Source organism: Anomalospiza imberbis, chromosome 17 (assembly GCF_031753505.1).
Source record: "Anomalospiza imberbis isolate Cuckoo-Finch-1a 21T00152 chromosome 17, ASM3175350v1, whole genome shotgun sequence".
NCBI classification, from domain to species: Eukaryota; Metazoa; Chordata; class Aves; order Passeriformes; family Viduidae; genus Anomalospiza; species Anomalospiza imberbis.
Window position 1 is genome coordinate 8,134,604 of NC_089697.1, and position 69,131 is coordinate 8,203,734.

The 69,131-nt window shown below is 52.2% G+C and overlaps 2 protein-coding genes across 5 annotated transcripts; one reads left to right on the forward strand and one right to left on the reverse strand.

Moving 5' to 3' along the window:
• Positions 1-6,109: 6,109 nt before the first annotated feature.
• On the forward strand, positions 6,110-21,464 carry TCEA2 (transcription elongation factor A2). Of its 3 annotated transcripts, none has more exons than XM_068207861.1 (10): positions 6,111-6,303; positions 8,724-8,786; positions 9,409-9,514; positions 10,611-10,701; positions 15,745-15,878; positions 17,301-17,368; positions 18,086-18,229; positions 18,566-18,712; positions 20,552-20,623; positions 21,167-21,464. In XM_068207861.1, the coding sequence occupies exons 1-10, from the start codon at positions 6,235-6,237 to the stop codon at positions 21,173-21,175; spliced, it is 903 nt and encodes a 300-aa protein (XP_068063962.1). In that variant the 5' UTR covers positions 6,111-6,234; the 3' UTR covers positions 21,176-21,464. The 3 variants fall into 3 exon arrangements, with proteins under 3 accessions (XP_068063960.1, XP_068063962.1, XP_068063961.1); XM_068207860.1 differs by having other exon boundaries at positions 17,301-17,357; positions 18,075-18,229; XM_068207859.1 differs by lacking the exon at positions 21,167-21,464 and having other exon boundaries at positions 6,110-6,303; positions 17,301-17,357; positions 18,075-18,229; positions 20,552-20,653.
• RGS19 (regulator of G protein signaling 19) lies at positions 17,828-40,282 on the reverse strand. 2 transcript variants are annotated; one of them, XM_068207864.1, is made up of 6 exons: positions 40,135-40,282; positions 28,567-28,703; positions 28,269-28,405; positions 26,800-26,874; positions 25,520-25,754; positions 17,828-24,965 (listed from the first exon to the last, which is right to left on the reverse strand). In XM_068207864.1, the coding sequence occupies exons 3-6, from the start codon at positions 28,367-28,369 to the stop codon at positions 24,777-24,779; spliced, it is 600 nt and encodes a 199-aa protein (XP_068063965.1). In that variant the 5' UTR covers positions 28,370-28,405; positions 28,567-28,703; positions 40,135-40,282; the 3' UTR covers positions 17,828-24,776. The 2 variants fall into 2 exon arrangements, with proteins under 2 accessions (XP_068063965.1, XP_068063964.1); XM_068207863.1 differs by lacking the exon at positions 40,135-40,282 and adding an exon at positions 31,211-31,627.
• Between the last annotated feature and the right edge of the window lie 28,849 nt (positions 40,283-69,131).

The window sequence follows — 69,131 nt, forward strand, 5'->3', positions numbered from 1 at the left end:
GGACACTGGGAGGCAGGTCCTCCTTCACTTGGGGTATTGCAAGGCTCATGCTCCTGCACTGGGAACACCGTTGTGCCATTCCAGGTGCTGCTCTTCGCTCATGTGGAATGGTGCTGGCGTTGCACCCTTTGCAGGGGGATTTAGTGTGCCTGCTGCATCACTGTGAGGTCTGGAGGTGACAGCTCTGCTGCTGTATTGTGCTGCTTCCCTGGCACATCTGGCCTTGTGTGAGGAGAAGACAGGCTGGTGAGCTTCAGAAGAAGAGCTTGGAGAATGGGTGGCCATACCAGATGCTGGCCCTCTCCCACTTCCAGCTCAGCTCAGACAAGGCACATACCTGCTTTGAGCATCCAGCCATGCCTGTTTCAGTGTCCAGATATTCCATCTGGAAGTGGAAACAGCAGTTACTCAAATGTGACAGGAAAGGCTCTGTCAGACGGAGACACTTAGGGAAGCTGTGAGATGTGGAAAAGCCTCTCCAGGCTGCAGGTCCCCACTGAGATGAGGAATGTCCATGGCCCTGCCTGTATCCTCCCTCCCTAAGCTGGGAGTTTTGCATCTTGTCCCCTTTGTGAACTGAGTGGGCATTCAGAGCGGGCAGGGGCTGTAAACAGGGTGGCTGGGACGGGGCAAGACCCCTGGTCACAATCAGCAAGAGGGAGAGGGACTTCCTGAGGACAGCGAGCTCATGGGTGGCCCCAAGGACTCAAGCTTGGCCTTTTCCTCCACTCTCCTCAGCACACCCTTGTTTTCGCAGAGGTGCCTCCGCGCTGGGGCTGCCGCAGGCTGCGTTTGCCAGCGGCTGGCAGCGATGGCTGTTCTGGTGCCGACAGGCCGGCTGGCATGCTTTCCCCCAGGGAGGCTTTAGCAGGAGGCTGTGCATTTCTGGGAATTGTGTTGGTTATTGTTCGAGCTGCAAGTGTGCGGCGCGCTGATGAGATCAGGGCTCGGTGCTGGGCGCTGGGGCAGCGGAGCCGCTGCAGAGCCGCTGATGGGGAGATAAGCTGGACAAGGTCCTTATCTGTGCTGCCATCGCTGCGGGAAGCAGAGGGCACAGCCACGGTGACCTGGCTCTGCTCGATGAGGGCAGTGAGGAGGGAACACGCTGCCTTCGCCCTCCGGCAAACCACGGCTGAACTGCTGAGGTTATTTCAGAGAAAAGGCCCCATCCCTCCTCGGTGAGCCTCTCCTTCCTCCCTCTCTGTCAGTCAATCCCTGTCTCCAGCCCCTCTGAAGTCTCGATCCCAATCCCGTGTGCTGTGCCGCATGCTTGCTCCTTTGCTGACAGGACACAGGTCCCGTTGATCCCAAACTCTGTGGGAGACAATATCAGAGCTCTGCTTGCAAAAACACTTAGAGGAAGGGGCTGGGGTGTTAGAACCTTTTGCAATCCTTTGCTGTGGCTGAACTGAGAGGTGCCATGTTACCCCATGAGAAGTCAACCATTTTTCTCCTCCTCCTCCTCAGGAGGATGCCTCCACTGTGGCTTTTGACACAGAGCAAGTCACGAGATCCCGAGGAGGTCAGACCTGCTGCCACGGAGGGGCACTGCCATCCGGAGGGCTTCCCACTGCCCGGGTCTGCAGATCGCATGGGTGAGCAGGGACAGCATAGGAAATGCTACATGGGAAAGCCCTGTGTGGGAGCCCAGGAGCCCCTGCCTTCCCACAGCAGACTTATCAAGGCACCAGTTCAGAGTGGTGCTTTCCATGGGCCAAAAGGGAAGTGCATACACACCAGACTTCTCGGGGTCAAGGATGCTGGACAAGCAGTGAGAGGAGAGGCTGCAGGGGGCAAGGGAGGGAACCGGGGCGTGGGGAAGGAGACACAAATAGCAAAATGAATGGCTTGAACTTCCTATGTTTTATGGAGGTGAATAAAAGGAGACAGAGGGGGAGAGAAAGGAGACCTGAGTGCCTGCCCAGGCTCTCACGCTCACACAGGCCAGCCTAGACCCCAGAAACTGCTGGTGGCTAATGTTGGGTGGCAGCCTGCACCCACTTGGCTCTGGGCTGGCTGCTTGTCTGGCCCAGTGTCCCCCAGGGGCATCTCATGAAGCGTGACAAGCTGCTGCTTAGCATTTATTCCTCTCCCTGTCATTATTGTTTTGAACAGCAGCCAGTATAATTAAAATCATTAGGAGAAAGAGGTTTAGGGAAAATCCAAAATGTCTCAGAAGAGCATCTGCAAAGCTGGAGGTCCAAACTCCACCCTGGCACTCACGATGAGCAGGGCCCATGGGAGCCATCATCTCCTCTGCATCCTCCCTTCCATGCTCCCCATTTCTCAGGGTGGCAGAGGCTGGGCTAACACACAGGGTGGTCCTGGCCACATTCCCCTTGCAGCTGCTGCCCACTGTAGCTAAATCCTGCAGCTTTTCCTGGTGTAGGACTTGTCCCAGGGGGTCCAGATGGCAGTGTCCCCAGGCACCTCACCTGCAGCTGGAGGACAGATGCAGTGGGGGGATGTAGGGAGTGGAGGACATGGAGCCTCTGTGGGCTGCTCTTCCAGAATTGCATGGATGGATCCTAAAATATCTCCTGGGAACCATGATGCTTTCTGTTGTGTTAGGAGGGCCTGTGCCACAAGAGGAGGCATGGAGAGGTCCCTTGGCTCCTCAGAAGAGAAAACAGGATGGTCTCTAAGACAGAAATGGAAGTCACCATTCATGCCACATTCTCCAGGTTTCCTAAGTGTTTGAATGGAGGATTTGACTGCTCTAGGGTCAAATGTCCCCAGTGCCAGGGCTAGGAGATTAAGGACATCAGACAGCTGCAGCAAGGAGGGGAAGAAAAGGCAGATGCCTGCCTCCATTCCAGGGCTGGCACAAGTGCATGCTTAGAGGATCAGTCAGGAGCCCTCCAGCCAAGGCAGGCTCATGAGGGTGAAAAGGAGGGGAGACACATCAAAACCCCTCCCCAAAATAAGTGGTGGTCTGGCAAAGCCTATGGCAGCTGCTCCCATCTCCTGCCTCAGCGTTTCCCAGCTACTGATTGTCTGTTGCTCTCTGGATGGTGTCACTCATTACCAGCTCAGAGTCCAGTGTGTCACCCAGGACAGCCAGTCCTCCAAACAGTGACCTTCTGAGGTCCAGGAGATCTGAACACCCCTGAGGTTAGGGCATGTCTCAGGACAGAGCTTCCCTGTGGGTTTTATGGTGGGTGGATGGACAAGGCAGGCCTAGGAGTGCCTCTTATCTCTGCTTTTTCCAAAAGTGGACCAATCTTCTGGTGGCTGGGAGCAGAGAAAGGGTGGGGTTTGATGGCTGATCTCCAAATGACTTGAATTTACTGGGGATAGTGGGAGCAACTTGATCCAGCTCATTCACTGCGTTCAAATCTGCTGAGAGTCGCTTGGGAAATACAGTAGCCCAGTGGAAAAAACAGGTGAGATTTTTGTGGGGTTTTATTTTGCAGGAAACTTCTCTTGGCTCTCCCAGATCTGCCTGCCAAGGGCAGCTGCCAGCAAGGCACCACAAACAGAGACTTTCAGGGAGTCTCTTGGTGTGCAGGGATCAGCAAAAGCCCCCTCCCAGCCTCTCCCTGACAGACTCGCCCCTGCTCTGTTTTTAGCACATTCAAGTAGCTGCTTTCACGAGAGGTAAAAGAAAGTTCATGGATCCGTTGACAGATCACCCCAAGCGGGAATTTCTCTGGGAATTCCTGCAATAGCAGGTTGGCTCCCGCGGAGGTGGAGTTTCCTCTGGATCTACCTCCACCCAGGCTTGGGGAGCGCTCTGGCCACCGGCTCCACGCTTGGGGGGCAGGGCTGAGCGACGCCACTGCTGCTTCCCAGCCAAGGTCAGCCAGAAACCCTCCCTGCTCTGCAAGCGCCTGGCCTGTTGTGTCCTGTTAACCCTTGGGAAGAGGGGAGCCACAGGCTGGCAGGCTTGGGCTACAGAGCTGGCCCGTGCCCACGGGCACACAGGGGCAGGGGACATGCCCAGCAGGCACACAGGGCTGCAGGTGTGAGGATTTCGTGCCATTCTGTCCCTTGGGGACCTGCTGCCAAGCAGGCAGTGGTGAGCCCTGGGTGAGGCAGGTTGCCACTGCAGAAGGCCAGTGCTGGCAGGGTGATGGCTCCTGCTCAAGGCAAGGAGCAGCGGGGTGATGGCGCTCGGCATCAGTGACTGTGTGCTCTGGAATCTGAGACACGTCCCCGGCCATACTTGTGGTCAGGGAACCATCTCTGCGTTGCAGCGGCACAAACCGCACTCACAGTGGCAGCAGTGCCGCTTGAGCGTGTCTCTGACGCCAAGGACTGGCGTGACCCGACCCCACACACGAGACAGGCAGCGGCTCATTTCCAGAAGGTCCCCTTGTTGGGACTTGTTTCCTCCTCTCTAACAGAGGTAGGCCTCTCCAAAATGGCACCCCCTGACTCTACAGCCAGACCCTTCCAGGGGTTGGAGGATTTCCAGGTGCTGCATGGGCTCCAGACTGTGGGGTGGAGGGAGCTCGTGTTTGTAAACACGCGGCCAAGCCAAGAAGTTTCAAGGTGTCTTACTAGGGAGAGGGTCCAGGGCTCACTTTTGGCCTGGGACCACCTTTGCTGCTTTAGGGATGAACTGACACGTGTCTTCCACATCCAGGGTGCAGCTCTTGCTCAAGGGGATCCCAGAGCTCCGTGGTATTGTTATAAATCCCCACGGTATTGCTATAAAGAACAGCAAGCTGGCAGCTTGCTAGTGGGCAGATTTGGGGGTCAGCCACCCATCAGAGCTTTAGCACTGATCTGTTCAATACTTCTCTCTCTGGAGGTATTCAAAACCCATCTGGACAAGTTCCTGTGTCACCTGCTTTAGGTGATTCCGACTTTGAAGGGGGGCTGGACGATCTCCAAGCTCTTGAACCCTACCAATTCTGTGATTCTGTGATTATGCCCTCAGTGACTCAGCCTGCCCCAGGACAGAGTGCAGTTGGAGATGAGTGCCGGCAATTCTGGTCCCCAAGATCTGACTGTGCATCCCGAGGCCACACGTAGCATATCCCTGTGCTTCCACATGATCTGCAGCCCCATCGGAGCAGGACACGGCCGCTCTTCACCAGCACAGTCGGGGCCCTCTCTGAAACATCGGCGCTTGGCGAGGGCTGTGAAGGCGGCTGTGCATGGAAGTTCTCCCTCTGCCAGGAGCCAGCTGGAGAGAGCGACAGCGCTCAGCAGCAGCTCCCGGGGGATGCACTGCCCTCGCACAGTGTGCGAGTGCCATCTACAGGGGGTCTAGCCTGGCCCCCCCAAAACACCCGTCCTCTCGCCACTGGCAACTGCTGTCCAGTCCCCAAGGCCGTATCAGGGGCACAGCCTCGGTTTATCCAGGGAGCATTTATCCACTTTATCCAGCAGTTCATCCAGCACTGCTCCGAGGGCTCAGCACAGCCAGGGACAACAGTCACAGCCACAGAATGGTTTGGGGTGGAAGGGGCCTGTAAAGCTCATCTTGTTCCAACCTCCTGCCATGGGCAGGGACACCTTCCACGATCCCAGGCTGCTCCAAGCCCCATCCAACCTGGCCATGAACTGGGATCCAACCTGGCCAACACTTCCCGGGATCTAGGGGCAGCCACAGCTTCTCAGGTCACCCTGTTCCAGTGCTGTCACCACCCTCACAGGGAAGAATTTCTTTCCAATACCCCATGTAACCCTGCCCTCAGTCAGTGTGAAGCCGTTCCCCCTCGCTCTGTCACACCAGGCCCTTGTCCAAAGCCTCTCTCCATCTCTCTTCGAGCGCCTTTAGGCACTGGAAGGGGCTTTAAAGCTCTGCCCGGAGCCTTTTCTTCTGCAGGCTGAACCCCGCAGCTCTCAGCCTGCCTCCACTGCAGAGGTGTTCATTATCTCCGTGGCCTCCTCCGGACCCGCTGCAGCACTTCGGGACACGGCTGTTCCTGCCGTGTCGTGGCACAGCCCCGCGGGCGGGGACCGTGGGTCCCTCAGCCCCGGCTCCGTTCCGAGCCCCCTCCGCAGGGCGAACCGCAGCCCCCACAGCGCCCCCGGCGGCCGGGCGGCGCCGCGCCAGGCGGCCGCGGGGCACGCTGGGAGGTGAAGTCCCGCCCGTGAGCCGCGCTCCGGCAGGCGGCGGGTGGAGCTGGCGTCCCGAGGACTACAACTCCCATCGTGCCCCGCGTGCGCCCGCCCTGACTGCGGCACCGGGGGCTGAGGTGGGCACCGGGAACCGAACGCAGCTCCCCCCGCCCGGACCCCCGTCCGGCCCCGGCACCGATACCGGGGAGCGGCGCGATGGGCGGGGAGGACGAGATCGTGCGCATTGCCAGGCGCCTGGACAAGATGGTGGCCAAGAAGAACGCGGTGAGTGGCGGCGGCAGGGCCCCCGCAGCCCGGTTGGCGTGGGGGGCCGCCCCCTGCCCTAGGCTCTTGTCTGGCGGACGCGCCCCCTCTTTTCCGCAGGATCCCTTCCTCGCTGCCGCGCTGGTGCACCCCCACCTCTCCCTCGGTGCCCATTGTCAGGGGCCTCCCCCTCCCCAGACCCCATTTTGGGAGCCTGTCTTTCAGTGCCGCCCCGGTCGTTACATCGTGCTGGAGCAGACGCTCCCCCCTTTCAAGTGGGGTTCCCTCCCCCAGGCCCCGTCGCCCTCTCCTTTCCCCATCCTTTGCGGAGGTGTGGGATCCACCCACTGCCAGTTATTGGGCGGGCAGCCCTATGTGCCCCCTTGGGTGCTGTGGGAGCCTCCAGTCCCCATACTGAGCCCCCCACCCCAGGCCTCCGGCATCCCCAGCGCACATCTCAGCACTGCGGGGCTCACCCTGTGCTGCCTGCCCTCCTCCTGGAGAGCATCCTCAGCCCTTCTCCCCTGTCCCATTGGGAGCCCTTTGGAAGGGGTGTCCCCACCGGCACCGGCCTGGGGCTCCGGTTTGCCCTCGGGGAAAGCGCCGGTGCTGATGGATTTGCTTCCTGCATCTCCATCCCACACCGGCACTGCTGCTCGCTGCCGTGGCCTCTGGAGTGTGGAGGGCTGGCCAAGCTGCTCTCTGCACTCGGGGAGTCTCGCAGGGTGTGCTGTGACCCGTGGGACAGCCTGGGGGGGACAGGAGCCGGTGTTTTCCGGCTTAATGGGATATATCAGTGCTTGTAGGAACTCAGCGTCATGCAAGTGCAAAGGCCGAAAGCTGACAAAGGTTTGTGAAGGAGGTAGGCTGTACATCTGTGTTTGGGGTGGGGGTGAGGGATTTTGGGGCTGGGAAGGGCTGTGGGGAGCGGGAGATGATGGGCGAGGAGGAGGAGGGATTAGAGGAGTGTGGTATTCCTGTGGTGGGATGATGGGTGCTGTTATCACAGGAACTTTTGGATGTTGGACTGACCCTATCAGGTGTGGGTAGAGCAAGCACTGTCACTTGTGTCGCTGTTGAAACAGCCCAGGGAAGTGTGTTTGGGCTAAAGAACAGCCTGTGATGTCTGTTCTCGCTGGTGGCAGGTTTTCAGCATCAGTGTTGAAATAGGAAATGGACAACTTTGCAGAATTTGCTTCCAGCTTCATTGGGAATGAGGCAGCTTCTTAGAGGAGGGGTATGCAACATTTCCTCTTGGCTGGCGTTTGAGTTAGTGCTGAACTGCAGCGTGTTCTGTGTTGGCTAATCTTAGAACTCTTCCTGCAGGACAGTTTCCTGGAGTACCTGGTTGTTGCTCTAGTTTTTCCGTGGATCCTCATTTGCTGCCATTGTGCTGAGTGGCTCCATTTGGAGTCACACCGGGTCACTTTGGGTGTTCAGGGCTGGAGGAACGGGAAGGTGTGAAACTGCCTGAGGGGGAAGTCAATCCTTCTGGGTACGGTAAATATGTGTGGTTTATGCTGGTGTGAGTTGATTGTGTGCACGCTGAAAGCTTTGACTCTGCTTTGATTTGGGCATCTGTTCTGTAGGGTGGATTGCAGCTGGATTGCTTCCTGGGATGAGTTGGAAGCGGCCCTTCTGCCTCGGGAGGACGGGATGTGAGGACAGGGCTGGCAGTGCAGACAGCTTCACTTCCCTGCATTGGTGGCTGTGCGGGCCTTGTGCTGCAACCAGGCTTGGAGTGGTCGGTGTTGTCAATAAGCTGCTAAATGTGAACACTGGAAGCCTTGTTTGAGGGAAGGGGGTTGGGAGGAAAGAGCCAGCTGAATGGAGACAGGCCCACGCCAGGCTGGGATGTGCTAGAGGGAGACAAGTGATTTCCAATTCTCTGAGTGACTGCCAGTTTTAGGTATCTACAGATTCCTCATCAGCTTTTTCCTGGTTCTAGGATGTAGAGATGAGGTAAGGGGACTTCACAGAACAAGTTTCAAGTGACCAACTCTTTAGCATCACAGCTTGCTGCCTTTGCTCCTAGTCTCAGCTTTTCTCCTGAGCAGAATGGGGTATTAATATGAAAACTAGGAAACAGCTACATGGAATCATTGACAGTTGTAATTCAGAGTGTGTTTTTCAGGCGTTAAAAATGTTCAGCGTGCCAGGTAAGAATAATAAACTAGTGCTGCACTTGCACCATACACAAGCAAGGACCTGTAGCACTCCAGTGGTCTTCTGTTTTGTCCATTCCAATGATTCAGGTGCCTTCAAGTTGCAGGATCTACTGTCTGTCTGAACAGCACCCAACAGTGCACTTGCTGATGTTTCAGGGAACACTTGGTGTTTTTCCCTTTGAATTCAACTTTCTGTTGGGTGTCTATTTCCAAGCTACTGAATTTCTTTGATAAAAGCTGAGGCACTCATTCTCTTTCTCTTTTCCTCTCCAGGAAGGTGCAATGGATTTACTGAAAGAACTGAAAAGTATGCCTATGACTTTGGATTTACTGCAGGTGAGTTGCACAGTTATGGTAAAAAGCTTAAGTTTACATCTGTATGAGTTCAAAATGTTGTCTAAATAAACTTATTAGATTTCCTCACACTTTTTGCCTCTTGCAAAGAATAAAAATAAACATTAAATCCAACAAAACAGTGCAGAAGTTGGGTTTTGGACTGGCAGTTAAAGAGCTCCAGGTCACTGTGTGTGTAACTGCTCAGATCTTGTTTGTAGGCTGCAAGAAGAGGAAAGGTTGGGTTAAAGTAGCAAACACAGAGGGCACTAGTGGGAGAAGTTCTTTGTAATGCTGATATTTAGAACATTAGGGAGGAGTGAGCAGAATTACAATTTGGAGTCTGTGATGCATCTTGGAGTTTTTCATTCTAAGCTTGAATGTCACTTACAAGTGCGTAGGGAAGGGATTTGTGGGGGATTGGATGTGTCTTCTGTTCAGTTGTGCAAGCTGGAGAGTGTCACCTCACTCTTCCAAAATTGTAAGGGTCATAGAATAATTCTGCAAGCCTTTGGAGACTCCTGTCTTGGTCATGGTTTTGACTTTGTCGTGGTTATTTGAGATTTCACTTAGTAACTAATACTGAATCTGTTCTGGAGTGGTTCACTGGGCTGTTCCCTTGCAGTCCACCCGCATTGGGATGTCGGTGAATGCACTGAGGAAGCAGAGCACAGATGAAGAAGTGATATCACTTGCCAAATCCCTCATCAAATCTTGGAAGAAACTTCTAGGTAAGGAAATCAGCATGTTCCTGTCAGATTCAGCTTGTGAACAAGCTGCCTTCAGTGGGAGGCTGAGTTTTCTGGGAGAGCTTATCGCTTGATCTGAATAAACATTTTAGCAAATCAGCCTTTACCATTCCACCCTCTCTGTCTTTCAGTTTTGTGTCCTATCATGCATCCCTCTAGATTTAGCTCCTGTTTAGCCAGCTCATCATTGGAAGAGCATTGAAAGCTTCAGGACTATTAACTTAGACCTCATCACATAATAATTAGCAAAGTTATTTGTAGAAACAGGATCTGTGCTCTGAACCCTCTGCTTCCACTTGTGCTCTGTGTGGCATTAACACCATGTGTGCTGTCAGCCGTGTGCAGCAGCTCAGGAAGGGAAATGCTGGGATGGATTTGGGGTGGTGAGTTGGAGAAGGATCTTAGTTCACCATCTTGGAGATAAACTCACATGGACCATGTCCAGCCAGGGAGGCTTTTCCTGTTACTGGCTCCCATTTCTTGCCAGGCTGGATGAGTGTTAAAAGGGCTCTTTTTCTGTCCTGCCTGGATTGTTACCTCCTCATTAGATTGGGTGTGTGTTGGCTAGACTCCGATAATTTACCTCTGGGTCAAACTTGTTCTACAGTGTCATGAAAGTTCTCTCCAATGTTGTGCTGTTGGCTTTCAGCAGCACTTGGGAATCAGAAGAAGCTGTAGTTCCACAAGGACCAGCCTGTACTGGCCCTTCAGCTGGTGTTGGCTGGAAAATCTGCTTTTAGTTGTGCTTGAGAGAACTTGATCTAATCCCTGCTCAGCAGCCTCTGAAAGAAACTTTTATGAAGAGGCATGTCTTGTGAGGAAGCTTATCTCCCAGGCAGGAAAACTGATTGCTCTCTAGTTTGGTGAGGAAAGCTTTTTTTTGTTTGAATTAATTTCTACTTGGAGGCAAGGAAAAGGTCTGTTGGGAAGCAGGAAGGCCATAAAGGCATTTTCTCCTGATTCTTTTTGGTACAATAGTAACTTTAGGCCAACAGTGGGTAGTGTGAAAACACTGAGGAGTATAGGCAGGGCTGTAGCATAAAGACCAGTTCTGAACTTGTTCCTCTTTTGAACATAGATGCTTCTGAGGAGAAAAATGAGGACAAAAAGAAAAGCCTGTCTTTGCCAACATCTTCCTCCAGGGAGACTGGTAACTCAAGAGACCAAAGGTAATACTTCCCTTTTACCAAAGATGACTCTGTTAGAGAATTTAAGTTTTCTTAAGCCAGTTACTTTAATTTTTATTTTTTAAGTATCTGAGTCAGGAATTTTGTATAGTCAGATTTCTGGTCAGAGATACTGGAAGTGTTTCTTCCTCAAGGTTGATCTGTGTGGTGTTACTAATTAACTATAATGCAGAAATACACATCTAAAAATACAGTGGCTTTAGTGAGTTTTAAAATTTTATTCATATTTTATTTAATGTTTTTTACTCTTGGTTATGTGTTGTTTTTTCTAGTAGTAGAACATTCCCCTATTCTTTTTTATGTTGCATTTTTATGCATTTTTGTTTATTTCTAACTTTGAACTCCTTAGAATGAAGATTATTTTTGGCCTTTGCAGTGGATGGGATTGATTGATACATTACTAAAGTAAAACTTCCATTTCTTTGTCCTTGACAAATCCCAGCAGACGTCCCCTTTTCCCTGTGGCTGATGTCCCCCAGCTGGCAGGTCAGCTGCATGCTTGCTCCTTGCCATGCCTTGAATGCTGCATCCTGTTTCCAATGCCTGTGACTGCAGTTGTTGAGTGCAGACAGTGATCAAAGGGGAGGGGGAAAATGGGATTTAAAGCTTTGTTCTAGAAATTTCTCCCAGCCTCAGATCCCAGAAGGGTGTGTGCTTCCTAGATTTGGCTCTTAAGTGATTTAGCCAATTTCCCAAGTTTGACAGAAGATTTAGAGTATTCAGGCTGTAGTCCTGCTGGCTTGCAGGATTTTCCGTGTTTGCAGCCTTTGTTTGTCACTTTCTTGTCACTTCTTTGGTTTTGCTCAGCTCTCTCAAGGCTTGGCACTTCAGGGTGAGCCTTGGCAGCTCGATCCAGAGTTGCTGATGGAGAGAAGGCTGCTGATGCTCCATGACTTTAAATGATTGGTATCTTTGGTTATCTTGCTTCCATAAAATGGGAAAAAGGATTTGCTAAGTAGTGCAATGAAAGGACTTGGGAGACTTCACAGCCAGGATGGAGTTCAGTGATGCAGTGCAGAATGGGAGCCAGGGCTGACCAGATCTGTGTGTACCTGTGTGGGATTTCACTCGGAACAGGATCTTGGCTGTAAGCACAGAGGCAAAACCCCTCCTTGCTGCCTCCTTGCTTTGTCACTTACCATGGGATATGTGGGGTGGAGCTGTCTGTCTTGTGCTGGTGATGTTCTCTTGTGCCTTAATGTGCTGCAGATACTGCACTTTTATGGGTTTTTTTAATCCTTGATGCTTTTTACATGTATTCAGCCTCCATCTTCTGACTAGCAAAGCATCCCCTTGGCTGTGAAGGATGAACAGAAGCCAATGGATTAGTGTAGCCTAGACCAGGAGCAGGGGCCAGCTCCTGGTGTTAGTCTGTTGAGCCAGGCTCTCTTCCAGAGACAGGAATGTTTTTTCTCCAGTCCTGCAAAATAAACTACTAATCTGCCTTAAAAAATAATAATTTATTGGCAGAGGAGAGTCTCTTTTCTTTGAAGCAGAGACTGCAATGGAGTCAGACTGGTTGCTCAGTGTGTGATAGCTGGTTCAGATGAGGCTGCTGTCAAGACACCAAAGGGATCAGTTTGTATTCAGATATTTCAACCTCTTAGTCTGTTAGATTTTGGCTACGCCTTCCATTTTGGTCAGGGAAAAATATTTGACTAACTCTTAGCCTGAAATTCATCTTGCTTTCTGGAGCACAGATGTAGAAATCCCTGTGTAGTGACTGGAGCTATCACTGCAAGACCTGAAGGCTCTGAACCAGCCAGTGTGGGGCTGGCACCTGTGAATTTAGAAGCTGCATTACTCTAATCCAAAGCATATTCTGTTGTGCTGTAGAGTTTCAGACCCATAGTGTAAGTACATTTTAATGGGCTGTGTCTAATGTTTCTGTCTCTGGCAGCATGAGGTTTTTCTTTTCCAGGATTCTCTGAACTGCCTTTAATAGGAGGTTTTGGATATGTGGCCTGAATTTAGCTCTTCTGTGACATTTTCTTCCAGTGCAGCCCTGAGTTCTGTTTGCAGTCCCTGGCTGCTGCTTTGCCACCATTTTGTTCCAGCATAGCCTTGTTTTATGTATAAAGTTTTGCTGCCTGGATAGATTTACAAGCTCTTTCTCATGTTTAACAGGAACAGTGTGAACCACAAGGATTTCCTGAAATAAGTCTTCTAGGTGTGTTTGAGCTCTATTTCCCAACTATTCTATTTATAAACTAACCTCTAAACCTTAATAAATAATTTTCTGTCTTTGGAATGGCTGAGAAGTCTGTTTCATCTAATTCTTGAGGGATCAGCTCTCACCTCAGTGCATGGATGATGTGTGTGTATGCAGGCAAATGTATCTTTCCTCATCAGCTAACAGAAGTGGGACTACCATGCATCTTGTTGAGCTTTTTTCCACCCCCAAGGAATAAACATCTAAATACTCAAGTGTATAGCATTTGCAGATAGAACCTTCCTGAAAATCAAATATTACCTCTGCAAATACAGGTTTGAAGACCTGTGTTTGAGGACTCACTGTAGTGAAGGTCGATGTTCTGAGCTCACACTGAGGTCACTGAGTTCACACACAGGATTTTGCTCTGGGAAACCTTTGTTTATTGATTGCAAAATGATACAAAATTTAAATCTGGAAGAGCTCTCAGGGAAACTTCTCCTGCAGCCCCTTCTTAGCACAGCATAACCTCTGCCCAAGCTGTCCCTGACTGGCTTTTTTCAAGCTCTTTGACAACCCTAGAAAACCTCAGGGCAAGGCATTTCCACAGCTGCCATTGGCAGTATTTCCAATTCATAACTCACCTTTACAGTTTAAAACTTACTCTCAACCAAAATCTGTCTTACTAAAGCCATTTCTACACCCTTCTGTGGATTTTTTCCTACCATCTTCCTTTGTAAGGAATTTCAGGATTTGTCTCCTTTAAGTTTCCCTTGCCACAAACTACCCATATTCCTTCAGTCCTTCCTTTTACTGTAAGTATGCTTTGCCTTGGTCCTTTGGGAAGTCTAATTTTTCCAAACTATTTTATGTAACATGAGAAGCTGTGATTTTTTAGATGGGTTATTTCTGAATTATGGGTTATTCCTTAGTGTATGCTCTGGTATATACACTCCCATGAGTGCTGCCTGTGATTTGTGTGTAGCTTCTTAAGCACAAAAGTACCTGATGGCAGTTTCTACATTCCAGATGGGAGAAAATCATCATCTAATGGATTATTTACAGGCTAAGTTGTTTCTTCTTTTTGTAACATGTGCAGTGTAAATCCTATTGAATGTTTTGAGCTGTTTGGACACAAATATGTTCTTTAATAAGCTCCTGCAGTGCTGACCAATAAAACCAGCTGGTAAAAAGGGGTTTTATGTCAGAAAAACACAGTGAGCTCACAGTACAATCTCCCTCACAGAGTGCATCTTCTCATTCATATAAACAAGAAATCAAAGGTCTTGATTTGGTTTGACCTGAACCATTGCTGAAGGTTCACTGATGGATGCTTCTGAAAAGGCTTTGGTGAGGTTCCGAGCTGTGCAAATCCAGTAGCCCCAGTGGTGGTCTGTGGGATTTGAGCCAGACTGGATATGACCTTAGTCAGAGGAGCTCCCAGGAGCTCCCTAAAGTCGTCTGGCTCAGTTTGTGTGGCAGTAGATTCGGAAGGTTTCCAGCTTAGTGCTGTTTTTTTGTGGGCTGACTAATCCCTTCCAGGACAGTGTAGTGGAAGTGCTTGTTCATAACAAATTTATTTTCGATGGCAAAGAACTGGCAGTAGTGACCTAGCTTAACAGAATTTGTCAAGCCACTTGGATCTTCAAGAAGATACTGCCAGCATGCCATGGGTGAAATACTGAGGTTTCTTTTTTTCCCTTTCTGTCTCTTTGTGCAATAATGGTACCAGGCATTGGCCATAAATACAGGGAGTTCTACAGCCAAATCACCAAAGCCAGAGCAATCTCTGCCGAAAAAAATTGCTGTTCTGCTGCCTAGATTTAGGGGGGAGAACAAAGCTCTAGAAAATCATCTGTGAATCATACGAACCCAGATCTTTTACCAGCAGTATTTGCAGGGCTGACTAACACCATGTGCAGATGTTAGGCTTTCTGTGTGCACAACCAGCTGAGCTGCTCCTTGAGGCTCCTTGAGGTTCCTTCTCTGCATGCAGACCCCGCAGCAGTGACTCAGCCTGCCCACGTCATGTGCTGATTGTGCAGGCAGGTCTCCATCCAGCTCCCCTGGCAGGTGACCCGATTGAGTCAGCCACAGCAGGCAGGTGTTTGCATTCCCTTGCCTGTGCCCGTGATTGCTGGCAGGTGGAAATGGAGTTATTTTTGAGAGCAAAGCAGTATTTCTTAGTCCTGTGCTAGCCTGGCACCTGTATGAGCTGTGTGTGGCTGTGTAGGGTATTCTTCTGTGAGATGAGTAATCAGTGTCTTGCTCAGATTACAGGAAAAAGGAAGAACCTTTCATGTGCTACACTTTGTTTTTGGTGTTTTTTAACTATCAAAGCTGAAGGAGCCATTTTCTTTCTTTTTTCTTTGTTTTCCTTAGCACAGCTCCTTCTTCTGGAGCTTTCTGCTTGCTTTCTACTGAGAGCAGTTCCAGGCCTGGTGTCCTGCAAAGTTTAAGAAGAAAGAAGTACCATGAATCTGCACTGCACTGCCAAAATAGGAGATTGCTGATGGTCTCAGATGTCCTGAGTGTATTTGGGTTGCTGGTGGTGTCCAACAGTGATGTTTTCACTTGATGCCCAGTGGTGCAGCAGCTGATGTGTGTTGAATAACACAAGATGGTTGGCAGGGTTGTTCATGGATTAAACCTCTGCTGGCAGCCAGCAGTGTCCACAGGAGAGCTCGTGTCTGGGCTGAGGGCGCTGGCTGCCACGTTGTGCTCTGTGTTGATCTGGGACAATGACTTTGCACTGTGTTCTGACTGGTTCTATATTATGATTAACAGGATGCTTGGCCACATACCTTCTGCTCCCTTCTCTGCTCTCAGTGGCCCAAACTGAGACATTCTGACAGGTGAAGTTTTTCTTTTAGCTCCAACAAAAGGCAGGAGCCTCCAAAGACTCCGACCACCCCCAAAATCACCACCTTCCCTCCGGCCCCCATCACCTGCGACGCTGTGCGCAACAAATGCAGAGAGATGCTGACAGCAGCTCTGCAGGCTGATGGTAAGTGCTGGGGGAAGCCCTGCGTTGCCTCAAGTGCTTCACAGCTCCTGGACCATTCTGAAAGAGACTGTCAGTGTCAGCTCAGATTAGACGTACTGTTCTAGAGCAGCCCTGTTAAAGGATTAATGCCAGCAGCTCAGTCTAGCCACTGGTGACCCCTTTGATGAAGTGGCTGCTGTTGCAGCATTTTCAGACACTTACACAGGGACGTGGCTTGAGCTGGCGGCATGACAATGTGTAAAGCAGTGGCTGTTAAGAACACAAGGTTTGTCACACAGGGTTGCAACATGGGGTGGTCTGTGCAGAAGTTTAATCTTTCAGGTGTGCAGGGATTTGCTTCACTTTCTAGATCTTTTCTAATTGCTGTTAAATGAAGCTGTCTTCCCTGTCACCCTTGGGACACGAAGTGAAGCTGTAACTCAGTACACGGGCTTTGGAGGAATGGTGCTTATGCCAGTCAGCATCTGCTGTCAGACTCTGCTGCCTTTGCAGACAGGCACTCCTTAAATATTGTGGTCCCCTGGATCTGGGGTGGAACAGATCCCTCTTGCATTCAGGCTGTGCCATCTCAAGTGAGAGGCAGCTGCAGGTACTCAGCATGTCTGGAAGCTTGAGCATCTGGTTGTGTCCACATTGCAGATCCCTTTAAAAAACTGGGGTCTAAGCACTGCAGAGTCTTATTAATATGGAGCCAAGGAATGTAGATGACAGATGGAGAAGTTCATGAGGTCTTTATTTCTAGCCTTCCTGTGCATGTGTTTATATGCTGCATTAAATGCTTTGCACAGCTCTTAGAAAAACCCTTTCCATATGAAATCTGGGAAAGAGTTCCCTTGAGCCTTTCCCTAAGCTCAGCTGTGCCCTACCTTCCTTCCTTTATGGTGTTGATTATCATACTAGCTGTCCAAATCCATGGCAGTTATGCACTCTGTATGATGCTGTTTAACTGGTGTGTGGGAGAAGAGGAGAGGAGCAGACAGTTCTGAGGTGGGATGAGAAAGGAAGGCTTGATCCTGATGCTGCACACCTCCAGGCACTCCCAGGTGGTTGATCTGAGTAGAGCTACTTCTCACTGAGGTGAATATCTGATGAAACTCAATTCCTGCCTATATATGTTTGATTTCAATTGTATGAAAAATATATTGGAAAACTAACTTCTTTGGCCAAGGCTGTTGTTAGCTTTGTCTCATGCAGTCCATATCCTAGAGAGGCACAGGACACAGACTGGCTAGATTAATGTATTTTCCTCACTGCCCTTTTCCAAAGAGTCAGAGAGCAGCAAGAGCAAAGGCCAAGATGCCATTTGATGGGAAGATTGAATCAAACCAGCTATCTGTCCAGATGTGTAGCTCAGAAATACTGAGCCTGGGGAGCCCTGGCTTGGTTGGAAGGCGCTGAGCTCCTGTTTGTGCTGTCTTACAGATGACTACATCGCCATCGGTGCCGACTGCGAGCACATAGCAGCCCAGATTGAAGAGTATATCCTTGCTGTACAGTGCTTCCTCGAGGGCCTGCATGCCTCCAGCAGTGACATCCATGTGCTCAAAGGAAAAACGGGACTGTCTGTGCATAAATGTTCTGCTGCAGCTTGTTAGGGTTCTGGGTCTGGTTCCAGTTCTGCTTGGCTGAGTCCTGGGTCACTAAGGAACTACCAGTGTGGAGTTGGGAGCTCAGAGACTGTAATCCCTAGTTTGTCCTTCTCATCAGAGTGTTGTTTCCTGCTTTTGATTCTGCTTCCAAATACATGCAACTTCCCTGTACTCCCTGTTGAGGAGAGTGTGCTGATGTAGACAAAAGCAATGGAAAGGATGGAGCAGTGAGGATCAAGTTCCATGTTGATGTGAGATAAGCCTTCTGTGAGGAGTTTGCTTGGTTTAGGAACTGTGGGGTTGGAGGTGCAGCTGGGGTCTCTCAGTGGAGGGGTTTGTGGCTGCCTTGCTGAGAGAAAGGGGAGATTGTAGAACCTGGGCATAGCCGAATATTTCCAGCACAGTGAAAAAGCTCAAGCTGGAAGCCTCTGGACTTTGGCATTGTATAAACCTGCTCTCAAATCCAGCACTGACCTCCCAGAGCAGATGCTGCTGTTGTGTCCCAGGACCTCTATCCTGGCAGTGGGTGACAGTCCCTGCTCTGCACGGGTGGCTGGGAAGTGCTTGATGCCTCTGGGTTGGTTGCAGGCTCCTTGACTGCCCATACGCATCTACCAGGATATCAAGAACACCGACATGAAATACAAAAACCGTGTGAGGAGCCGTATCTCCAACCTGAAGGACTCCAAAAATCCTGAGCTGAAAAAGAACGTGCTGTGCGGGGCCATCACCCCCGAGCAGATCGCGGTGATGACCTCGGAGGTGAGGGAGCCTGAGGAGCAGGGTTTGCTTCTCACAGGGGATGTCCTGAGGCTTAGCTGGGCTGCTGCCAGGTTTCTCAGTAGCTGCTGCCAGAGTGCATGGAGTGAGCTTGCAGTGGGGTTTGCAGTGTGGGGAGTGGTTTGCTGGGCCTTCCCATCATCCCGGGGCCCTGGGCATGAACCAGAAACCAGAACTGGAAAAGGCTTTGTGTCTTAATGCCCATCTGTCAGGCTGCCTTGTCCTGTTGGCTGTTTCCACTGTAGTGGGTGTGGTGGTAAAACTGGGCAGATGTGATTGTATTGCTTTTTTTTTTTCTTTTTTTTTTTCTTCTGAAAGGAAATGGCCAGTAATGAGCTGAAAGAGATCAGGAAAGCCATGACAAAAGAAGCAATCCGGGAGCATCAAATGGCCAAGACAGGAGGGACACAGACTGACCTCTTCACCTGTGGGAAATGCAAGAAGAAGAACTGCACCTACACCCAGGTTGGTTTTCCTGCTCCTGTCTTGGCCTCTGCACAGGACATGATCCATCATGGTCACGAGCTTGCACTGCTCTGTGACAGGCCCTGCAGCACAGCACAAATTTTGCTACTGGTGGACAGAAAACACTCATGGCTGTCTAAAATGTACTTCTGCACATGTTTCTGTGAGCTTGTGTAACTTTTTGGCTCACTTGTACAAGAGCAGGAGTTGTGCAGCACTGAGGAAGCTTTCAAAAGTTCAGCAGTGTTCTACACTGGAGGCAGGTGCTGGGAATGCTGGGATTCAGACAAGAAAGGAGTGGGTGGTGTAGAGGAGAGGTTGCAGAAACTGACTCAGACATGTTGATAGTATTAAAAGTACAAATTAAGAATATAGATTACCTGCAATTGGGTAAGTCCCAACTTAATTAAAATCAAATATCATGAAAAGGATGAAACAAAAGGAATAAACAAAGCTGTGATGTGAGCAGACAGAGGATTTTTCTTCCCCATGGCCAGCTGCTGGAAGCCTTGTGCATTACCAGTGCTTTTTAGCTCCTGTGTTTGTGCCAGGCATCTGGAGATAAATGTGCCTTTGCTGTGAGTCAGTGGTTTAGAATGTGCAGATACCCAAAAATGCACCAGCAGCCACCAGATTGCTGCTGAGTGACTGCGCACAAACTGCGTGTGCAAGTGCCGGGTGAGCCTCCTGCATCTGCTTGGACTTGACATACAAACACATGGAAAGAGAAGGAGATCCAGGAATCTGACCAGGGAGTTTCCTTTGGCTCAGCAGCAGCCTTGCATCCCACAGGCTGGCTCAGGTGAGGGGCCTTGCTCTGCCAGTGCTCCCAGTAAGCATTCCTGGGCTGTCCCAGCACACAGCACTGTCTCCACCTGGAGTGGATTGGAGTTTGACTGCCTGGAATTTAAGCAGGAGACAGCAGTGTCCTTGAAATGGCAGTATCAGGAGGCTTTCTGTATTTTGATTTGTTTTCTAGTGAAATCACTAGTGGGCGACGAGATATCTCAAGTAGATGAAATGGCATTTATGAGCATGTTGGAAGCAGACAGTAAAGGAGGAGAATTACAGAATTTAGCTATTCCGCATTCTTGCAAAAATGGTTAATTTGCATCATGCAAATACTGTGACTCTTGCACATTGGGTAATTACACACATAGATCACCATAATCACCCCTCAGCACAGTTCTGCCTGACTAGTGTGGGGAGTACCAAGTGTTTTCAGTCTAAATCTGCCTTGTGGTATTCAAATGCCACGAAAATCTGGTTTTTAGTAAAGTATGTGTTTCTGGCAAGAGCCAGTCAGAGGCAGCAATCACATCTGGGTTAAATATCAGAATTCCTTAATGGCTCAAACACAAACCAGACTGGAACTGTGCAGAACCTGGTAACCCGGAGTGTGTTCCTGTGAAGCCAGGATGTAGGACTACTCAGTAAATGGGAATGATTGGAGTGCTTTTTTTATGCTGTTGTGCTTGGGACTGAGGGGTTGTGCTGGCCACATCCCTTCCTGGGGGACAGTTTGGGGAGGGATTGGCTGTGGGCATGTCCACTTCCAGAGTCACCTAGAAGAAATGGGCAGCACATTGGATGAGGAGGGAATATGCTGTCCCAGAACTTGTCACTGAGGTAATATCAGGCTGAATGGGGTATGATGTGTGCATGTGTGTACTGTGTGTAACACAACCACCAGAATGAAAGCATTTACTGGAAAGCTCCTTTTGCCATCCCAAACCTCGGTCTCTCATTGATTTTGTGAACCCAGCATGAATCCCTGGAGGCCAGAGGGACAGGGCCATGTGTGATGCTCAGCTCTCACCTCCCTTCTGTCCCCCCCAGGTGCAGACCCGCAGCTCCGATGAGCCCATGACCACCTTCGTCGTGTGCAATGAGTGTGGGAATCGCTGGAAGGTAATGCACCAGGACTATTACTGCCACTGAGGGGTGTTGGGGTGGCTGCACCCACCATGCTGCAGGCACTTGGCTGCTGCTCAGAGGTGCTTGCCAAACCCTCACTGGCTCTAGAGAGTGATCTTCCCTCTCAGCACAGAGGCGAGAGCTCTTGGGTGGGTTCATCCCTGCAGACCAGCTGGGGTCAAGTCTCACTTCCACATTCCCTGCTCTCTTCTCATATCCCTTCTTCCATAACCAGCTTCACAATGCTTTCCATGCTGCCTCTGCCCTCTGAGGGTAGTGGTGATGATGATCAGGATTTCAAAATGGGTCTTTCATGCTGTGCACGAAGCTCAGGGGCGAGCAGAAATGATGCCACTACAAATTGCCTAAGAGCCACAGCAAGAGATTCACATGGGAGCTCCCTTTGGCCCCTGCTTCTGAAAATCCCCAAGCCCTTGCCAGCTTCTGAAACAAGCCTACACCTGGACCCTTACCTTTTTTTGCAGCTCCACTTGGCAGTGAGGTTTCTAATTGGGGTTTAACTCCCTTCTCTTGCAGTTCTGCTGACATGTGCCAAGGCCCAGTGCGGCAGCCAAATGCAGACCCGAGCGCAGCCTCCACACGCCGGCTCCCATGGCAGTTGTGTTTTGTGTCCCAGTGAGTTTGCATTGTCACACGCTGAGAGCAGCAGCAGGGAGGCCTGGACCTCGCAGAGAGCCACAGCCATGGGCTGACAGGTTGGCAGGAGAGCTCACTAAACACACCCAGTCATTACTTTCTCATCTAAGCGAGTACGGTCACTTTCTCTTCAAAACTAATATTAAACATTTTTGTCAGTTTCTGACTTTTATTTCAACTGTGTGTGCAGCACTTTGTTTTTCCAGCATAGGAACTTGACAGGCGGTCCATGTCCAGGTGGATGAGGACTGAATAATGCCTGGAGCAGCAGAAAGTGAGATGTGACTTGCAGGCACACCCTTGGTGTGTGAAGGCTTGTTTCTGTCACCTCATGGAATCAACCACTGGGCCATGGCCTGGGGCAGCTGGGTGGGCAGTACTGTTGACAGGAAACAGCTTTTGGGGCAGAGATCAGATGTTGCTTTCCATCTTGGCAGCATTCACTGGATTTTGCACTGATTCCTTGTCATCTTGAGCCTTTAAATGCCAACAACATCAACTGCTGCAAAGATCAGAATGTACTGCCAGGTTGTAACAGACTCAAAGCAGGGTGACACCAGCCACAGAAAATCCTACCCCAAACTGTTCAAAGGGAGTCCTGGGCACTTTCCTATTTGTGCTCTGCTTGTAGCTTGACAGCTGAAAAACAGTGTGGAGTTTCAGAGGGGCTTGCTGGAAGGCTCAGGAGGAGGGAGAGTGCTGCAAATACAGGAATTTTTCCAGAGGCTTGGATCTGGACAAGGTAAGGGCTACAGGGATGGGTGGGAGCTGTTAGCACTTAGCTGTAGAAGTGGAGGAGGTTTGAAGTGAGCTCAGAACTGGTGCTTGGAAGGAGTCAGATAAGGAAAGGATCCTGTAGCAAAGCCAGCCCCAGGTGCCATATCTGCAGATGTGACCCTGTGAAGGAGAGATAAAGAATCAGGCTCCTTCTGGGAGCTAACTAAAACCTGGTAGGGAAATTCCATCTGAGCTCACAACAGCATTCAGCCAGACTTAAAAATCCCTCTCCTTTTCATATCCTTTAACTGGGGTGATGCAGCATTTGGGGGACCCCAGCAAGGTCTGTGGGTCTGAAGCTGCCCAGGAGAAGTGCTGTGCCCTCCAGCTCTTGTGCTGACAGGCAGGGCAGGAGCATTTCTCTCATGGCATCGCTTCCCTCTTCCAGAGTGAAAAACAAGTATTTCCACTGGCTTCCCAGCATGCCAGACAGCAGACATTGAGCAGAGACCTCGGAGATGTTTGGAGAGGAGTAAGCAGCCACATGAAAGCAGCGGAAAACGTGCTCCCAGCCCCTTTGAGGGCTGTGCTGCTCCGGAGGCAGGGATCCCACCAGCATCCTTCGCTCAGGGCTTTCACTTTACAGGGTGCAGCCAAGTCTCCCAAGAAGGAAAATATTCAAAGACGCTGACAACTCCTTTAAGCCTCACGAGTCTTGTGGTGAATGGGATTATTCAAGCCAGGCTTGGGAGGGAGCAGTGTCCTCGCAGTGTTGCTGAAAAAGCTTCAGGATCTAAAACCCATGCTGACCACAGCACTGGCTCGTGCGCTGGGAAAGGGAGCCAGCTCTTTACCAGTGCCTCTTGCCTTTCTTCTTGTGTTCCTGTGAGGAGCGGAGCTGAGCTTGTGTACAGCAAACTGACAATCCTGAATTAGGTACCAAGAGTCCCAAGCAGGAGTTTGGGAGAAGTACCATGTCATTTTACAGTTCCATTTTCTGGGATAACAGCAAGGAGAGCCAGGGAGGGGAAGCACACTGGATAAGAAGGTGTTTCAGAAGTAAAAATTTGCTTGTAAGGTCTTTAAAAGGGAGTGAGAGCAAGAGAAAAACTAGATTATCTCATGGCAGTGGGGTCTTCTCTGTGCTGAGACCTCTGTAGTGTGTGGAAGGGTTCTGACCTGCTGCCATGCTCTTGAACAGCTTCAGGGATGTTCAGCCTCCAACCCTCAGGCTGGGCCACATTTGAGAGTATTTCCCTTACTCACAGAATAAACCTAGAACTAAAACTTCCCCTGTGCAGGGTGGGGATGCTGTAAGGTTGCAGACTGGGGGAAAACCTGCCAATAATAACAATACCAACATTCCTAATAAACCATTGCTGGTCTCTCTCAAAAATACATTTTCTTGAACTGTATTTCCAGCTTGGCAAAGAAAACTAAATTTACTGACATGAATTTCCACACAGTCATGCCATGAGGAAGGAAGGAAACAAAAACAAAAAAAAAAAGCTGAAAGAATTGGTTTGTTTAAAAAATATGTTCAATAAAAAGCACTTATTTTCTTTTGGAATGGTTGAAGAGAAGAGGGGAAGGGATGGATAAATAAGAAACTGCTGTGGTGGATCAGGAAAAGCAAAGACTGGCAGCAAAACCCTTCTGTTGGCTTTGTTTCTGTGTGAAGGGCAGGGACAGACATGTTTTAATCCTGGATCCTGTTGCCTTCAGTAAATGATTCCTTGTGCTGTGCAAAAACATGGGAATTCAGTATCCTCCCTGTGACACTTCCCATCCTGTGTGGAGCCCAGGTCCCTGCTCCAGGGGTCAGGACAGACCCCTGGGCTTCTCCCTGCTGGCACAGCAGGTCTGGGCCAGCTGGGAGGTCTCATGCAGGCGTCCTGGTGCCTGTGGGTCCTGCAGGAGGGCAAACAAAGCCTGCACAAGTGGTTTCCCCCTCTGAGATCCATGAACCAAGGATGGAGGATGCTCTGGGTTTGGGGCGACTGTGTGGGGTGTCCTGGGGCTGAAGCAGTGCTGATGTGTCATGGGGACTGGCAGGGGAGGCAGCTATAAGACATCTCCTGCCCACCCCCCAGCATATTCCCATGGTCCCTTATAGCACCTCAGAGCTCTGCCCTCTGCCCCATTGGGAAAACAAACAGCCTCTAGCACCATCCCCCTGCCCTTTGGGCCACCTCAAACAGCTGGAACAAGGTAAACCTGACAGGTTTTTATATGTACAGAGATGCTCGTCAACCCCCCCTCCCGCACCTCAAGTCCCCCAGTAAAAGCCAACCAAAAGAGCATTTAAAATTAAAACAAAAAAAACCAACAACAACAACAAAAAAAAAAAAAAAAAAAACCCAAATCAACAACAGTTGACCTCCCCCCCACCTCAAAAAACCCCCAACCCAGTCCCCAACTGGGTCTCAGGTGGCAAATGGGGACGTGCCGTGTCCCCAGGTGTGGTGGAGATGGGATAAAGCAACCTCTTCCAAACAGGGTGTGGGGGGAGCCAGACCCGGGCGCTGGCCCGTGCTCCCCCAGCTCGCTCTGGCCAGTGCTGGGGATGGGGCAGAGAATCAGTAGTATGAACTGGCCCAGGCTGTGTCCTGGGGACAGTCCTGGAGTGTGGCCCAGACACCGGCGTGACAGTTCATAGGTAAAAAGCTAAAAACTTGGTGAGGTCTGGCAAGGTGGGCAGCAGAGGGGAGGAGGCACCGACCGCCCCTGGCCACCATGTCCCCACTGGTGTCCCCACGGCTAGTGGGTGCCCTTAGGACTCCGAGGAGGAGTGGGAGACGGTCTGGAGCAGCGATTTGTAAATGCCAGAGTTCAGGAAGCGGGGATAGGAGTCTCTGTGCATCAGCGTGTAGATCTGGAGCTGTGCGTCGTCGAAGGTGTGCGAGGATGGCTCCTGCATCTTCCGGTTGATGACCTCCCGCACCCGCGAGTCCAGGCTCACCTGGGGGCACGGAGAGAAAGTGGGGGCTGGGGGACACCCCAGGACAAGCCCCCGGCCCAGCACCCATTCCCGCACCCCCTCTCAAGGGAAATTGGGTAACAATGCAGCAGCAGATGTGGGGAGACAACAGTGTGCTTCATCCCACAAGACACTGGCACTGGAGGCCTGGTGGTTGGGGAGGGTTGTAGGGAGAAGTGGGGATCTGTCTGGGTACCCTCTGTGTCCCCCAGCTGGGCACAGGGAGGTGGGTTGGGGTGGTCCCGCCCTGGGTACCCCCACTCTGGGGATGCTGCAGGTCGGGATGCAGCATTTTCTCGGTCCGCTGGTGCCCTCGTGAGGTCTCGGCCCCGCAGCACAACCCGGCCCGCGGTCCCACTGCCAGCAGCGTCCCGGGGGTTTTGGGGGGCTGGATATCCCCTTCCCACCGCCGTTACCCTGCCAAACTCATGCCCAAACTGTCATAGGGCTCTGGCAGCAGTTGGAAGTGAGCCCTCTCCCTAAGAGTCCTCCCCATTTTAGCCTGAGCCCTTCCCTCAAAGGCTCTTGCCTCCTACCTCCTTGGGAGAGAGGATGGAGATGTAGTCCTCGTAGATCATCCTGGCCTTCTCGTCGATGGTGTGCTTGTTGCACTCGGTTTTGAGCTCCTCACATGCCAGCCAGAAGAGCATGTTCTCCTCGCTGTACTCAGTCCGCAAAAACTCCCGGAAGACGTTGCGCCCCGCCGGGCTCTTCATCAGCTTGTCGAAGGACTGTGCCCAGCCCTGCACCTCCTCTGGCGTGGGTTTGGCACTGACAGGTCCATGGAAAGGCAAGGGGATGGTGTTACAGCCAGCCAGGGATCCCACTGTGTCCCTCCTGCTCATCCCTGGTCCCATCCCAAAGGAACTGTGCCCCACCGTGTCCCCCATGCTCATGACGAGGCTGTTCCTGCTCAGGCTCCGGTGGTGCGGAGCTTTCAGAGGTCGCTCCTGGGGTCTGTCCTGGCTCTGCTCAGCCAGGCTGGAGCGTGGCCTTGCTTTGGGCTGGATTTCCCAAACTGGGATGTATTTTGGTGCTGGCTCTGCACAAATCCCAACAGGAGGAAAAGCCCTTTGGTGGAGAGGCAGCTCTGAGCCAAGAGAGACAGACATGGGTCCATCACCCCTCTCAGCTGGGAAAGGAGAGAAGGGGATGGGGAAGGGGGTGGTGGTGGTGGAGGAGGAGGGAGGAGGGAGGGAGGGAGGCTGTTTCCCAGCAAATGCTCAGCACCTGCTCAAGCAGGCCAGGTACACTCATTATCCATGGCTAATTAGCACATCTAACCCTAACCCAGCTGTTCCAGGCGCTGCACAGAGCCCCCATGGCTGGGTGTGTCACACTTGTCAATGCTTGGTGCCAAGGATTCCTGGAGTGGGGAGCTGGCCCATCCCGCTCCTCCCTGAGTGAACGTGGACATTGCTGCTGCTTCCACTTCAGTGCTGAAACTCCCGGGAATGGCCTGTCCCCTCCTCTCCCTGTGGCTGCAAGATGCTCTTGGCAGTGGGTCTAAATCACAGAATGAGGTCTGAAATCTGCTGAGGTTCTTCCATGCCTCAGTTTCCCTTTGCAATGGGCCTGAGGGCAGAATCACAGTAGGATTCAGCCTGTGGCTCCAGATTCCCTGGTTCTTGGTGAGAACTGGAGATGAGCTGCTGGCTGGACACATCACCAGGAACCCCTGAGCCCTGGTGTCCTGATCCTCTGTCTGCTGTGTACTCCAAGGGCACAACACAGTCCTGTCTGCCCTGGAGAGTGGCAGAGGGCACAGTGCCATGCTGTGCTTGTCCCCAGCCCACTGCACTGCCCCTCCACTCACCACGCTTCACAGTTTGGGATGCTCTCCAGTTTGGTCTCCCGGGATGCCCTCCATGCTCGCTCTCGGTCCTCGTTCCTAACAGGGAGACAGAAAGGTAGTCAGGGGCATTGGGGACACATGCAGACCCCACCTTGACCCCGACCCCTGAATCTCCTCCATGGGCACCAGCACCCCCCACCCATGCCTTCCTCTCACCCACTGCCCTGGTGGCACCCTGGTTCCCTCATGCAGTTTTGCTGTCACCATGTGAGCGTGTCCCTGTGCTCAGGGGCTGCTCCACCACTCGGGCTGTGTGCCAGGGCCATGTGCCAGGACTGAGCTGAGCCAGAGTGGTCACAGCAGCCGGCAGAGGTCAGTGCTGGATCAGCCCAAGGCAAAGCTGATGTGTTAACAACTGTGAGCTGTTGTGTCATGAATAATCACCAAGAAATAAACAAGTGTTTATTGGTGATGTGCCAGCACCGGTCCGGCCTGGAGGCAGATAGTGGGATAAAGGTGCTGCGGCTTGGGGATGTGGTGTTCCCTGTCCCTGTGTCCCCTTGTCCCTGGGGGTGCTGGTGGCACAAGTGGAGAGCAGCCATCAGCCAACTTCCCCTGGGCCCGTGAATTCCGGTGCCCAGCAGTGACCGCAGCCCTTCCTGCTTGCGACACTGTCCCTCACTGCTCGCACAGGACTGGCTGTGCAAACCTCTGCCCCAGCGTGGGCAGCTGGGCTGGGCGAAGCTGTGGGCATGTCCCTGCCTGTGCCACCCCTAGGGCTCACTGCCTGCCATGCCTGAGCCCCACTCAGCAACCAGCACTGCTTGCTCCAGGAACAGGATACAGGAGGGACAGCTGTCCCATCTCTGGGATTTCTGCTCCATCTCTGCTGCAGGCTCTTGCAGAGATGAAGGAGAGACACAGGGAATGCCACCAAGCCTAGGGCAGTGTCTAGGAGGGAGATGCACGGGGCTCAGCTCCAGGGTTTTTTACTCCTCCAAGCTCGCTGATCTTGGTGGCTGTAAAGACCAAAGCTGCTGCAAAGCTGGAGTCATCAGCAATCTCTGATTAAGCAGATGCTGAGGAGGAAGAGCAGATGGGCTCTCCAAAATCTGGGCTATCCAGAGAATAAGGAGCTGGAGATCCTCAGTAAGGACAGGAGATGCAGATGGAGGCAAGCAGCTGGTTCCATCCTTGGCTTTGGGCAGTGTTGGGAGAGCAGGGCTGGACTCTGTGCCCACTGCTCCAAGGCAGAGCTTCCCGGAGGGCTCATATGGACCGGGGCCATCCTTCCCTGGAGGCCATAAGGGCAGCACTGGGGAGTCCCACTGCTGCTTTCTGCTCTGTGTATTCCAAGAGATTTGGCTCACGAACAGCAGCCACAATGCACCCAGGACTCTATGACCTGCCCTGCCTACGGGATGACGAGGTGGGTGGGTGATGCTCATTGAGCCTGCAGGAGCCAGGGCCAGCTGGGCAGTGGGACGTACCAGGAGCAGCTGCAGCAGCAGCACCAGCAGAAGCAGCAGGCGTTGGGGCGGTGGTTGCTGGCGGGTTGCACCGTTGTCGGAGAAGTCTCATGCCGGGACATCGGAAGGAGTGACTCTGTGGACGCGGGTCCTGCGTACTGAAAGGCAGGAGGGTGGAGAGGGTCAGGGAGCTGCCAGTGATCAAACCCCATCTGGTGCAAGCACACAGAGATAGAGGAGCAGCCCCCGTGCAGTGACTTGCTGTAATTTAGTTTTGGCTCCTGCTTGCCACCCTGGCCCCCGGCTGGTCACTCCTCACCTGTGTCCCAGCCTCATACACGGCGGACGGCGTTGGGTCGTGCTTCAGGGGCTGTTCTGCCGCTCTCAGCCCCTCCCAGCCCGCGGGTGAGCTGTGAGACCCCCTGGCTAATGTCCCTGCCGCCTCCTGGACGGAGCCTGTGGGGAGGGAGAGGAGTGGCACCACGTTACTGCACAGAATCCCCGGCTTCGAGTGGCTCCGGGGGCTGCTTAGCGCTGGGGAAAGCCCTGGGCAGGTGCAAGCGAGGGCAGGGCAGCAGGCAGAAAGTGCAAGAAAAGGAAGTGAGAAGGAAAGTAGAAGAGGAAATGCATTGGGACATGCTCTGCCAGCCCCCTGCTTTGCCTGGGATCCCATCCCACACTTTGGGGATGCTGTGGGGCTCACTGCAGGCAGCAGTGGGGCTTGGCAGAATGAGGGGCTCAGTGCTGGCCCTGCACACCCCGGCCATGCCCTGTGCCATGAGGAAGTGTGGCTGAAATCCCTGGTGTCTTCAGGCATGGCATGGGGAAGTCGGAGCTGCTCCACGGCATCATGTGAGTGGAAGGAAACAGGGTGGTGGTGGTGAGTTTTCACAGCCCCTGGCGCTAAACCAAACCTTGCCCCATGCCACCTGCCTGTCCCTGCCCACACCACTGGCTCAGCCTGGAGCAGGGACATTCCTGGGTAGGAAAGATGCTGGGCTCAGCATGGGCAGTGGTTATGTCAAGCCACAGCTGGCTCTACCTCCCTGTGCCTTGCCAAGGGTGATGGGCAGCAATCCTGGTCCTTCCCCTGCCAGAAGGAAGGAATGGGAGCAGAGGCAGCAGGCCGGGAGAGCCCCTGGAGATCTCAGCATGCCCACCTTGAGCAGCCTCAGGCCTCAGCGTCTCGGGTCTGAGTTTTGCTGTTACTCAGCAAGGGGACAGAGCAAGGCTGTGGGATGCAGCTGGGGACACAGCTGTCCCCAGAGGCCTCCATGAACCCTGGGGGTAGAGCCCCACCCTCTTCCCAGCACAGCCATCACCCAGCAGTGCTTTCCTGGGGCCTCACAAACCCTCCCACAGTCCCAGTGATCCCAGAGGAACGAAAAAGGAGAGAGTCTGTGTTTCACTCCCAATTGTCCCTATTTATAGCCCCAAGTGCTGGCAGGACGGCTGTGACCTTGTCACCCGGTTCAGCAGCAGCTCTGCTCCCTCTCGCACCGTGCTGCCTTTGGGTCCACTTAACCCCCCACTTTTTCCCTTTCCTTTGCCTCCCCTGGCCCAAACCACCTTCCACTCCCAGCACCCTTCTTCCCACTGCCCATCCCATGGCACCCAGCACTGCCGGGGGCTGCGGCACCAACAGGAGCTGGGGGCGAGGCTGCGGGAACGGGGTGAGCAGGACAACCTGAACTGCTGGGAAAACCCAGGAAAACCCAGCTCCCTCCCAGCTCAGCCTGGCTCTGCCACAGCCCTGGGCTATGGAACGGGCTATGGAATGGGCTATGGACTGGGGGTGACTGAGGGACCGGCATGCGGGCACAGCGTGTGGCCTTGTTCTGTGGGAACATCCAGGTACTTCGCTTTGCTTGTTGGCCACAGCTGACCTGCAAGTGGCTGAGCCAACACACCCTGGAGAGGCAGCAGAAAGGAGTGGCATCCCCTGGCAGGAGCACCCCCTTCCCATGCCAGGGGGGGCACTCAGCACCCCACCAGGAGCAGTTTCAGGTCTCTGCCCACCCTGGGTGATGTGGGATACACCCAGGGCCATTCTGGAGGAGTGTGCTGTGCCACGGGGAACAGGGAGAAAGGAACTGTGGGCCTGCACAGGGACCACAGGGACCTTGTCTGATGGCACCAAGAGGTGATGCTGGTGTGATCCTTGCTGGCACCAAAAGGCAATGCCAGCATATCTCGGTTGGCACCAAAAGGCAATGACAGCACACTCTGATGGACACCAAAAGGCACTGCCATCGTGGTCTGGATTTGCAGGAATCCCAGCACCCTTTAATACCCCTGCCACCCCCACCTCTCCACGCTGGCAGGGGCTAGCTGCCATGGGGCTGTCACCAGCTGCCCCAGTGCCAGGCCTCCCCACGGGGCTGCTGGGGCTGGCGGATAGGGAAGTGCCGGAGGGAAGGCGAGGGCGTGCACTCGAGGCTGCAGAAAGAGGAAGGATGACAAAAAGGGGACGTTTCCCCACAGAGAGAAGAGAGCCCCAGAAGCCACCCTCCCTGAGCTCCCTAAGGTCCCTATGAGTCTGGGAGTCCCCGTGTGCCGGGTGTCCCTGGGCTGTGCCAGGTGGCATCGCACGCCCGCGATGTCCCCATGATGTCTGCCACCACACTGTCCTCTTGCCAAATGGAGTGGGGACCCTCCATGCATCCAGACAAGACGAGTTCTCCCCAAAATCACTTTCAAAGGGGAATCTCCCCTTCTAGCAGGCCTTGCTGAGATGTTGGCCCCATCCCATACACCTGCATATGAAGTTCCTTGTGCCCTGCTCACCCTGGGCAAAGCAGCCTCCCCCAGTTCTGCAGCACGGGGCACAAATCAGCACCCACCTCAGTGCAGGGGCACTCCCAGCACAACCTGTGCTGCCCCCTGATGTGCCCACCGACCCTGTGCCATGGGTGCTGGGAGGACTGGGGGCTGTGGGAGCAGCTCTTGTGCTGTGTCCATACCTGCAGCCTGGCCATGGCACCAGTCAGGGTGACCCCGGCTGGCTCAGGGGGTGCACGGCATCGCCAGGACCGCCGGTCTGCGGGCAGGGAGGTGGGGGAGAAGAGAGAAAGAGAAAAGAAAAGCGGCTGAGCACATCCTCTCACAGGAAAGGGAGTGGTAAGGGAAGTGGCAAACTCAACTGAAGAGTTCAGGCCTTTTTTGGGAAAGCCCCAGCCTGGCCCAGACGCTCTCCTTGCTGCTCCATCATGGGGCCAGCTGCCCCATCGAGGGCCACGGTGGGTCCCACCAGGGGCTGAGCCAGGTCAGCCTCCTGCCTCCCAGGAGGGCTGGATCCGGCAGCACGAGGGCTACCGAGATGGGGCTCCCCAGCCAGGACTGGCACTGATGGCAGCTTCTCGGAAATAGCCCGGGCACGCTGGTGCTGGAACAACCCCGTGGCCGAGGAAGTGACTCTGCCGAGAGTGACACTAGGATGTGTCCCCACGGTGCGTGCAGGTTGCACCGAGCTCCTCGGTGACCAGCCGAGGCCACTTCAAAGCGGCAGCGCTTTCTGCCACACTGTGCTGCCGATGTCCCCGGGCTCCCAGCACTGCCCGCAGGGCACAGACACCGGCAGCGAGGTGGGCAGTGCGGGAAAGGGGCTGTGCTGAGGGTGGGCTGAGTCAGAGCCGCCGGCGGTGCCTCCCGGCAGCATCGTCCGTGCGAGGTGGGATGTGCCAGCCCGATGCACAGAGCACAGCCCTGCTCCCTCGGCCAAGAGTGACTCACAAACAAAGTTGTTTGGTTTTTTTCCTCTTCAGGAAAAAAAAAAAAGAAACAGAAGAGAGAGAGAGAGGGAGGGAAATCAGCTGCCAACCTCCGTTTTCTTGATTAAATTCACCCTCGGCATTGCTGTGGGCAGAGGAGGCTCCAGCCCACAAGAGACCAACACCACTTGCGGTCTCTGCTGGCGGCTGCCCCTCAGTGGCACGGTCTCACCGCAGGTGAAAAAGGGCAGCGAGGGGAGAAAGGATGCTGGCACCCAAGCCCGCTCCCCTGGGGCAGCACCACGTGCCTGTTATCAGCTCATCCCAGCGCCCGGCTCAGCGCCGCCGCTTCCCTCGCCTTCCCCGGGACCCGAGTGGTCACCTCCTGTCCTCCCGAGCCCGCACACACGGCACCCAAAACCCAACGCAGTTGTGCTGCTGCTGGCCCCAGCGCCACTCCACCCGGACGGAAACCTTCCCGTCACCCAAAAGCCACCACCGGCTTCGGCAGCTCCTTCCTCTGCCGTCAGCCCCTGGCGCTCCAGGGGCTCAGCCGGGCTCCGCTTCTCTGGGCACCTGAACCTCATTTACTCCCCAGATGGTTTTCCAGGATTCCCTTTGCTGCTACAAGGCAGGGCGAGAGCTGGGGCTGTCAGGATGCAGCCACGCTCCCACGGCCTCCGGCACCCCCAGCTCACAGGCAGCGAGAGTATTTTTGTTCTCTGGTCACCTCTTGCCACTCTCCACCCCAGGAAAAGACCTTCCCTTCGTATTTTATGGGTCAAAACAGGGACAGCAGCTTTGCTGCTCATCACAGAACCCTGCAGGGATCATTTCGGTGGGGACAACGAACGAACCCCCAGTGGCAACAGGGACACACCATCCCTGTCCAAACCCCTGCCATAGCCCAGTGATGCCTCAGCCAGGAGCAGCACCGGATCTGAGCCCTCTCCATGCCTTGGAGGAGCTGCAAACACCCATCACCTGCTAGACCAGCCACGCTGGATCAGCACAGGGAGTGCTTGGCAGCCCTGGCTGCCCGCGTGCTGCTGGATTCTCCAGTGTCTAATAAGGCTCAGCACAGCCTGCAGCTTCCCCTCCCCCTGCCTGGCATTCTCCCAGGAGGTCCCAGCACCTCTGATCTCTGCCAAATTTGGCTGGAACCAGCCACTGAGTGCAACCAGAGGCAAGGCAGCCCATCAGGCAGCTGGGGTGGGTGGCAGGGGGCTGGCAGCCCCCGGGACCTCTCTGCCGGGGTTACCCCATGGTAACAGCCGAGCCCCACAGCTGCCGCCCGCCCCCGCAGCCTGTCCCAGCCACCTGCCAGCAGCACAGGAAGTTTTAGGAGTTATTTTTAGACTCGGTTTTCAATCCCCCCCCCACCCCTTAGCAATCTTTTAGAAAAAGATTAAAGAGGTTGAGGGCTTGAGCCCCTGGGCTCTGCGGGATGGGGCTGGGCTGACCCCAATCCTACCAGCACAGAGGTGCCAGTGATCCCTGGCAGTGGCTGGGTGGGCTCTCCGGGCGTGGTTATGCCCATGTGGCTGCACCCTGCCGTGTCCTCGCTGCCCTGCGAGCCCACGGCACTGATAAAGAGCCCACAGCACTGATAACGCTGCAGATGTGCCCACACATGTGGCTGAGGCAGCGGTGGCCAGCGGGTACCTTTGGGGACATCCTCTGCCCTGCAGTGATTTCTCTGCCATTCCCAGAGGCTGGAAAGGCGAATCCTGCTGATGGGAACTGTGAGATGCTTCAGTGTGTCTGAACACATCCCCAGTCCTTAACACCTCGAGAGCTGACAGCCCCTCTCCTGCCAGGATGAGGATAATGCCAGGGTCCTTCTCCAGACCAGCCATCTCCTCTGCTCCCAGTGTATTTCCCAGTGTATTATAGCATCCTCCAAGTTAAATCCAACCATAAGCACTCCCAAAAGGACCACATGAACCTATCCAGCACCTGCTGGGAAGAGGAGAACAGATCCATGGCCCTGTCCTGGCACCACTGGGCAGCACGACAGGCACAGTGCTGCCAGCACCCACCCCCCTGACCCCAGCTTTTGCACTGAAACAGAGTTAATTATTTTATAACATAAAAATAGCCCCATGCCAATCAGCTGGGGGATTTAGTAAGGCAAGCCCTGACAATGATATTTCTACTACTAGAGGTATTGTGGTGTTAGGGCAGGTGCCAGTTCCGCCTTGGGTAATGATCGGTGGGAAAGGAGCAGACAGATCAGTGATCAATACTCAGCGGGGGCTGAACGGATGGAGGAGCCTGGTGGTTGATGGGAGGGAAGATCAGAGGAAAGGGAGGGATATAGCACCGGCATGGCCAGGGTAAAGCTGAGCTGGGCGGGTGGTGGGGTGCTCCTTGTTCATAGCAAGCCGCCAGGCCCCTGGGACCACAGCACAGTGGTAATTTGAGAGGTGAGGAGTGGCATCTTTCAAGGAAATGAGGAACCAGACAGAGAACCAAGGCAGGACTGGGAAGACAAGGAAGAACACTGCATCACAGGGCAATGCTGGATCAAAGGGCTGGCTTAGCACAGCTCTGAGAGCTCCCAACACAACCGAGGCATGATTTTTCCCTCAGCCCCAGTACAAGACCAAACTCCACTGGCTGCATGCAGAGCCCTGCATGGGAGGCACCAGGAGGTGCAGGAGGAGGTTTGGGAGCCTGTGCTGGCACGGGCAGGAGGTGAGTGTGACCACGCTGAGGACAGGTCTGGCCCTGCTCCCCAGCCACACTTCCTGCCCAAAGCGTGGCCCCACGTGGCATTGATGTGGTCAGGGCAGGGCTGAGCCCCGCTCAACCAGCGGTGGGACCAGCCAGGCCAGGGCCACACCAGCAACTGGGGACAGCTGGGGACAAGGGGAGCATGGCCCAAACGCTGCACCCAGGGGCATTTGCCCACCATGGTTTATTCAGCTGTGGGTGCTGCTGCCTGCACACTGCCAGCGCTGACAGATGCCTTTGGAGGCCTGGCTTCAGGCAGATGTCACTTTGTGCTGGTGAGGACATGTACCAGGGTTGGGACATGTCCCCAGCATCAGGTCCCTTGACTACAGCTTTCAGAGCTGGGCTGTCACTTGTACCAGGAAAACTTCCTCCCACATCAGACTTTGGTCCTGCATTGAAACAGAGGGACTGGGAATGAGCCCCCAGGACTCATCCTGCAGGCAAACAGCCAGGGAAAGAAAGGGGCATCTGGTGACCCAGTGCCCTGCCCAAGTTCTGGAGAATCCCAAGGGTCACAGGTGACCCCTGCGGTGTGGTCATGGTGCCAGGGCAGCAGTGAGGCTCTGCCATGCCCCAGACACCAGAAGGGATCAGGGTGAGCATTTTGTGTCCTCTTACCCCAGCTGCCCTGGTGATTTAGCCCAGCCAAAGGGGAAGATTGATGGCAGGGCTCAGCTCCATGACCCCAGGGAGGAGCTGGCAGTGTGGGGAGGAAGGAAGCACTGTCACCCTGTGTGGCCCCATGCCACAGAGGTGGCCCTGGGACACTGTCTGGCAGTGCAGCTGCTGCATGCTGCAGGCCCCTGCTGTCCATTGCAGGCATTCTGGGCTCAGATGGTGGGGCTGGGCCTTGCAGGGGATCTCAGTGAGACCCTGATTTGACAGGCCATGGTGACACCCTTTGCTGAGCCGCCAGGATGCTGCAGGGTGCAGGTCCCATCAGAGGACACGAGCTGCTGTCACAGCAATACATTTCTGCAGCCCCAAATCTGCTTTGCCATCTCTCTCTTCCTGGTGAAACCCACACCAGGCTTTCAGGCAGCATCTTCCCTTGGTTTGTTGGGTTTTTTCCAGTCTACCTTGAAGCTTTCTGCCCACTAATGCCAATATGTACCTGTTTGTTCTTCCCCTGCCCTTTGCCCTGGAACGCTGCTTGGGCATTCGCCTTCTGTCGAGGAAGCTACAGCCCTGCTTGGGTTCAAACCTGCAGGAGGGGGAGCAACTGGAAAACCCAAACCCTTGCCCCAAACCCTTTTGCTGAGCCCCTTCAGGCTGAACCAGCAGTGCTTCCAGCACTGGGAATGGGCTGCCAGTGCAGGCACAGCCTGTCCCCTGCTCCCAGAGCCACAGCTGTGCACAGGAATGCCACGAGCTCCACTCTGTGCCCATCCCATTGTTGCCCTGGAGGCTTTGCAGCATTTCTGCCTCCAGAGTGGGCAAGTGCTGACAAGTGAGTGTGGAGTGTGGCAAACCTGTGCCCCCAAGCCCAGCGTGTCTCCACAGCTGGAGCAAAGAGCCCTCAAAAGGTCAACCGAGGCTGGTTCCAAGTGGTTGGAGAACTGGAAGGGTGGCTTGTTCTAAAACTCGACCATACATTTTCCTGCTGTCAGGAAACCCCCTTTTTTCCATGTCTAAGATGAATGGTGAAGCTGAACCCCAAAGAACTTTGTTGTTGTTTTCATTGCTGCTCCACCCTTCTCCTGGTTAAATTTTTCTCTCACGAAATGGCCAAGGGAAGGAGCTTTTGCAGGATGGGTGAGTGGCAGAGCACTCCCTGTGTCTCCTGGTACACTCACCCAGAATGACTGAGGTCCCATGGACCCAGAGGAGATGATGGGATGGTCTGAGGCATCACCCTCCATGCCCTGCACAGTGTCTGGGGAGGGGGAAAATCACAGGCAGGAGGTTTCTCTTACTGGTCCACTCTGAAAAAGGAGCCCAGTGGACTTCCAGCCAAAAATAACAGAAATAAAATAATTCTCCATGCTCCCAGGGAGCGCTTTCGCAGAAGGGTGAAAGGTTGATCAAAACTCTGGGGTTGCTGCCTTGTTTTACACGGTCCTTGGGATCTGGATGGAGCCATGATTCTGCCTTCACTAGTTTTACCCCAAAGCCACCAGCTCCTGTGCCCCAGGTCCTGAGGAAGGCTGGGTAGCTGCACAGGGAACTCACCCCAGGGCTTGTGAACCAGCACAGCCAACGGCTCCTGCAGAGCATGCACAGCTGGATTTAAGCTGTTTGATCCCTGTGAGAAGTTCTGGATGTCCTGAAACCCGTGGGAGCAGAGGGAAGAGCTGGCCAGTGGGGTTACCGGAGTTACCATCACAGCCATCGGATGGCCACGGCAGTGAGGATTCAGGATTTTCTGCAGGTCACTCTCCCTGTGCTGCACAGGGCAACCCATGGAGTGGCAGCTGGGAAAGGAAATGGGCTGGCTGAGCCCAGCAGTGATGGGAATGAGCTGGAGGAGGCTCGAGTGGTGCTGGTGCAGGACGGGCAGTGAATAGGGAGATGCCTGGGGCTGGATGCCTGTTCCCTGAGCTGCCAGAGCTGGGGCAGTGATGGCACCACAAAACTGCTTCCCAGTCTGTGACAGGGTGTTTGGAGTCCCTGCAAGTTCAGCTCCTTCCCCTCTCACACCATGGAAGACGTTGGACACTTCCCTATCCTGTCCTCCCCACAGGTGAAACCCAGATTGTAACACATGGGGGGGATGCAAAAAAAATCACTGATAAGGTCCAGGATCTTTTCTTCCCCCCCAAATAAGTGACAACCATGAAATGTATAAAACCAGCTGGATTTAGATCCCCCCCTCTCTGAACAGCTTCTGTAATGGAAATGCAGAGAGGGATGTGCAGATGAATAAGGAACTGAGCAATAGGAAGTCTCTGGCGAAGGCTGTGGGCACCAGATCACTCAGAACCTGCTGTTATTCCAGGCAAGAGCCCACACTGCTGAACCCTGAGTGTGGCATGGCAGTGGGGGTGCCTCCTGGCCTTGCTGTGCCCTGCCTGTTCTTTTTAGGGGTGCTCAGGCATGGCCAGGGGCTGGTGCATGAACTGATCTGAGGAGCAGGAGGAGCTGGGGGGGAAAGGCTGAGTGGCTCTTAACTCCTCCTGAGCTTTCCAAAATTCTTTTATCCAGAGGATAAAAATCTGGGGAAATAAAAAGAGGAAAAGCCCCAGCAGCTCAAGCTCATGCTCTGCAGAGCTTGAGGAGTGACAGAGTGGCTGCTTTGCTACTCCTGACCTGTTGCTCACAGGGAAGAGCTCTGAGCACTGAGCTCACCCACTCACTTCGCATCAGCCCAGCTGAAAGCCAGGTCCAGCCTAAAAGCAAAGACTAGAACTGAAGCTCAGCCAAGATGGGAGAGGATGCACTTCAGGAGATGGCTGAGATGGGCTGCTCCAGCACCTGGGCAGACTCAGAACCAGCTACCCTGCCAAGGTAGTTTTCTCCCTTACCCTTTCTGGGTTTCATTTGAATTATTTATCTGCCTCCAGTTCCTTCTTTATTTAAATAATAATATCAAAACGGGTGCCTGCACCCTGACTGAAATATATTCGTGTCACTAAACTCCTGCTTCTCCACTACAGTCCTGTGAGGTGGAGGTTGTTTAATTGCTGAAGAAAATGACTGTATTTTGATCAGTGGCTTGAGTCATTTGTGGGGAAGGGCTGACGCGGAGCAGCTAAAATCCTTGTAGGGAAGTCTGATGTGGCGCTCTCCCTTGGGAGCTACTCTGAAATATGTGCCCACTGGGGTGACCGTTCTCCCAAAGAAAACGATGTGCACCAGGCCAGCAAATGCCACGGCTCCGCTCCTCCAGCGTGACACAGGATGAGCATCTCCACTGACGGGGATGGAGATGCATCCAGAGGGGAATGAACTCCCCTCGCAGCAGGGGAATCCCTCCCACTCGCTTAACACGTTTTGTTTAGTTTCTTAAATAAGGCCGTGGATCCGTGCCAGAGCAGCCTCATGGAAGCGACGGGGAGAGGGAGCTTCCCTGGGAACCTCTCGGTGCCCGGGGACATGTGGTGACCCACACACGGCACAGTGACCCGTGCACGGCACGGTGACCCATGCACGACACCGTGACCGGCACACGGCGCGGTCACCCGTGCGTGGCGTGGTGACCCGCACACAGAGCGGTGACCCGCACAAGGCACTGTGACCTGCACACTGCATGGTGACCCTCGCATGGCGCGGTGACCCTCACACGGCGCGGTGACCCGCGCATGGCATGGTGACCCGCACATGGCACTGTGAACCTTGTGTGGCGCGGTGACCTGCACATGGCGCAGTGACCCTCACACGGCGCGGTGACCTGCACATGGCGCAGTGACCCTCGCATGGCGCGGTGACCCTCACATGGCACGGTGACCCTCACACGGCGCGGTGACCCTCACACGGCGCGGTGACCCGCACACGGTGCAGTGGCTGCGCTGGCCCTCTCCATCCCTTGGCCACGGAGTCGCAGCTCCAAGTGGCGGCATCCCCCGACGCCACCCACATGATGGGCTCGTGTTGGTCGACCGTCGCATGTCACGTCCCTTCGGGGGACAGCCGCGTCCTCGACACCACCGAGGCAGGTCCCCCAGCCAGCCCTCGGCCGTGCCGCTGCTGGAGAACCCCGCGGGGACCGGAGCTCGAAGCTGCCCTGACCTCAGGCAACCTTCCCGAGCCCCGGTGCTCCCTGAGCCCCGGCGGGCCGGGTCAGGGCTGCCCATCGCCCTGGCGAGGCTCAGCACCCTTCTCCGCACGGTGCCCGTGGAGCTGCACGGGCAGGGAGCTCTGCCCGGCTGAGCCGCTGCGCGGATGCTCCGGCGCCGCCCTGGCACCCACCTGTGGGTGCAGAAGAGCCGGGGAGGCCTCCGGAGGGGGGATCCTCTCTGCAACCCCCGCCCCGGGCTAGGCAAACCCCGGTGCAGCCGGCCCTGCGGCTGGAGGGTGCCCCCCTCCTTCCCCCTCTCCATCCTCCTCCTCCTCCTCCTCCTTCTCCTGGCAGGAGCCCTGCCCTCCCCTGGGGGGATGCGGCGGGGAGTTCCCCCTCCCTGCTCGGTGCTCGGGGTCCCCCCGCCCCGCCGGCCGGTCCCCACGGAGCATCCCCCCGCCCCAGCGCTCGCACATGGGGCCGGTGACAGGCAGCAGCCGGACACACGGACGCACGGACAGACAGACAGGCACGGGCAGGGCTCTCCATCCTCCGCGGGGCTCGGCGCGTGTAGGGAGAGCCGCGCAGGACGGAGGATGCCCGGGACAGGGGTCTATGCAGGGGGAGCGTGCAGAGGGGCTGGGGGAGGAAGAGAGGGTGGGCAAAGCGGGGTCCGCCGGGGGAGCGAGGCTGGGCTGGGCACCGGGCGAGGGAGGGAGCGATGGGCACGCGTCCCCCCCATCCGCGGCAGCCCCTGGCCGGGGCGCGGGGTACTCACGGGCCGGGCATCCGCGCCGCCGCCGCCGCCCCCGGCCGCCGCCGCTGCGCTGCCGCCGGGCTGGGCACCGGAGGGAGAGGGAGCGGCAGCGGGAGCCGAGCGGCGGCGGCGGCACTGCGCAGGCTCCGGCCCGGCCCCGCCGGCCACTTCCGAAAGCGATTGCAGCCCTGGCACTTCCTCACGGCACACACACGCACACTCACTCACAGACACCCACCCACGGCCCCGGCCCCTGCCCCCTGCGCCAGCACCAGGCACCCACTGCTGGACGCCAGCACCAGCATCACAGAACCAGCGCTGGTACCCAGCGCCAGCACCCTGCACCCAGAACCACACTCTGCACCAGCATCACGTACCCAGCACTGGCTCCCAGCACCAGCACCCTGCACCCAGTACCACACTCTGCACCAGCATCACGTACCCAGCACTGGCTCCCAGCACCAGCACCCTGCACCCAGAACCACACTCTGCACCAGCATCACGTACCCAGCACTGGCTCCCAGCACCAACACTGGGGATCCCCTCTGCCCCTCTGGGGTTTTCCCCCATCCCCAGGGGATGGGGAAGGGCTGTCTGTGAAGCTTCCCCCAGACTGCTTCCTACCTAAGGCTCCCTGCCCAGGAGTGGCTTTCCCTGTGTCAGTGGTTTCTCTGCTTTCTTTTTTTCCTCAAAAGTGGGGATTATACATCACTAAAAATAAAGGGTGATAAAACTTTGGGAGAGAAAGGAGGCATAAAAATTTCATGATCTTGCCAGCCAGGGAAATTATCCCACTTTATTATTTAAAACCTCATTAAAAAACATTTCCCTGGGAGAGACAATGATCAAACCACCATCTATTTCAATCCTCGAGACATGCACTCGGCGATGTGGGGGACGTGTTTAAAATAGGCCCCAAATGTGACTCCTGCAGTGAAAACTCCACGCCGACCCCCACTCATGCGAGCAGCATCTCTGAACTGAATCCCTCTACCTCTGCACTGGGGGATCAGACAGACCCAATGTGCCTCCCACATTTCCAATCTTCCTGTCTGCACTCTGGATTTTCCTCTTTTCACCCATCCAGCTCATGACAGTGGGATCTACATAGCTCTCACCCAGGGGGGACCTCTGCAGACAAAGCAGAGTCCTTCCTCTGACTGCAACTTGTGCAAATCTTCGGAGCAGCTCCAGTGTGCAGTTGTGACTGCCAGGCTGCTCCCTCCTGCTGTGTGACCGGGCCACCAGCCCTCACGATTTTCTTTAGCAATTCATTTAACTGGAAGCTCACAAATGCCCGTAAAGGCTCCCACGTCTTCAGGAACTGCTCTGTAGTGTGCGTTTGGGATTTTTAGAAATTGCCACAAACATTTGCCCCATCCCTGGAATTGTTCAAGGCCAGGTTGGACGGGGCTTGGAGCAGCTTGGTCTAGTGGAAGGTGTCCCTGCCCATGGCAGGAGGCTGGAATGAGATAAACTTTAAGGTTTCTTCCAATCCATGCCATTCCAGGATTCTATGATTTGGGCTTATGATTTCTTGTGATTCTCCATCCAATCTGTCCCTTCAGATGATGATGAGAAATCCCTTTTTTTTCCCCCTTTTTTTTCCCTTTTTTTTTTCCACAGAAGTGTGGATTATGAAGAAATGCTTGGTGCTTCCAAACCCCCTGCACAGTGGGGCTATCAGTGAACAGCCAGACTCGCACCACTGGCTGCTCAGGGTGCAGCAGCTCGGCCTCGCACCTTTTCCAGCAATCGGAAATGCCAGGATAGCCAGGAACACTGCTGCGGGTCTGGAAAGCTGCTTTCCCCCGGACCCCGTGCCAGCCTGGAGAGCTCCCGGGGAACGACTGGCAGCATCCTGCCGCGCCCGGAGGCACCGGCGGAGAGAGCGGCAGCCTCGGTCGGGCCGTGTCGGTGCTGAACGGTGACAGCCGGGGGCGGCGGCGCTGCCCGGAGCTCTCCGTGCCGGTGCCCCGGGGCCGTTCCCGCGGCCGCTCCCCGCGTCCCACCGTCCCGGCGGTGGCGGCCCCGCGGCCGCCGCTGCAGTAGCGGGACCTGCCCGCAGGTGCCGCCCGACTCCGCCGGGAGCGCGGCCGGCGGCGGCTCGGGGGGCCCGGGAGCTCGGCATCCCCGGCGGTTCGGGCATCCCCGGCGGTTCGGGGGTCCCCATGGCTCGGTGGGGCGGGGGTTCCCGGCCGCTCGGCGGGGCTCTGGCGGCTCCCTGCCCCCGCCGGTCGCCGGGAGAAGACGCTTGTGCGGAGCGGGCAGCGGACACGCTGCGGTGCTCCAGGAGCGCGGGGCAGCCGCGCACCATCCGGGGGACCGCTGCTGGTTCCTCGGGTACCCGACGGACACTTCGAAAGGAAGTCCGGATAGCAAGAGCTGGGCACTCCATCGGTGTTGCCCCTAATTTTCTGCTGGTGTTGCTAAGTAGGGTCAGACCTGGCCAGCAGGACCGGGACGGAGACTGCCCTCCCTGTGCTGGGAACTGCTGAGGTCACACCTCAAAACCGGTGTTGGGTTGACAAGGTGACATTGAGGTGCTGGAGCGTGTCCACAGAAGGGAATGGAGCTGGGGAAGGGCCTGGAACACAAGAAGCTTTTGAGGGAGCTGAGGGGCCTGAGTCTGGAGAGAAGGAGGCTCAGGAAGGACCTTCTCACTCTCTGCATCTACCTGAAAGGAGATTGTCGCTAAATGGGGGTTGATTTCTTCTTCCAGGAGACAAGCAACAGGACAAGAGGAAATAGCCTCAAGTTGCACCATGGGAGGTTTAGGTTGGATAAAAGGGAAAATTTCTTCCAGAAAAGGTTGTCCAGCATTGGACAAGCTGCCCAGGGCAGTGGTGGAGTCACCATCCCTGAAGGGATTTAAAAGCCTTGTGGATGTGGCACTTGGTGACATGGTTTAGTGGTGGGCTTGGCAGCTGTGGGGTTATGGTTGGACTCAAGGATCTTAGAGGGCTTTTCCAACCCAAACAATTCTGTTTCATTCTGATTCTGTGATTCTAAGATGGTGCTGGGTGAGCAGAGGTGAGCTCTGCCATAGGCTGCAGGGAGCTGTGAGTACAGCACAACACCAGCACCTGCAGAGCTGGTTTTCCTCTCCAAGGAGAACTTCAGCAACTCCAGACAGGATGCTCAGGAGCAGGAGGCCTCTTTTGATGGATATCTGAGATGAGCCAGCCTGTGCTAGGACTGACATACAGCAAGGTTCCCAATAGGTCTGCAAAGTACAATTTGCTGGAGAAATCCTGTCAACAGTTGCTCGGTGTCATGTCCAAAGTGCTCTGCAGTATCAGTCTGGCTGCAGCAGCAGGATGGACTGATCCCTTCCAGGGTGTTTCCAGCTTGTGTGTTCCTTGAGAGGCTGGCAGGGGATGAAGCTGGATGGATGGAGGCTTCAGAGATGTTTTGCTTTAGGAAAGCCTTTCCCCCACCAGCTATCTGGGCTTTTTAAAGCTTTCCAAGCAGCAGAGCATATTCAGACTGGAGTGACCAAAAGAGATGCTCCTGGCACTGGGCTCTGAGGAAGCAACAGTCCCTGAGCTTGTAAAGCCCAAGTGAGAGGCAGAGGAGAAGCAGCTCTGAGCACACCCTGCAGGAAGTGCTTGTCAGAGCTGAGATTGTAAAGGTCATGTCCACCCTGTCCCTGAACGTGCAGCTCCTCTGCTGAGGGCAGCTGGGGACACGTTGAGGTGATGCTCTTGTGTGTGCACAGAGCTGGCACGTGAGGCTGCAGGAAGCAGAGCTCTTCTGGGGACCAGTCCTGCTTCAGGGCATAAATCCACCCTGTGCATCTCAGTGGTGGAGCTGCCTTGGCAGAATACCTGGTTTGAGCTGTTCAGTCTCATCACAGATATTTTATTCCCTTGTGAGAAGTACCTGTGCACTCTTTACAGCCTCTTTACTCTTTTAAGGCCTCAAAGCTTCCTGTGGAATGTCAGAGACACGTTTCCAATCTCAATCTCTGCCTCAGCTATCAGGTGTGCTACAAACCTGCATATCTCCATGGCTCCCCAGGGCTGCTCACAGGCTGACTCAAGAGTCATTCTGGTTGGGATCACGTTTTTGCCACAGGGACCTGAAGTGCAAAGATTGCCCCTCCTGTACTCAAGCTTGAAGATAAAGCAGCAGCTTGAAGTTCTGGAGTGTGTCTGGAGGTCATGGAGCAAAGTTTAAAAGAGGATTTTGCACTACCAGGCTCAGAATTTGGTCTTTAAATTCTATCCCATTTAGAGGGAAAAGGGTCGATTATTTTGATTTCCTAATGTAACAGAGCTTATGCAATCACATTGTATATCAGCCCACTCATGTTCTTCCAAATTATTATCTTCAAAATATTTTTAACCCTTTGGCCATTTCTATCAAAAACTGAGAGCTGAGTTCCTGCCATTACAAACAGCTGGGCAAAGAATGACCCTGCCAGGGCTGCAGCTGTGAGAAAAACCAGCACATGCTGTCAGACCTTATTATTCACTGGAGAATCCACTGGAGATGACATTTGATTGATGCCCAAACCGTGGGAAAAGCTTCAGTCAGGGTTTGTGCCCTCACAGGCACCCAGGTCTGTCCCCCAAGAGACGGCAGCCTGCTGAAAGCCAGACTCTGCAGATTCTGCAGATTCTGCAGCTCCCAGAGCTGCTTGTTTGCTTTCTGGTGCCAAGCTGGGAGGTGGTGGGCAGGGAGAAGGAGCTTAGCAGAAATCTTGGCCAAAAGGGCCAGTGCTGGTGTTCCAGGTTGGGGCTAAAGGTCCCAAAGCCTGCCTGTGGTGGTGTAAAGATGGTGCCCTTGAAGGAGTCACTGCAAGTTATCAGCTCTGCTGCAGGGTGGCACAAACTGATAGTGCCTTGGAGGGCACTAAAATCCCTATTACCCCTACAGTTGTCACCTGAGCCTCTCAGTGACCTACAGACTTTCTCTCAAACTCTCATCAGTGTTTGAGAGGTGGCTGAACACTCATTATGAGGTATGTCAGAGAGAAGTAGTGACAATAAGGACAAAGCTGAGGTGGTTGGACTCCTCTGATTACTTTTGGCTGAAATTCAGTCAGGCAGGGGAGAGCTGGGCAGATGTGCCCTTTCCTTGACTACAAGATGGACAGTGGAAAAAGCTGGACCACCTTTTAAAAAGTCACAGATGTTTTGGAGCTATCACAGCAGATTGGAACAGACAGGAATTGAGTGACATTTTGGAGATCTTCCAGCTTTAATAACGAGCACGGTTTGGTCTGGTCTCTGTACAAAAGTTCCCAGGCAGGTGGAACAGCTCCTGAAGATGTGTGGAGAGCCCATGGGAAGTCTCAGCTCTTTGGCTGCAGGGGACAGGTGGTGCTGATGCTTAGAGATGAAAAGATTGTATTTGAGAGGAAGGTTTGAGAAGCCAAGTGTCTATCATGGAAAGAAAATACTTTGCCCAAAAGGGGAAGATAAAGATACTCTCAGCTGTATAATCTACCCTGAGAACAACATTCTCCCTTTTTTATTATCCTTGCATGAAGAGCATCTCCCCATTGCTTCTTCATCTCTAAATCATTTGGTCCACAGAATTCATGACCTGCTGACTACAAGACAGCAGAAAAAGCAAATGATGGTTATGAGTGTGTGAAACAATTATCACCCTGATATTTCCTTTTCAACACAACAACGTCCAGGAGCCATTGTGAGGAAAAGCTGGTCATGATTTTGAGGTTTCTCACTTATATGCTAAGCTGAGACCAACTTTGACATGCAGAGCAGTGATGTTTGAATGTGGTTTTTGGTTTAACACCATACAATCCTTATTTCTCATTGATTTCATTGACACTGAAATGGGTAAAGCTTTGATTACAGCCTGATTTGCATTGCCTGCGATGCCAGAGCAAGCAGTCGAGCTGCAGGATTTATATTGGCATCTTACATCACTAAGACCTGGTGAGTTGATGGAGTAAAGGAGAGCAGGGTGCTGTGCTCTGAGAAAATACATGAGTTCTCAAGTTATGACAGTAAATTTCCCTCAGTCCATGGGAATAAAGACACTAGGAATATAGATATTTTCTCACTTTCTCCTCTTTTTTCTGCAGTGGGTGCGGGACAGAGGCCAGGTATTATTTGACATCCCTGCACTCTTAAGATATTTTCACTGTAGAATTAAGTGTCAGAAGTGGCCCCCTGCCTCACAAAGCCTGGTTCAGTGTGGGAAGCACCATTTCTGAAGGGAAAGGGTTTATTTTTGCTCAGTCTTGAATCAGTCTCGGCTTTCCCTGCTGTGAGAGCTGGAGGAGGAGGAGGAGGGGAGGCCAGGCAGGCTTGTGTGTGAGGAGTCATTTCCTCCAGGTCACTCATAACCCTCAGATAAGGTGACACTGGGGTTCAGCTGCCCTAAGCCCAAACTGAACTTGAACCAGAGTCCCCACCTGAAAATCCCAGGGTGTTCTGGGGAGACATCCCTGCCCTGCTGCTTGTACCAATCCCCCACTCTGCTTCTCCTGCTGGAAAAGGGTGTTAGGAGAGGTCTGAGCCTGTCTGATCTGAGCTCTGAAATCTTCTCACTGTTTTCTAAGACCTGTCCTGGGGACAGACATAAAAATATCCCAGGAACAAATTGACTGATGCATCCTCTTTCTGACACGCTCCGGGAGAAGAGGAAGGGAGCTGTTTGCTCCTTCCTCCGCCCCTTCTCTCTCTCGGCGAGACAGATGCAAGCCATGCAGCTCCCCCCCTGCTTTGGCGAAGGGAGGGGCAGTTTCCTGTTTTTATACAGAAATTAGATAGAGCCAGGATGCCTTTGTGCGGCTGCCGCTCCCGATGCACACAGAGGGGCTAAGGCTGTCCGTGGGCTCTCTGAGTTTTATTTCAGCTTTCCTGCTCGTGCCTGCGATCCTCCTGGCTGCTCCCCACGGATAGCTCTGGGGTTTGAGAATGGAGGGGCATCCTTCCGACCAACCGGTGCAGGAGGTTCCCAAGCACCACCGAGAAGCCTTTCCTGCAAAACCAGACTCTGCTTTTCCAGAGGCGCATTCCGGGCTGTCTGCAGGGTCCCGGCGCAGCGGCAGCAGCAGCACAGCTCCATCCTGCCCCAGCCATGGGACTGCTCATCCCAGAGCGGGGCTGTGCCTGCCATTGACATCCCAGGAATCTGCTGCAGGCGGGCAGGAGCCAAGTGCAGAGACATGTTTATAGCTGCTGGGGGGGAAGCACAGGCGGGGAGCAGAAACTGCCCAGCGCAGCAGCCTCGCGGTCCGGCTGTCAAGGAATTGGTCTTGCATAAGGAGAAATGGAGAGCAAGCAGCAAATTGGCCTTGCTGAGTGCTTTGGGCACAATTAATAAGGAGGGAACTGGGCAAAGGTATTGGATAATTAAGTCGGCTGATAGCAGAGCTCTGTCCAGAGCAGGAATGTGTTGTATGCTGTCACGCTAAAATTAGCAACATTTTGTTATAGTGCTTTTCCTTCACAAAACGCACTCGGGTAAAGTTGCCAGCTCCCCTCGGGGAGGGAGGCACCACATCCTGGTCCTGCGTGGTGGAGGGCTCTGGGGCTGGCAGAGGGAGAAGGATGGGGCTTTTCCTGCAAACCCCCCCATCTGGAAGCCACAGGGTCTGGGGGTGACCTGTGGGATGGGTGATTTTGCCTGTGAGAAAGTTGGAGAATGGAGGGGTGAAGTGGCTGTCTGAGGTCACCAACTGAGTCATGGGTAAAGCCAGGAATAGAAGCCAGCAGTCAGGCTCCCAGCTGCTGTACCTATGGTTATTTCTGTTTATGCTCTTCACTTCTCTTGCCCGTGGTTTACTGAGTGCATTCCAAGGGTAACTTGCCTGCCAAACTTCCTCCCCTTTAAAACCAGAAATGGACAGATAAGATAGTAAAAGAAATAAGTTTAACTGCTGGTATGTGCACAAACATACCTGAACCCCATCCAAGTTATCAGCCAGTTTTTTTTAATGCTCTTTTGGGGCAGGAGAAACTCCTCCAATCTCCAAGTGCCTATGGCAGTTTGCTGGCACGATGTCAGATGATTTATTTGCTTTGCCTGTGGTCAAAAGGAGAAAAAATTTAAAAAGGAAAAAATAAAGAAACATGTTAGACATAGCAAAACCCGGTCAAGTGACTCCACTATAAATCCCATGAAGGCAATGGGAGAATTGTGGCTCTGGGAATTGGAAGTTTAGACTGTAAACCAAAATAAAACTGAAACCCCAAATAAATGCTACATTCTCACCCAATAAATTTTCCCAGAATGCCTTATCTACTTCTCAGTGAAGGCTCTGAGACTTTCTTCCACCAACTTGTAAATCAGATTGGGCCCAAGGCCAGAGAAACTGGAAAATCCTAAACTGGGGGGTAATGACTTGGATCCTCCTTATTTTTGGCATAAACAGAATTAGAATGCTCTGTTAACTGCTGTTCAGAGGCAGCATAAAAAGGTTAATCCAGGTAGCTGAGCTGACATGAGGTCAGATCCTTACATCAAATGGTAGTGGCACAAGTGTCCAGCAATGCTGTGCTCTATCCCTACCTCAGGCTGCTGTCCCAGAGCAGGCACTGAGGATGGGCCCTTGCCTACACTGTGACCTGAGCTTCATTCACTCAAACTGCCTCTGGCTGTGGACCAGAGGATGGGCTGCCTTTGCATCCCAGAGCACAATCCCATCACAGCTTCATACTTGGCTCTGTCTCTCCTTTCTTTGTTTTTCTTTCCTTTTTTTCTTCCCTTTTGCATTTTGCCCTCTCTATTTCTATTTCAGTGCTTTTATTGCAGCTTTGTTTTATGGTTCTCTTCATTCCCTGGCCGAGGGGTGATGCACTGTGTAAGGCATGCAGAAGCTACTGCTGCTGGCACGAGTCCCCTCCAAGAGCAGAGAGAAGTGCCTGGGTCCCCAGGCTGTCATCTGACCCTCAGGATACGGCCATGAGTATTCCTGACAGGGATCTGCACTGTGGAATCAGGGAGCTGCCTGATCTCTGACCAGGAGGGATTCAGCATTATGTGGTTTTCTGTGTTTCCTCTGTTCTACTTTGCTGGATTCTCCCCAACTTTCTCTGTGATTTGTTTGCAGAGAGATCAGGCTGGAATAATGTTGGTTTGGTCCCCAGATATCTTGTACACACAAGCTATCAATTTCCAGGAGGTGACTTCCAGAGTGTCCCAGGCATAAGAGCTGATCTCTCCTCTTTGCCCTCGTGGCGATTCCCTGATGCTGGAGCTGATGAGCAGTGTCCAACCAAGTTCTCCCTCCTCCTGCCAGCCCTGGCTCTGCACACTGGAGTTCCAGGTCCTTTCACAGAAATTAACATTTACTTTAAGAACTAAAACAAACAAAACCCAAATAAATCTCCTCACAAAATAAGATCAATAAAAATATATCCAAGTGCTTTGTTTTGCTTAGAAGACACATCTTTGTACATATCCACTTGTGTGTTGCCAAGTTTTGGAAATCAGCAAAAGCTGACATTGTTTACTGCAAATTAAAGACCCTTTGGAGACACTCTGTCTTGTTTTCCAGTGTAGCCTCAGGCTGGGGGGGGAAAGCACTTGGACAGTAGCATAGAAGAAACCCTGTTCCAATGTTGCTAACTATAGCATTAATTTCAGAGTCATAAATAACTGCAGTACCATGGTTACAGCACTAGCCAAGTATGATATCATTTAGTTTAGGATTAGGGGAAAATATCTTCCTTGAGGCTGTGGGTTCTAAAATAAGCAACTTTTCCAGTATAAGTTTTCTCCCAAAGACTACACAAACACCAGCCTGTAGCCGTAAATTAGGAGGATTACTCTGGTAAAACTGACTGGATGAGAAGTGTCAGCAGGTAAAACAGCTCAGACAGCAGATTCTTCCAAGTTCCTCAGGGAATGACAGCCTGGCACTCTGTCAGTTTTCTTAGAAAACAGCACCTTCCGGGAATGGGAGCAAGCTCAGCCTTTCCAACCTGAGCTCTGCAGTGGAGAAGAAAGTCCCTTCAGAAATGATCATTACAGAGATGGATCGAGAGGCCAGCACTGACAGTTCCCATGGCTGCATGGGCAGCTTTAGAGGCACTGCACACAGCAGTCACAGCTCGTGGGCATCCGTTGGCCTCGTCGAGCAAACAGCTGGGATGTTTGTTTTACAAAATTTACACACAATTACACGCACACACAGATCTGCAGGAGCAACTGGGAAAGGCTGTTGTGAGGGAGATCCTCAATATATGTTTTAGAGAGTACAGCCCTATCATGAATTACAGAAAGCACTCAAATGGGATAAGGGTCTCTCATAATAAGAGAAAATGTTATGGAGAAACACAAGCACAGCAGAAAATGGTCATAGCTGGACAAAACAGGAAACCTGGCTTTAGGGCTCCTGAGTACAAAATCCTAGACCACACAACCCAAAGAACTGATCCCATTCAAAATTGTTCAAGAAGTTATGACACGAGGTCTGTATTGGTAGGCTTTATGCCAGATTAGATATTGTCTTTCTTCCTGCTGTCGGCATCCAGCCAGCACAAACGCCGTGTTGTGAGCTCTGGCTGATACAACAGAAATGTCATTGTGTGCCCAGGCATGATTTGGATTGAATTTGTCCTGCTAAATGATCCACTCGTGCTCAAACCTGGCATAAGGGACCATAAAATTGCAGTAAAATTCCATTTCAAGTTTCTTTTTCTTCTCTAACACCAGGCAAGAGGGTTTTGCCCCATGCAGATGTCTGTGATAATCATTGGAATGTTTTCCCTCAGTTGAGTGGATTGGATTAGAGGGTGTCCCCCCATAGAAAGCAGTGGATAAACTTGAACACATTGTGAAAAATGAAATGTCGTTTTTATTTCTGCTCTTCCTGGTTCTGATCATACAGACAACATCTGAAAAGTGACATTTTGGGATAGGCTGAACCAATGTGATGCACTGATTCCAATCTAATACACTGAACTAATCTGATACACTGCATTCAGTAGCCCTGCCTCTCACTGCTGCAGCTGGATCCCTGGTGAGAGCTCCTCTGATGGTTAACTTAGTCTCAGATCCTGAGAGCAGAGTCTCAGCTTTCAAGGAAGTTTTTGGACTTCTGCAGCTCTGAACAGCCCGACAACACCAGTCTCTTTCTTTTGCTCTTTACTTGTTCTAGGCTTGACTTGGGAAGTAACTGTTCTCCACCACAAAGCTATGGAAGGCCAGCAAGGTTTTCATTCTCTCAGCAGTGGGCTCTGCAAACATCACATACCTTGCCCTGTTTTGGGTTGTGTTAGACAGAGGGATGCTTTTGGTTTAGCGATAATCCCCTGTGTGTGTGAGAGTTTCTCTGTCTTGAAGTCATCTTTATTGCAGCTGCGCATTGCAAAGCAGCCTAAAGGAGGAAAAAAGAGGGAGAAGATGGGGGAATGATATTTGTGTATGAGGACAGAGGTTTTTTGAATTATCTGATATGAGTTACATGATAAAATACAAAGGTCATCTGGCCAAGGGAGTGGAGAGAAGAGGTTAACTGACGTTAGTACTAATTTAGGGTGTCAATAGCTTCTTTAATTCAGCCAGTGAATAAAGGTGTTGCTGTCAGGCTGAGAAGATGGACAGCGCATGTGGCTTTGATGCTGATCTGTCCTTTAACCCTCACCAACTCAAATCTTAGTCATTTCTTGTGCTATGCCCATTTTCTCTGCAGGAGCTGCAGGACATCCATTCACTGCCAAATAATACAGTGACCCCGATCTACACTAGGATTTCTAGCACCACACAGGGCATCACTCTTACAGTGACCCAGTCTTATTTCATCAGGGTAATTTAGAGCTTCACTGTTCTCTTCAAATCCTCTGCTGTCAGGGAATAGAGTCAGGTCTGGCCCACTTGGGATATTTTGCTGATAGCTGAGCTGCAATATTCCAGACAGCCTAGTCTGTATTTGGGATGGGGACTGGAGATTCTAAGGAGCCCTCTCTCCAGCAAGGAGGAGCCACCTCTCAGAGCTGTGCGTGGATCTCTCCTTGGAAGCTCCTGGAAGCTGCTCTCAAGTGTAGTTCAGAAATATGCAGGCAATTACACATCCCTGCTGTTGTACTGAGGCTGCCAGCTGCGGGGTCAGGATGTACCCTTTGTTTCCCAGTAATTACTATTTTTAGTTCAGGTTTCATGAGCCCAAAGGTCCTCTGGCTGTTCACTCTGCAACTTCAGAGAAGACAGATGGGGCATTACAGGCACAGTGTACTTAGTCTCTGCCACTCATGAGATTCAAAGTCCAATCTGGTTGGTTAAAGAACAATGTTTTTAAGTTCTGGGAAAAGCTCTTTCTGGTGGAGGCAGAATATCTGCAGCAGAAGCACAATTAACAGGGAATAATTTCACTCACAGTGAAACAAGAAGATTAAAAATGTTCAGGGACCATGGGGAAAGTCTGCCATGGCTGGGGTTTGACTAGCTCAGACCATGTCAGCTTGTCAAGTGCATGCTGAGAGATCCATATCACTCCTCAGTTCCAAGGCAGGAATTGAAACCAACCCAAAATCTAAGGAAGGAACTGGGTGTGCAGGTGCTGGGCAGAGCAAGTCAGCACAGCTCCCACTTGAGAGCAGTGGGGAAGCTGGGCCAGGCAGCATTCCTGGAACTGTGGTTCAATCCCAGGCTCAGTGCTGAGGCTGCCAGTGGCCATCCCAGCTGCCGTGTGAGCTGAGGGCATGAGTCAAAGGCACGAGGGGCTGCCATGGTCTTGCCAAGTGCAAAAAGCACAGAGATGCTGCCTTGTGTGTGCTTTGCTTCTGTCTGAAAACAACAGAGAAGGTATGAGCCACTGGATGTCTGTTGCTCAGGAGATCAAGAAATCCCAATAATGCTTTGATGGATCCTAAAAAGCAAAAAAACCCAAAAAAGCTTATATATAAGTTTATACATGTATGGTACTAAAAAAGTATCATACATATTCTAACCTTCCACAAACATTAATCAAGGGATTGTTGTAAAAGGCCTGGGAAGATCCCAAATAGCACAATCTTCATTTTACTGGGGCCACAAATAATAATTAGCTGACTAAGGACTGCAAACTCAGCACCCACATTAAAACTGGGGCTCGGGGAGTTCTGCTGATGCCTGGCTGCTGCTGACACACACCTGCAGCAGGGACAGCAGCTGGGGAGCCCTGCCCAGAACCCCAGCACTAGGAAACCACAGCTCTCGAGCACAGCACTGTGACACAGACACAGGGGTCTCACAGGCAGGGTGGCATCACAGCAGAGAAGCTCAGACAGGCAGGGTGAGGCCAACAGCTTCTGAAAGAGTCTGTGTAAAACAGAAACTGCTGTTGAATTTAGCTTGTTGCTCCTGACACAGGTTCCTTGGAGTCTCAGCAGTATTCCAGAATAAACCCTGCAGTTCAGCTCCTGCTTCCAGCCCTCAGGGTAAAACACAGCTGAGTGCAGGTGAAAACAAGGTGGCCACAGGTGAAAATTGTACTCAAGGTGGATAAAACACAGATATTATGGCTGAAATGTGGCAAGGTGAAAGACACGGGGAGAATAGTACAAACACATGGATGAACTCTGGGGTTGTTTTCACCACGTCATGTGAACCAAACCTGTCGAGTTCCACATGAAGGGCAGCCTGAGGCACACTTGTTTTGTTCTCAGAAACTGGAATTTGTAATAAATATGTGGCAGTCTGTGGTAACCAGAAACTATTATTATCACAGGAAACACTGCTGGTCAGGAGGAACAAATGTGTTTGATCCCCGTGGTGTGAACAAACCTTGAATTTGTCTGTGCTGCACAGACCCTCGGTATTATTACATGGGCAATGCTCTTAATAACAAGAGAGACTGACTAAATGGGTTTGACTCGGAGCAGAGAAGCCAACAAGCCATGAAGAATAACATGTTGTGAGCAGAGGAATATTGTGGATTTTAAACAGTCTGCCTTTGCCTCAGCTGGGCTCTCCTTAGAGAGAGTTCCTGATGAATATGACTAGCAGGGAGGTAAATTGATTTAATTTGTGTATTAATAGAAAAGAAGAAGGTTTAGGGTGTTTGGAGGGTTTATAACACGCAATGGAAGGCGGATGGTGATTTAACTGAGACTAAAATAATCTAATTGAGTGTATAGGAGGTTAAATTTCTGCCAAAACTGCCAGAAAATTCCAACTTAACTTAGGATCCATCAAAGCAGTGTTAAAGCTGGGTCTTTGAGTCAGCAGTTTATGTTCCTGTGGGAGGGAGTGGCATCCCAACCACAGTGGGAGTGGTGCATGGTGCCTGCAAATGACTCAGAATACATTAGCTTTTCACAGTGGATTTTGGAATGAAGATGGAAAAGAAATTGATTTCTATTTGAAATAAAGCCAACAATGTTTGTGGTTATTAAGATCTGTAAGTGATTTCAGTGAAAAATTGGTTCCTGTGCATGACCTAAAAGCTTTGCTGTGCTGTAAATATATTTTGTAGCAGAAATTGTGAATCTTGGGGCTTCTACATTGACAGTAATTGTATTTAAAAGAAAACCAACCCAGCAAAAAGTGAGGAAAAGGATTTTGACTGTAGAGAAAAAATACTCTGAAATCCGGGAGAAAATAATAAAAAAAAAAAGAAACAAGAAAACCTGGTAGAAAATGTTTTAGAGGGATTTTATAATGTGCTAAAGACAGAGAAAGGCTTTCTATAAATGAGGAATCCTTTCATTTGTGCTGCTCTTACAAAACAGCACAGGAAATCACACAGGATGTGCTGGCGAGGAGAAGGAAGTGGTTTTGAGGATGACACTGTGCGCAGCGAGGGCGATGCCAGCCGTGTTGGATGCTCATGGAGGGTTGGTGCTCCTGCCAGCCCCACCCCGAGCCGCTGCTGTGCGCCAGCAGCCGTGGGGATGGAGAGCTCGGGGAGCTCCGTGAGCCCCTCCTGAGCCAAACCCCAGAGAGCCCCAAACCCCAAAACCCTCCGGCTCCAGGGCGCTGCTGGCGTGTTGCAAAACCTGCTCAGGAACTGAAACTTCTGAAGCCTTCCCGAGCTGCCTGGTGAAGGCCCCAGCTCCTGAGAGTCCTGCTCCACTCGGGACACTTGGTGTGGGGAGCAGGCAGGGTGTGAGGGGGTGTTATTGTAGAAACAGGGCAAAGCACTTCACTCCTGGGGAACTGGAGCCTGCCTTGGCCATTTTGAAGTGATTACAGCAAACAAGATAATCCATTTTTATTGAGGTCCTTGGCGTGTTATTTTCTTTTCCCTCTTGATGTGGTGCACAGGTTCAAAGGCAGCAGCAGAGCTCTTTGCTCCCCAGGAGGTGCAGGGGGTTTTCTCAGCAGACAGCCTTGTGTGACTGCTGCCATCACATGTGCTACTGCAAATGAAAACAGTTTCTGTTCTAGACACACATTTGCCACAGATTTGAATATGCTTAAAAATAACTGTGCACACAAATAACACATAGGGGTGCACCGACAGAATTTTTGTGAATGCATATATCCATATCTGTATATCTATATATCTATATATCTATATATCTATATATCATCTATATATCTATATATCTATATATCTATATATCTATATATCTATATATCTATATGTCTATCTATATAGGTATATATCTACATACCTATATATCTACATTTCTATATATCTATATATGTATATATCTATATATATCTGTATCTATTTGGCATATTTTCAATGAAGGTGCCTGTGTATTTCTGCACAGAGTCTAAGTCTGTGCTTGTTTTCCTGTGTAGCCAATGTAGCTCAGATTCTTTTCAGCTAATCTACACAGCTTTTAAGCAGTTGAGTTCAGGTCAGTAGCTGCATGAGGCTGAAAAATCTTAAATTTCTCTCACAGCCCTTAAATACAAACCCAGAGAAAAATAGTTATTCATAAGGCTTGCTCATAAATGGTTCATTACAGTGTTATATTGGCAAGCCTATAACAAAATGCAGGTTCCCACCTCCACGCTGTTTGTTTCTTGTGAACAGAAATTCAGGAGGCTGACTCCACAGTATTTAATTTAATCAGATCCAGCGCAGATCTAGCAGTGCCTGTTCGTGTGTATTAAATCTCCTAACGCAGTAATGCATCAATTCTGTCAGCTCCTGCTACAAAACTGAAATAAATTTTCCTGCTGTCACCTAAGCATCAGAGGGATAAATATCAGAAGGAAAAACCCCAGCTCTCAGCTGTGTGGCTCAAAGGGTCCCTGCTTCAGTGGCACATGTCCTACCACCCCTCATAAATGTGAAATGTGAAATGTGCTGTGTGCCTCTGTCTTCCAGGCAAAACATGGTTTCAACCCATGACTTCTGTGGCAAAGCAAGGGACAGCTTTTTCATCTGTGAGAAAATATTCTGGACAAGACAAGAAGGAATAAATGTGGTCACATTTTAAACCTGCAATTTATAAAACACAACTGAATTCCAAATATCCCGGAGAAAGAAGCACCTTGCCTATTAAACAAGGTCCACCTGCTGTTTGGCTCTTTTAGTTTCAAGGTTTCTCTTTGTTGCTGGAAGTGGCTTTTGTGAGAATTAAACTCCATAAATGTTTGCACATTGAGGTTTGGTGTTTATCCAGTTTCCCAAGTGGAGGTCAGCTCCTGGTATTCCTGTGGTCCAAGGTGAAACAACACAAGTTTTCATGAGGGTAAAGAGGAGACAAGTGAGATCCTAGCTCACACCCCTCTAGAGGTTATCCAAGAGCCCTGGGGCCAAGGCCACCCCCACTGCTTTCCTTGGATGGCTTCAGTGGAATCACTCCTCTCCCAGATGGAAAACACCTTTGCAAACGAAGGAAAGATGGATTTCCCCCAAAACAGTTTCCTAGGCTAGTGGAAGATAATTCCCAGGACAGTCTGGATTGCTGCTGCTCCAGTGTGGGCGCAGCCAGAGCGTGGGGAGCTCTGGTGTGAGCACTGGGGCTGCCCTGGCTGCCAGGGCTGGCTTCCCAGCCCAGGGAAGTCGCAGGCAGGGAACTCCTCGCAGGCAGCCCTGGCTGTTGCCTGGGTGGGTGGAAGAGCCGTGGTCTCCCAGCGTGGCCCTGCACGAGGGTGGATGCTCAGCAGAGCTCAGCTGCTCTGAGTGCTCCCTTTAGCAGCCGGGCTCTGGGAACAGCTCAGCTCTTCGCGACTGGACTCTCGAAAATCTGCTCAGTTTGGAACAAAAGGAGCTGCCACACACTAATTCATAGTGATTCTGTCGCTAAGAAAAACCACTTAGCAGACCTGGACAAGGGCTGAAGCTGATAAGGAAAGAACTCATTAAAACTGATAGAATTAGAGATCTCTTTTAGCCTTCTCCCCATCTGCCTTTTGCCACCTGTCACTCACTGTTGTTTCTCTAACTGTAGGTTTGGGGAACAGAGATTATTTCTTACTACATCTTCTTCTTAAGGTTCTTTTATCATTACATAATTACCAATAACACAAAGGGAATAAAGTAAGAGAGCTATAGAAAACCAATCTTTGTGATGCTGCTCTTGACAGCAAAAAGCCCCTTCTAGCTCACAAATCCTTTATAGTAAGTACATCTGCTGAATAAAACATGGTAAGACTCAAAAAAAAAAAAAACAAAACAAAAAAACAAAAAAAAAAACACCAAAAAAAACCCAGCCAAGCCCTCTGGAAAACCTCTGTAACTGACATTGCTGGAGCCAGCAGAGGGATCTTCACCCCGCAGCTGTTGGTTCAGGCTGAGAACAACTCCAGGAGCAGATGATTGTGTTAAAATACATTTCCCATGGATGCTGAAGAAACAAACCTTAAATATATTTGTACAGATATAGATGTTTTAAATGATCTTTTAATTTTTTTTCCCCAGGAAGGCTTGGGAGAAATCAGAGATCGAGGAACACAGGACTAACACCAGCCCAGCCCAGCACAGGGTGGAGCAGAGCCCTGCTGCCCCAGCCCAGAGGTGTATTTTCTGTCAGGGTTATCTCTCTGCTCCCATCCTCACTCCACCACTCCCCTCCATTGCTTCAGGGCAGTGCAGGGACCCCTCAGGGCCTCGGTGTCAGAGGCTGTTCACAGACATCTTGTTTTCCCTTTTTATGTCACAGTTTATCTAGCAGAATAATTCCTTATTTTTTTTTTTTTAATGTTTAAATGCCTTTTTATGTAAGGAAAAAGTGTGCAGTGATATCTCAGTAAATGGGCACTCAAGCATTCTGCTTCATAAGCCTGTTTTTTTTTTTTTTTTTTGTTTAAATTTATTATGAAGACAAACACTTTCAGAAAGTCCATTTTTATTTCCCAGCATCTTTCATTTCTTTTGGCTGGGCACCATCAGCCAAATAGGTGTAATAAAACCATGGAAGAAAAGCAAATGCACAACAAGGCGCTTTACCTGGGCAGATGTAAAATTGCACTCATTAAAGAAGCACATTTAGGTATAAAATGCAGCAAAAAAACCTCCATTAAGAGCTTCCACTAGGGAAAAAGATTGCTTTGACCTTCAGAGATTGACGCAATGTGTGATGTTTATTAATAGTTTTAGTAAGAAAGTATCTATACAGGGGGTTGTCTTGCCTTTTCATCAACTCTATGGGATGATAAAAAACTCCCTGCTCTTAGGTTGATGTCCATCAAAAGATTTTTCTGCTCCTCTAATGATGAAAGCAGCACTGTGAATGCTGCAGGACTCTGGGCTTAATCCCATCCACCAGCTTTCCAGAGAGGAAAGGGTGGCTCCAAGGCTCCCAGTAGCTGTTCTCTATGTGAGAAATGCTCTCTGAAGCATGAGGGGCTTGGGACAACTCCTTGGGGAAACATCTCCTTGTTTCCCCTCATGAGATGTTCCTGCCCTTCAGGAGATTTTCTGTAATCAAGATTCTAAAGACCTGCTTTCATGTATTTGCTTATGATTTGTGCTGTATTACTGGTGCTGAGGGGCTTTGAACACCACTCTAAACCATCAGCAGTACAAACCTGTCTCTTTGCTGTGTGAGAGTTCCTCCAGCTCAGCTGAATTTTATCAAACCACCCATTTCTCTTTGTTGATAGCAACTCTGCTTGCCCAGGCCATAAGGAGTAAAGCTGACACAAGAATGCCACTCTCAGGTCTTAACACTCACATTTAACGAGTAAGGGCCTGGGAAGGGTTTGTGATGTTACTTTTCACAGGCAGTGAGAGCAGGGCTTTGTTTTTTCCCTTCCCCACCCCTGGAAGTTTTCAAGGCTGTGTGGGTCGCAGCTTGGAGCAACCTGGTCCAGTGGAAGGTATCCTTTCCCATGGCAAGGGGGTGGAACGAGGTCCCTTCCAACCCAAACCATTCCGAGATTCTCAGATTCCAGGATTCCTTCCCCAGAGCCTCTCCCCAGCCCAAGTGAGCCAGCCAGCCAGCAGAGGGAGCGCAGCACATGAGCTCACAAAAATAGGAGCCTGCTAAAAAAAACGCACCCCAAACAAACCCAAACAGCGCAATGATTATGGTCTTTAGCAGAATAAACAGAATAGTCAGGAGGCAGAAGCTTTTCCCCTGGCAATGAGATTCAGCTGCAGGCTGGATGGGGAACAGGCACCGCATCTGGCAGCGAGTGCGTTCCTCCGGTGGGGAAATCCCCGTGGTGAGGATGTTCCCGTGTGCCACCCCTGCTCCAGTGTGGGTTCCATCCCATGGTGACCCCATCCCATGTTGAGGATGTTCCCGTGTGCCACCCCTGCTCCAGGGTGGGTTCCATCCCATGGTGACCCCATCCCATGGTGAGGATGTTCCCGTGTGCCACCCCTGCTCCAAGGGGTGAGTTCTATCCCATAGTGACCCCATCCCATGGTGAGGATGTTCCCATGTGCCACCCTTGCTCCAGGGTGGGTTCCATCCCATGGTGACCCCATCCCATGGTGAGGATGTTCCTGTGTGCCACCCCTGCTCCAAGGGGTGAGTTCTATCCCATAGTGACCCCATCCCATGGTGAGGATGTTCCTGTGTGCCACCCCTGCTCCAAGGGGTGAGTTCTATCCCATAGTGACCCCATCCTATGGTGAGGATGTTCCCGTGTGCCACCCTTGCTCCAGGGTGGGTTCCACCCCATGGTGACCCCATCCCATGGTGAGGATGTTCCCATGTGCCACCCTTGCTCCAGGGTGGGTTCCATCCCATGGTGACCCCATCCCATGGTGAGGATGTTCCCGTGTGCCACCCCTGCTCCAAGGGGTGAGTTCTATCCCATGGTGACCCCATCCCATGGTGAGGATGTTCCCGTGTGCCACCCCTGCTCCAAGGGGTGAGTTCTATCCCATGGTGACCCCATCCCATGGTGAGGATGTTCCCGTGTGCCACCGCTGCTCCAGGGTGGGTTCCATCCCATGGTGAGGATGTTCCTGCGTACCATGGGGTGGGTTCCATCCCATGGTGAGGATGTTCCGGTGTGCCACCCTTGCTCCAGGGTGGGTTCCATCCCTTTTTCACGCTCCTTGGCAGAGCCACCTCTCTAGATCCCCCGTCAGAGCACAGCAGCTGTGGAGAAGCCAGGATGGAGCTTCCTCTCGCAGAGGTGGCGGAGGGCGCGGGTGCAGGCGGTGGCCGGGGTGACAGCAGTGTCACAGCTGCTGGCTGTGGGGCCTGCTTGTGCTCTGGCCGTGCTGCAGATTTGGGCTAGAAGCTGGGAAGTTCGGGGCTTGCCTGCGAGCAGTGCAGTTCTGCAAACAGCGGGATGTGATCAGCACGGGAGGGTGGAAGTTAACCCGCCTGTCTGTCTTAAAGAGGATGATAAATAAAGACTAACAGGAACTGGAGGTGTTCTTTGAGACTTTATCATCTACAAAAGGGTTTTTCCAAAGATCTGGGAACCTGCCTCACCTGACACATCCTCCTTGTGTCTGGGTGTGGGGGAGCAGAGCTCATAGAATGTGTGGCTGGTTTTCTTGGGGGCTGCAGCAGCTGGTCCTGCTGGAAGCGTTTAACTCTGGGGCTTGCTGCTCTCTCCCTGCACTCCCCAGGGTGAGAGGCAGCTGGATCATTTCTCCCATATCCCTGCCAAAATCTGGGCCCTCAATATGTCATTTACTGCTTGTGAGGTGTCTCAAAACAGGACAAACTGCACATCCAATATCTGATCCTTCACTCAGAAGGATGGGGGAGTTTTGATGGATTCACTTCAGCCAGGATCTGTATCTGACACCAAACCATTTCTACAGCAGGCTGGTCATTAGCTGGAGCTCAGTGTTTGCAGGGTATTTCCATAAGAGCTCTGTAGCCCTTCAAATCAAATGCACTGCTTTCACTTTGGATTAAAAGTGCAGTATGCAGCCAGGCTTTAGTTTTTAACAAGGATTTAAACACTTTAAATTCTTTCAAAGCTGTAAGTAAGGGTCATAATTTAAACCCTCACAGACAGAGATCTTGGCAAAAATATGAAGGCTATTTAAAGAAAGTCTGCCTGCCTGTCCATCTATTTGTCACCTTCTAATCTGCCTGACACGTGCCATGGCCTTTCTCTTTCCAAACACAACGAGGCCAGGTCTGCACAGGCACATGTGGAGTGACCTGAGCTTCCCCAGGGTCCTGCAGGCTGCCTGTCAGCTGCAGCCCAGCAATGGGAATGGGAATGGGCTGATGCTGATCATGGAATCACAGAATCCTACACTGGTTTGTGTTGAACTCATTCCACCCCCCCTGCCTGGGCAGGGACACCTTCCAACAGACCATGTTGCTCCGACCTGTCCATCCTGGCTTGGAATTTCCAGGGATGGGGCAGCCACAGCTTCTCTGATGCTCAGCCTTGCTGCAGAGCAGCCTGGACCTGCTTGGACTGGAGGTTCAGCCTTGCTGCATGGGGAGGGTATCTGCAGGTTTGGTGGAGGAGTTTATCCATCCAAAGAATTCTTCCCTCTGAAGTCAGTGGGAGGAGGAAGGCGTCCAACTCACCACCAGATCCAGTTTCTTCTCTACTTGTATGGGAACAAGCATGACACAGAAACTACATCACTCTTTGGAATCAAGTGAGACATGGTATTTCACTTTTTTAGGTGACCTGAGTATATTTTGTCCCCCCTGTAGAGAATTAAATGATGCTCAGCCAAGTCAATCTCTTAATTGGTCAGGCCTTTCCAGCTGCCCTTCATTGGCCAGGGACCAGTTGCCTTGTAAGGGAGCCATGGCTTCCAGAGAACCCACTCACAGCCCTGCAGAGGTTTTTTGGGGAGGCAGGAGGGATCAGCAGCTTGGGCTGACACACACACAACTAATTCTGGCAGTACAGAGGAGGGTAAAGGTGACAAACGACTCAGGGATGGCACATCTCACTTCCAAGGCTGGATTTAAAGAGTGGAAAAAATGCTGTCTGGTTACTTGTCTGGAAAAAGTTTAGGAATATTATTTTTAAGATATTTTTGAAATCAAAGAACTGAGCCTAATTCTGTCTTAAGAAAACCATTTTGGGGCTGTTGGAAAGAGAATCTGAGATCATTTGGTGAATTTATATGATGGGCTGGGGCATCTGATCAAGAAAACAAATTGCAGGAATTCTTAAGGCTCCATCCTCATGGCTGAAGGAGCATTTCCAGGAGCTGGTCTGGTGTCTTTCTGAGAGATCAAAGTGCCCTTTGCCTTTAGCTTATCAAAGGGATTTGATTGTGGTGCTTGAGTTATGCAGCAGTAGGCAGCTCTATGGGGCTTAGCAAGGATCAACATCTGGATACAAAATGCAAATGAGTTCAAATTAGAAACCAGGAAAACCTTTTCAACAGTGTGAGATTGAAACAGCAGAGCACTCTGCCAAGGGGAGCTTGAATCTCTGAATAATTTTGAGCTATGGCTGATGACCTTTCTGCAGGTGCTTTTATCCATCACAAGCACAAAAATAACTCTGAAAGGGGAGAAATGCAGCAGCTTCTTTTGGCCTTAAGGTCTCTCAAAGGTTGAAAAGAACAAGGCAAACTAAACTTACCTTGTGTTACTGAGATTATCGGAGAAGATAAAGAGCTTGTTACAGTCCAGGCATCGCTGCTGACTCCCTGCCACGCTTTTGTGCTGGTTGAGGTCTGTGCCTTAGTCTCTGCAGCCCATCCTTGGGTTTTGGGAGGGTTAATGGGTGTGTGCAGAGTGCTCTGGGTGAGGAGGGAGGGCATCATTTATTGCTGCAGAGATTGGAGACTCCCTGATGTGATTATAATGTGTAGGGATGGAGGCTATTTTTGTTGTATGTTGTGAATATTTCCTTGTATGGAATCACAAGGAGCGTGCCTGTGACTTGCAGCTCTGTTGAAAGCTCCAGCCACGAAGCTCCCAAAGCCTTTGACATTCCCAAGTCAGTGCTGTATGCAGCAGTGTTAATTAGCCTTGGGGGCAAGGCATAATATTGATGAGATGATGAATATGGAAATGCCTCTGGGCTCTGCTCTTTGCAGAGGGATTGGACAGAGTGGCACAGTCTCCTCTGCACCTTAGGGCCTGGCATCTTGCACCTGGAGCGAGTAATCCCCACGGAAGTGGGAGGAAACTCTTAATTCTTCTTAGTGATCCAGACTGCGGCTCAGCAAATCCCCTCACCACTGGAGCTGCAGATCTGAAATGGCATTAAAGAGGAAATCAACCTTTTGCACAGTTTCCTCTTGGAAAGTGAGTGTTACTTCTAATTATAGCGATTGCAATGTTTCAAATGCTCTCCCAGGGACCAGGATGCTGGGGGTGGGGAGGGACAGCTGGAAATGCAGCTATGTCCCCCCTGTCCATTGATTCCTGTGTGTTATCTGTAACAGGAGTGGAGAGAAACAGTCCTGGCCATCGTCCCCACGCTACTCCTGCTGTTGATCACCACCGTGTCCCTGACAGACATCAGCCTTGGTGGCAGAAACATCTCTCCCAAGCTGTGACCGCTTTTCAAAGAAGCTCAAACTGTCTCTTTACCCCCGCTCTCTTCCTCCAGCACTTCAGCTCTCCAGTTCTCCGGCTTCCTTCTGATGGTGAGAAGCACATTTTGAGCGATTTTGCCCCCAGGCCGGGCTCTCCTGCAGAGGAGCCACCATCCATGGACGAGTTGAGCCTGCCACCTCCTGGCCACTCTCTCCAGGGCTGACCTCAGCTTGGAGCTTTACAGCAGCACATTTTGGCACTTCCCCTCGTGCCCCCTCCCCCTGACCCCAGAGATCTCTTGGCTGTTGCCCTTGTGGCTCTCCTGTGGGGTGTGAGCATGTGGTTCCCCCTCTTTGGTAGAGGTGAGACTCAGAAGCTCAGCTCTGCCCCCTTTGATGTGCTTGAGTTTGGTGTCTGATGGTTTGAGGACCTGGATTTCCTGTGTGGAGAGCACACAGCACACAGAAGAGAGATGGACTTCTGAGGAGGAGGGTCCAAGTCATCCTCTGGAGTGAGGCAGGGCTGTGGCTGTTTGGCTCTGAGCCTTGCCTGGAGCATTCCCAGTTTTGACCACCTGTTGCCCTCGGTGGCTGGTGCTGGGGGAGCCTGGTCTGCCCACAGAGCTGTGTCCCTGCTCTGTGCTGTGTCTCTGGGTAATCTCATTGCAGCTACACTCAAATACCATCTCTATGGTGATGACTCAGGCATGCAGCCCCTCTCCGGGCTCTCCTCTCCCTGTCCAAATTCATATCTCAGAGGAGCTCTCTGACATCTCGTGAATGTCTCACCACCCTTTCAAGCCAAATCAGAGCTTTTAACCTCTCCTTCTCAGCTCAGGGATTCCCTGAGCTCAGCAACACCAGGATGCTGCTTTGCTGCCAGAACCTGAGTCCTGGCTTCATCTCCTGCCTCCTCCCATGTCTTCACATCCTGGGCACCTCAACAGCTTGCATAACCTTGCTAAGCCTTTCCTAAAGCTAAAACTCTCACCTTCTCTTTCATCACACCCCCCTCCACTTGTTGCAATATCCTTTTTTGGCCTCAACACACTCGCTGTGGGCCAGCTTGCATCCACTGGGATGCTGTTTCAGGCATTGCTTCCCACCTTTCCTGCCTTTCTTCCCTCACCCCTCTGGGCTGCCCTCCTGCCCACAGCCACCCTCTGCCTCCCCTTGATCCCACCCATGTCTCTGCCAGCTGCCAGGGCTGTATCCTCCTGTTAGTTCCTCATTTTATTTCTAAATTGCAAGCTCTGGGCTCGCAGGGAGCTTTCTTTGCTGCTCTTCTCACCAGTGCTGGGCAATCAGGCTGCTGCATTTCAGTCGAGCTCCTACTGACGGGCACAAAAGGGAAAACTCTCTTCTGAGCAGGGAGGGGGGCACTGGATGGACAGGGCAAGGGATTTCCCCGGGCTCTTGTCAGGGAGGTGGCTCCAAGGCTGCCCATCTGTCCCTGGGGGTGCTGGGTGGGCAGGCTGGGGTCACGGGGCTGTCAAGGGCTGCTGGCAGCACTGAGCTGCACCCCTGCCAGCGCTGCCCAGGCTGGGGTGGGTCAGCAAAGGGATGGGATTTCAGGTGCCAATAAACATCCCTGGCTCCAAGGACTCAGCTTGTTCTTGCAGCTGTTGGAGTGCAGCTACCCCAGAGGCTAAATAAGCCTAAACAGGTCCCTAAATAGGGATTGGGAAGGGGAGGCTGCTTCAGGGGAGTGAGCAGGGGTAGATCCTTCACCTGTGAGCACAGTGAGGCTGGGAGGATGAATTCTGCCTCAGGGTCTGAGCTGTCAGCTCCACTGGCGTGGATGACATGAAGGAATGCCAGGAGCTGGCTGCACTCCTGGGTCTGGTTCCCTTGGTGGGCAGAGGAGGTTGTTCCTACAAACATGATACAGAACAGCTCTGGGCCAGCTTGTTGCATAGGAGACACAGAAGAATTGGGGCAGAGTTGCTGCTGTGTCCCAGAAAGGTGTTGGCAGAGCCTGTACCTGCAGTTTCCCTGCCAGCTGGACATTCATTTGGGCAGGAGCAGGAAGCTGTGATGTGCCTCTGCTCGAAAGCAAAGGCTTTCCATTAATTTATTGATGCTGGGCTCCAGCCTCATCTCTGCTCCCGCAGAAGGATGAAAGCAGCTCCTTGTTCTCTTCTAGCAGGAGTGGGGCAGGTGTGTGTCAACAGGAATTTTATGCTGACATGTGAGGAGCTTATCCTAAAGCTGCTCATTCCTGAATTCCTCCTGCTGGTGCCGATGTGCATCCCTGTGCTCCAACATCCCTGCAGCCCTCCGAGACCCCGGGCCATGCCCTGACCTCTCTGCAGCCCTCACAAGAGCTGCCCTTCTCAGCTGAGCCATCCAGGTGAGGGATGGCTTTAATGTGGCTGCAGAAGAGGCACACTTACACCCCTTGCTGTGATCCTTTCTTACAGGGAAAGGTTCTGTTCAGGAAGATTTCATTGATTTCCTTAAGATTTAAGGATGGAAATAATAAGTGAATCTCACCACTGCCTAGCTGTGCTCTTTCTTCATTCCCCAAATCCTCCCAGCTGGGATTTCTTCACTTTTGCTCTGTCTCCACTGGGTTTCATCTCTGGCACGACAAAAGCAGTGTCAGGTGTTCTGTTTTTACTGTGAATTCATCCTATGGCCATTGCCTGCCTGGGGTTAAAAACTATTGCTGGGCTCTGGGCTGTTTGATTTGCAGCAGAGAGCACAGCTGCAAAAAAAAAAAAAAAAAGAAAAAAAAAGTTGGTGATGCAATCCCAGTTTTGAAGAACTTGACTTTGGATCACATAATGCCACCCCAGAAGTCAGTAAAAGCACTGAATGGGAAATCCCCTAAAGTTCCCAAACCCCCATAACATAATGTTCCCACAGTGCTGGTCTGGAGGGGTGCTGTGGATCGGCTCCATCTCTGGACAGGAAGGGCACCACAGTGTGGGCAGGCACTGATGGGCTCCTCAGGTCAGTTCTGCCTGCCTGGAATCACCTGCTTCCCCAGGATGCCCTGGTGGTGCTGTGCCAAATTGGCTCAAACAAGCCCCAAACAGTTTGGATGGAGATTTCTTGGCTCTCTGCTTGAAGCACCTTTAGTTATTATCTGAACCAACAAGGTCTTCTGATGGTGTCTTGACACATTTACCTTTTCTCTACTAAAAAGGCCAAAGCAGAGTCCACAGGTGCTCGGCACAGAAAGCAGCTTTGCCTCGCTGTGCTGGGTGATGCAGGGCTCAGCCCTCGCTGTGTCACCCTGCCAAAAAAATGAAGGCCTTGCTGTTTCCACTGAAATTAATCCTTATGGGAATCTGCTCTCTGATGCAATGCTCAGCAGGAGATTTCTTTTTCCCATCACTCCGCTTATTTCAGCTTGAAAAATAAACAGAGGCGAAAAAGCAATAGACAGTAAAAATATCTGGGAGCTGCTGGAAGAGTTAAGGGTTTGCCATCTGTCCGTGGGGAGCGCGGCGCGATGGGAGCGCCGGGTGCTGCCTCAGCTGCCATTCTTCAGCACTGGGAGCCGAGGGAAAGACTAAACACCCTGCCTCCTATTTTGGCTCAGGATTACATTAGAAATAATAAACATCTGAGCTCTGATTCTCAACTGACAATATCTCTAAATGGAAGGGAATGTACAGGATGGGAACCAGCAGCCAACGGCTGAAAGGAGCGAGCAGCTACTGCTGGGAGAAGGAAGTGTGTGGAGAGGCAGGGGAGGGGGCTGCAGTGGGGCTGGGGGTGCCTCAGAGTGTGGGGTGGGGACCAAAGGAGCCTGCTGGAACCTGTATTCTTCTGAGGGCAATGGTGAGGTGGAGGAGGAAGAGGAGGAAGAGGAGGAAGAGGAGGAAGAGGAGGAAGAGGAGGAAGAGGAGGAAGGCTCCTGTGTTTCTTCACTGCTTCATATCTGGAACATATCTGAATCCTGGGCTCGAGCCTCAGTTAGGCCTAAAAAGTGCTCAGGTCCAGAGTGCTTGGCCTGTGGCTTCTGTTTGTGCTGGCCCATTGCCCACAGCAGGAGAGGGCTTGTGTGCTGGGGACTTGGGACCATGAAGCCCATGGCTGTGACAGTCTCCTGGTTTTGCTCTGCATCTCCAGGGCTGCTCTGCTTTGGGGCTCTTCTTTTGCCCCCCTGTACCCTTGCCACTTTGCTGCTGGGTCCATCTCTCCCTGCCTTTGCCAACCCAACACAGATCCCCTCAGTGATGGAGTCTGCATTTGAGAGGGTTTTTTTTTTTTGAACTCTTCATCAGCAGAGCAGAGTTGAGTGAAGAGCAGGTTTCCTTGTTCAGTGGCTGAGCTAAAAACACTCGGGGAAAAAATCATGTGGGGTTGAGCTGAGATCTGTGGGAAAGGCTCCCTTTGGGTGTGCTCAAGAAGACACATGGGCTGCTGAACACCTCCAGGAGCTGGGGCTGGTGGCCTGCAAGGCTGGGTGACCTTGTGCCTGTCCTCAGCCCCGTGACAGCACTATGCTGCCTCACAGGCCCAGGAGGAAGAGCTGCCCACAGCCATGGGAGCTGACTCAGCCTCTCTGTTTGCTTTTTCTTCCAGGGGTTGTTCCTCTGAAAGCTGTTGGTGGCTCTTTTTCTCCATTTCCCTCTCTTCTAGAGGGCTCATCTGTCATCCCCTGCAGACCATCCCCAGTGGTGCTCCCATGAGGAACCCAGTGAAGTCTGATGTGTGAGACCAGGGAAGGCAGAGTCAAATATCTTTGATTCTGTGAGAGTGACAGAGACATGTGAGACCTGATTTCCCAGGGAGGGAGGAAGGGAGAAACTCTGCAGGTGTTTGTTGGCTTCAGGATGATTAAAACCCAGACCCACACTCGTGGTGTGCTCAGGGTGGGCACACGTGGGTCCCCACGGTATGCTGGGCAGTGTGACCTGCAATCTGACAGCAATAAGTGCTGGGGCAGGGCAGGCTCACCTCCACCTCCTCTTCTTCCCTGGCTGTAATTTCCTGCAGTGAACCAAATAATCGTTTCACTGGAAATAGATGAGTAGCAGGAACACCGAGAACGGGTCCTTTGGGCATCTGTCTTGTCAGGGGGATGGGTCAGCAAAACCACTCAGACTCAAACACTGGCCATGTATTGCCTCCTAAATATGGCTCCATTCACCAAGAGGTGGATTCCTAATGAGATGAGCTCGAGTCAGGCAGCAGAGCACACTGCAGATAATAGCCTGAGTGAAAGAACCAGCCGAGTATAGGAATTTTAATTAAACCTGACAAACCCTGAGAGGAAAAGGGGAGAGACAGAGACCAGCTGGCATAAAGATGCTGAGTAATCTGAGTTTGGTGAGTGCTGTTGACCTGCTGC

Excerpts from the sequence above, each read along its gene's own strand:
- RGS19 (XM_068207864.1), bottom strand. The coding sequence starts at position 28,369 with ATGTCCCGGCATGAGACTTCTCCGACAACGGTGCAACCCGCCAGCAAC. Across the intron at positions 26,875-28,268 it reads TGCTGCTGCAGCTGCTCCTG|GAACGAGGACCGAGAGCGAG; the intron begins GTACGTCCCACT and ends TCTCCCTGTTAG. Across the intron at positions 24,966-25,519 it reads CCATCCTCTCTCCCAAGGAG|GTGAGCCTGGACTCGCGGGT; the intron begins GTAGGAGGCAAG and ends CCGTGCCCCCAG.
- TCEA2 (XM_068207859.1), top strand. The coding sequence starts at position 6,235 with ATGGGCGGGGAGGACGAGATCGTGCGCATTGCCAGGCGCCTGGACAAG. Across the intron at positions 9,515-10,610 it reads ATCTTGGAAGAAACTTCTAG|ATGCTTCTGAGGAGAAAAAT; the intron begins GTAAGGAAATCA and ends TTTTGAACATAG. Across the intron at positions 15,879-17,300 it reads AGCAGCTCTGCAGGCTGATG|ATGACTACATCGCCATCGGT; the intron begins GTAAGTGCTGGG and ends GCTGTCTTACAG.